The sequence below is a fragment of the Salvelinus namaycush genome, chromosome 6, assembly GCF_016432855.1.
Source record: "Salvelinus namaycush isolate Seneca chromosome 6, SaNama_1.0, whole genome shotgun sequence".
Taxonomy (NCBI): domain Eukaryota; kingdom Metazoa; phylum Chordata; class Actinopteri; order Salmoniformes; family Salmonidae; genus Salvelinus; species Salvelinus namaycush.
The window spans coordinates 23,293,456-23,365,544 of NC_052312.1; the positions used below are offsets into that span (position 1 = coordinate 23,293,456).

At 42.1% G+C, this 72,089-nt stretch overlaps 3 protein-coding genes across 7 annotated transcripts; 2 read left to right on the plus strand and 1 right to left on the minus strand.

Annotated features, from left to right (window-relative positions):
- The first annotated feature begins 3,053 nt into the window (after positions 1-3,053).
- On the plus strand, positions 3,054-21,140 carry si:dkey-6n21.12 (schwannomin-interacting protein 1). The gene is made up of 7 exons (XM_038995546.1): positions 3,054-3,456; positions 11,361-11,697; positions 13,822-14,000; positions 18,298-18,391; positions 18,568-18,720; positions 18,981-19,098; positions 19,867-21,140. Exons 2-7 carry the CDS (start codon positions 11,428-11,430, stop codon positions 19,965-19,967), a joined length of 915 nt encoding a protein of 304 aa, XP_038851474.1. The 5' UTR covers positions 3,054-3,456; positions 11,361-11,427; the 3' UTR covers positions 19,968-21,140.
- A 5,415-nt stretch (positions 21,141-26,555) lies between these two features.
- si:dkey-6n21.13 (P2Y purinoceptor 3) lies at positions 26,556-28,107 on the plus strand. The gene has a single exon (XM_038995301.1). It carries the CDS (start codon positions 26,689-26,691, stop codon positions 28,105-28,107), a length of 1,419 nt encoding a protein of 472 aa, XP_038851229.1. The 5' UTR covers positions 26,556-26,688.
- Positions 28,108-40,619: 12,512 nt separating this feature from the next.
- Positions 40,620-57,899, minus strand: LOC120049800 (chromatin complexes subunit BAP18-like). Of its 5 annotated transcripts, none has more exons than XM_038996231.1 (6): positions 57,566-57,899; positions 54,356-54,450; positions 53,826-53,927; positions 53,212-53,435; positions 52,811-52,915; positions 40,620-41,460 (listed from the first exon to the last, which is right to left on the minus strand). In XM_038996231.1, exons 1-6 carry the CDS (start codon positions 57,584-57,586, stop codon positions 41,396-41,398), a joined length of 612 nt encoding a protein of 203 aa, XP_038852159.1. In that variant the 5' UTR covers positions 57,587-57,899; the 3' UTR covers positions 40,620-41,395. The 5 variants fall into 5 exon arrangements, with proteins under 5 accessions (XP_038852159.1, XP_038852158.1, XP_038852162.1 ...); XM_038996230.1 differs by having other exon boundaries at positions 52,811-52,918; XM_038996234.1 differs by lacking the exon at positions 53,826-53,927.
- Between the last annotated feature and the right edge of the window lie 14,190 nt (positions 57,900-72,089).

Below are 72,089 nucleotides of genomic sequence, written 5' to 3' on the forward strand. Positions count from 1 at the left end.
CTGACTCATTCCCCTCTCATTCGGCCCCACTTCACAGTAGAAGCATCAGACAAAGTTCTAAAGACTGTTGACATCTAGTGGAAGCCGTAGGAAGTGCAACATGACTCATATCCCACTGTATCTTCAATAGGGAATGAGTTGGAAAAACGACCTACCTCAGATTTCCCACTTCCTGGTTGGATTTTTTCTCAGGTTTTTGCCTGCCATATGAGTTCTGTTATACTCACAGACATCATTCAGACAGTTTTAGAAACTTCAGAGTGTTTTCTATCCAAATATACTAACAATATGCATATATTAGCAATTGGGACTGAGTAGCAGGCCATTTACTCTGGGCACGCTTTTCATCCAAAAGTGAAAATGCTGCCCCCTATCCATAAGAAGTTTTAAGATGATGGATTTTTAGTATGAAATAGAATTAAATGATACACTACTTCCAATTCAGAAATATCTGGCACTACAGTGTCTGACAATGTATGGGGTTGTAGTGGATATGACACTAAGCTTTGAATTTTCTCATCAGTGCCCCCATTTTAGAAAACAGTCAGACGGTAGCAGTTGTGGTGTTTATGAGTGCTTGTTCTCTAAAGCAGGCTTATTAAAGAGCAATGTGAATCCGCTTTTTCACAATGGCAAGCGAGACTATGTTTTTCCTGAGTTATCAGAGAGGAAATTACTTAGTTGAAAGAAGTTAAGATTTTAAGCTTGGACACAGCAGACTGATTAAATTAATCTATATGCTTAATAATTCAATGATATTTAAATATAAATGTGTTATTCATTTAATGTAGTGGTGGGAACTGATATTGATAGTTCGATATGATATTAATATCGTTTGATATCGATATAAGAAAGGCATATCGTGATATTGGTTTATTCTTCTTAAACTCTGTAAAAAGGCATTACATGCCTGTTCCTGCATGCACAAAGCAAACCTCTCACAGACATTCTCACAGGCTGCTTACCATACATAATTATCTTTTATTTTTTTTACCATACTTAATTGCCTGCTGGTGGGCCATCAACTGTGGGTGGCCTTCCCATTGTATTAAAACTGGTTATGTAGGTTAATGCCACCAGAACACACCTGGCCCAATGGGAATTCCGCAAGTAGTTGTCTGGACTTTACAGAAAAGTGAACGGTCACACAGTTGCAATGTATTTTCTACAAACCGATTTGATATCAATATCTGTCACGCCCTGACCATAGTAAGCTGTTTTTTCTCTGTGTTGGTTGGGGCGTGATAGTGACTTGGGTGGGTCATCTAGGTGTTTTTGTACTTCTATGGTGGCCTGATATGGTTCCCAATCAGAGGCAGCTGTTTATCGTTGTCTCTGATTGGGGATCATATTTGGGTAGCCATTTCCTCATTTGTGTTTGTGGAATCTTGACTATGTGTAGTTGCCTGTCAGCAATATTTTGTATAGCTTCACGTTTCGTTTGTTCATTTGGTTGGTTTGTTCTGTGTTCATTCATTAAAAGAGAATTAAAAGAGATCAATAATCTCTTTATCTGAGCAATTGTATTAGCATAAAATAATATAATTGTCCCATTTCTTTTGTATACAATATAGCTCAGTATTTGGATTATTTATTTTATATTCTTTTTTTGATAATCTTTATCAAGTGTGACAATACTTTTTGACCTGACTGTACATTTTCCATATCGGTGCCCATCACTCATTTTATGGATTTATTCGATAAGTGATTCAAATTTGTGATTCAAATGACTGAGTGTATCATAGAGTGTGTCAGAGCAGGCATTTTTAATTGACACATTTCATGGAATGGGTGATTGAAATCAATGAATGTATCATAGAGTATGTCAAACCATGAATTTCTAAGCCGATACATTTCATGAAGTGTGGACTGAAATGAATAGTGTGTTAGACCATGAATTAACTGACATTTTATGAAATTGGTGACGGTAGTAAGTTAACGTGGTTCAACCTGCACTGTTTATATTAAGTAGTTGAAATACTGAGGGTTGTTGATAGGGTTAATCTTTACTATTTTCAGACCAATATTTCATCTACAGCCCAAATTGTCTTTGGTGATTCAAATACAGTATATTGCATTGTGGCCAATGGAATGGGTGGAGTAGACAGTGCTGCAGGGTATTTAGATCACAGTCCCCCATGAAATAACACCATACATAGATTCTACAGACCCTTATGAGTAATCCCAACCCCACTTTTACCTGGCACATAGAATAGTTTTTTCTCCACAAGCCAATGTGTCTTTTATAGGCCTACAGTGTATTGCATTGGGAACAATGGAATAGGTGGAGTGGAGTGCTGCTGGGTATTTAGACCACAGTCCACCAAGAAATAACCCCATATAGATTCTACAGACCTCACTGAGTATTCCCAGCCCCACTTTTACATCTGCACATAGAATCATTTTTTCTCTACAACCCAATATTGTGAACATACCAGTCTGAACATAGATTTTTTGATAGTGGTCTTAAAATGTTTTTAGAAGCACATTTGTAATTGTTTCCATAAATGATGTATTGTATTTGCTTATAAGCACAATACAAATGGACATTGATTCAAATGTAATATCTTTTGAATGAGTTATCCACATTGCTAGCTTAGATTACTCGTTGGTTATTACTGCATTGTCGGAACTAGAAGCACAAGCATTTCGCTACACTCGCATTAACATCTGCTAACTATGTGTATGTGACAAATAAAATTTGATTTGCAAGGTTTAGAAATGCGGTCTTTCATTTTTAAGGATTACTGATTACCATATAAAGTGACGTTATTATTTGTGCTGCTGGCAGAATACTAGTCGCAAATACTACTAACACGACAAGGGGGAACATAGCCTAAATAAAGTTTACTAACATCGTGAATTGTATTCTCTTAGTAATCATCTCCCTATCAATCAGAATTAAAATTGTCAGAATCAAATCCTACTTTCTTCTACCATTTGAATTTCAGTAGTCTGTTAGAAAACGGTGAAATATGACACCTGGCCATTTTCGTTACTTATTCAGCCCGTCTCTATCCAACCCTCCTCTCTCTGTGTCCCTACTGAAAAGCCGTGAAATTCCTGAAGGTTTACGCTTTTGTTTCGATTGTTTTGGCGCAAGAATTCGTGGATTTCTTGGAGATGCTCGGCTACTAACCAGCTATAACGTTAGGCTGCTAAAGTACATTTGCCATTGGTTGTAACTTCAATCAAAGCCGCGTAAACAAGCTTCCCATAATCTTGCAGTTCAACACCCTTCTCCCGTTACAGTGAGCGAGAAGTTGAGATAAAGGAACGGGGAATGAAAAAAAGTGTGGAAACTCAGGAAGAAGGAGGGGAAGAAGGAAGGAGAATAAAGGGAAACTAGGAAGAGTTTTCGCTCAAGGAAGAGAGAGAAAGTTATGTGGACACAAGAATCATCTCCCCCGGTTTGACAGCGCAAGAAGCTGTGATTTCTACTCCCCTGGGAAATTGGTAAGCGATTCCAAATAGCTATTGGGTTAAACGATCGACCACTGACTAACTAAACAATATGCATATTGGCTACATCTATCGATACGTGTCATGTGTTTATTTTACTTCGCTTCTTCTCTAGGCTACGTCTTGGGCCTATTATCATTATATAGGCTACTGTTACTATAGCGTACATCAATCAGTCTTGAAAACACTTTTCTGAAACAGCGTTTACGTAACTGTCTTTATTTTCTATTTCTTATTCAATTATATTCTGCAGTCTGTCTTGATCTATACACATTTCAGAGTGCAGTTTGGATAGCCACATAGATAGACCCACTGGTAACTGAGGCTGTAAGTTACTTACACTGGTACATTATAAAGTTGAAACGCTCTATATTCTGTTTCCAGGCATTCCATGTGTTACCTTACCGTTTAACAAAAACATAAACTTTCTGAAACTCTCCTCTCTGTTGAACTCTAACTTCAAGTCGTCCCACAATATAATCATTTGAATAATGTTGATAGCTTCTTTAAAGTAAAATGTTCTTCCTGCATATAATTTTGAAGTCGTAGGCCTACCAGTGCTTAATTTTTGCCGGATCCTGCCGGAACAGGGTCACCTCCGTTTTGGACTGTTTTATTCCGGAACGTATTTGGCCGGATCCGGTACCTCTTGTGTCATGAAAAATAAGTGTAACATTTTGCGATGTAAAAAATATAATAAAAGCGGTCAAAGTTCATTCGAGTTGCCTCTTCGTTAATCATAGCGCAAAGGGTTCTGGAGGTGCTGAGGCACCCCAGATGAGTGGTGTAAAGTACTTAGGAAAAAATACTTTTAAGTACTATTTAAGTCGTTTTTGGAGTATCTGTACTTTACTTTACAATGTATATGTTTGACAACTTTGACTTTTACTTCACTGCATTCCTAAAGAAAATAATGTACACATTTTTGCAATTACATTTACTTTTGATACTTAAGTATATTTAAAACCAAATACTTTTAGACTTTCACTCAAGTAGTATTTTACTGGGTGACTTTCACTTTTACTTGAGTCATTTTCTATTAAGGTATCTTTACTTTTACTCAAGTATGACAATTGTGGACTTTTTCCACCACTGCCCCTGATAAATTGAAATACATTTGCCAAAAGTATAGAATAACTGCTGTCTGTTCAATGAAAATAATGAAATAATTCAGAATAGCCTACTACACCATGAAAATGCCCGTCATTTAGCCACAGAGGTCAATTGCGTCTTTTAAAAAATAGCCTAGCTGTGGATTGTGTGTAGCCCAGTTACAAGACGTAGCCTAGAGTCAGGAACAAGCAGCAAATCTGTCAGTGAACAGCATGCAGACAAAACAGGACTTTCGCAATATTTCAAATACATTTGCGGGAAAACACAGGTTGGAAACCAAATGGCTCCTGCTGAAAAGAGAAGTCTCTAATCTGTCTGCTCTAGCCTAACAAAATATTTGATAAACTTCCAAATATTGTTTTACAAAGTAAAACGAGTGAGATATACAGTGTATTCGGAAAGTATTCAGACCCCTTGACTTTTTCAAAAAAAAGTACGTTACATACTTATTCTAACATTTATTAAATCGTTTTTTCCCTCATCAATCTAACACACAATACCACATAATATTGGGGTGGCAGGTAGCCTAGTGGTTAGAGTGTTGGGCCAGTAACCGGAAGGTTGCTAGATCGAATCCCTGAGCTGACAAGGTAAGACTCTGCCGTTCTTCCCCTGAACAAGGCAGCTTGCCCAGGCCAAGTCTAGGCTGTCATTTTAAATAAGAATTTGTTATTAACTGACTTGCCTAGTTAAATTTAAAAAATAAAATAATGACAAAGCAAAAACAGGTTTTTAGAATTTTTTGCAAATGAATTAAAAATATAAAACTGAAATATCACATTTACATATGTATTCAAACCCTTTACTCAGTACTTTGTTGAAGCACCTTTGGCAGCAATTACAGCCTAGAGGCTTCTTGGGTATGACGCTACAAGCTTAGCACACCTGTATTTGGGGAGTTTCTCCCATTCTTCTCTGCAGGTCCTCTCAAGCTCTGTCAAGTCTGGTTGGGGAGCGTTGCTGCACAGCTATTCTCAGGTCTCTACCAGTGGCGACCCGTCATTCAGGGCAGGTGGGGCTCCACATTTTTTTGTGGGGCTTGCCTATTTTGCATGTTATTTTGACATTAGTACGTCTCACATATCAGTTTGCAAACAATGTAAAAAAATATATATATATATATATATCATTGAGTTAATAAAGCCGCATAAAAACATGGCCTCTTTTTTGTTTTCTTGAGTAAGCAGCTCCAAAATGCAGGTGTTTCAACCTAGCTCAGTGCATTCTGTGGTGGTGGGGCAAGCCAGCAGAAAATAGGAGCATTGCCCCGTGATTGGCTCAGTGTTCTGTCACTCATGGGGACACTACTTCACAGGCCAAGTCTAAGTCCTTAGTAAGGGTAGACATCAAACATTTAAGCCCTTTGGGTCCTCCCATAGAGTTACATTAGAAAGCCCTTCCAAGAAGGCTCAAGGTCATTGGCCACAGATAAAATGACGTCAAATCACGTTATATGTACGGTAGCTTTGATTGGACTGATCATGTCAACATCATACTTTCAAAATCTTAGCTAGCAGTTATCAACATGAATTAAGTCGACAATCTACTGACAAATCCTTTTTAATCCTTGTCATATGAAGAGAAATAATGAAGAGAAATTATAGATAAAATGTATCGGTGCTCATCAGCCATTGGACATAAACATTACACAACAAGTTGGAAATTGCAAATTAAACAATGAGTGGTTTGGAAAGAATCAGTGGCTAACTGCAAGCGTTACAAAGCAACCACTAGCCTGCTATTCAGTGAAGTGGTTGTGTGTTTTTGTCCCGAGTACCCACCATAAATCCAGAGAATTCCAGACTTTGATGACAAAATTTGCCCACAAAGGACTGCCGTGCCAACTTCCTGTTTAAGTGAGCACAGCACAAGGTGAGTCCAAAAGTGTCTTGTATGCAGCTGCATAAATGATGTAATATGCAAGGGAGATATGTATACTGTAGCAAAGAAAGTAATACTAAGTGTATGTTGTGTAGTAAGCTGTTAGTAGCCCATGTGCCTCACCCTAATAATTTGGTCTATTTTCACCAACGCGGTATTGTAAACACATCGTTTGTAGCCAGTGTTTGCTTGTTTGCAGACTTTTTTGTACAGACTCGACAGTGCTACTGATAGTAGTGGTGACGCTTGGCTTGCACATGTAAATTCAGCACACACAACATTCTATAATAGAATTTTGTTATTTGACGTATCAAATTAAAAGCTTATTTAATACGTCAAATAGTGTTATTTGACAGCGTTCAATGTGCCTCACCCTAATAATTGTGTCTATTTTCACCTCTTAATTTCGCCTACTGTTATAACATGGTGGTGCACATGTAGCCTATAACCTGTTTTAGAGAAATGTAATCATCAAATATTGTAAGAGCTTTCATTGTCTGCTTATATGCCCCCTTTATTTATCCTACGGTTCTGACTTGGTTTACAGGGAGTACACTGTAAGAACGGCCCATGTTCTGAATTCTGTCGCTGTACATTTCAAAGGTGCTGAACAAATAGTTATATTGACTACGTCCGTCGTCGCTCGCTCATTAATGTCTTAATCGAAATTACGGATTGCCTCTTATCCGCTTGTCATCCCCTTATGCCATAGTTTGTACATTTCAATTGTCAGTAGAAACCACATTCGTTTAAGCAAGTCAGCCATATCAGATATGTTTTTTTAAATGCAGTAAATGAGGCTGAATTAACTGTTTCGTTGCCAGACAAGGCTCCGCTGATAGCCAGGTGTAGCAGTGGTAAGGTGATGGGACTGCTGTTGGGACTCTGTTGTTGGGACAGCTTTATGTAGGCCCTAACAGTTTGTGGGAATCGTTTGTCACCGTTATAGTGTAATTAATGTACTGTTTAGTTTTGTGTTGTGTAGTGGCTTTGCTGGCATGCATCCCATTTTTTGTTTTGTCCCACCAAAATGTACATGATAAAATTGCCATTGGTCTCTACAGAGATGTTCGATCAGGTTCAAGTCCAGACTCTGGCTGGGACACTCAGGACATTCAGAGACTTGTCTCGACATTCAGAAACTCGTCTCGTTGTCTAGCTGTGTTCTTAGGGTCGTTGTCCTGGTGGAAGGTGAACCTTCGCCCCAGAGGTTCTGAGCACTCTGGGGCAGGTTTTCATCAAGGATCTCTATGTACTTTGTTTCGTTCATCTTTCCCCCTCAATCCTGACTAGTCTTCCAGTCCCTGCCACTGAAAAACATCCCCACAGCATGATGATGCCACCACCATGCTTCACCGTAGGGATGGTGCCATATTTCCTCCAGATGGTCGTCCTTCTGGAAGTTTCTCCCATCTCCACAGAGGAACTCTGGCACTCTGTCAAAGTGACCATCGGGTTCTTGGTCACCTCCCTGACCAAGGTCCTACTCCCCCAATTGCTCAGTTTAGCCGGGTAGCCAGCTCTAGGAAGAGTCTTGGTGGTTACAAACTTCTTCCATTTAAGAATGATGGAGGCAACTGTGTTTTTGGGGACCTTCAATGCTGCAGAAATCTTTTGGTACCCTTCCCTAGATCTGTGCCTCGACACAATCATGTCTCGGAGCTCTACGGACAATTTTTTCTACATCATGGCTTGGTTTTTTCTCTGACATTCACTGTCAACTGTGGGACCTGATATAGTCAGGTGTGTGCCTTTCCAAATCATGTCAAATCAATTGAATTTACCACAATTGGTCTCCAATCAAGTTGTAGAAACATTTTAATGATGATCAATGGAAACAGGATGTACCTGACCTCAATTTCCAATCTCATAGCTAAGGCTCTGAATACTTATGTAAATAAGGCATTTCAGTTTTTTATTTTTAATACATTTGCTAAAATCTCTAAAAACCTGTATTCAATTGGTCATTATGAGGTATTGTGTGTAGATTGATGAGGGGGAAAAAAAGACTGTAACGTAACAAAATGTGGAAAAAGTCAAGGGGTCTGAATACTTTCCGAATGCACTGTAGGCTTTTGGCACGAACGCATCGGCCATCACCGGTGAGTGAGCTGCGCATCATTGGGTGAGTAAGTGAAACCGAATCGCATTTTTAGGACTATAATTTCATCCTCATATTGTAGTCTACAATATGTGTCTCCACACATGTAGGCCTATGCTGTTGATCAAATCAAATCAAATTTTATGCGCCAAATACAAGAGGTGTAGACCTTACAGTGAAATGCATACTTACATAACCTACAGTGCAGTTTAAAACAATATGGATAAGAATAAGAGATAAAAGTAACAAGTAATTAAAGAGGTCAGTAAAAAATAACAATATATACAGGGGGTGCCGGTACAGAGTCAATGTGTGGGGGCACCGGTTAGTTGAGGTAGTATGTACATGTTGGTAGAGTTAATTAAAGTGACTATGCATAGATGACAACAGAGAGTGGCAGTGGTGTGGAGATGGGAGGGGAGGGGGGCAATGTAAATAATCTAGGTAGCCATTTGACAAGATTTTCAGGAGTCTTATGGCTTGGGGGTAAAAGCTGTTTAGAAGCCTCTTGGACATAGACTTGGCGCACCGGCACCGCTTGCCGTGTGGTAGTAGAGAAAAGAGTCTATGACTAGGGTGGCTGGAGTCTTTGACAATTTTCAGGGCCTTGCTCTGACACCGCCTGGTATAGAGGTCCTGGATGGCATGAAGCTTGGCTCCAGTGATGTACTGGGCCGTCCGCACTACCCTCTGTAATGCCTTGCGGTCGGAGGCCGAGCAGTTGCCATACCAGGCAGTGATGCAACCAGTCAGGATGCTCTCGATAGTGCAGCTGTAGAACCTTTTGAGGATCTGAGGACCCATGACAAATCTTTTCAGTCTTCTGAGTGGGAATAGTTTTTGTCGTGCCCGCTTCATGACTGTCATGGTGTGCTTGGACCATGTTAGTTTGTTGGTGATGTGGACACCAAGGAACTTGAAGCTCTCAACCTGCTCCACTGCAGCCCCTTCGATGAGAATGGTGGCGTGCTCGGTCCTTCTTTTCCTGTAGTCCACAATCATTTCCTTTGTCTTTTTCACGTTGAGGGAGAAGTTGTTGTCCTGGCACCACACGGCCAGGTTTCTTACCTCCTCCCTATAGGTTGTCTCGTTGTTGTCGGTGATCATCTGCAAATTTAATGATGGTGTTGGAGTCGTGCCTGGCCGTGCAGTCATGAGTGAACAGGGAGTACAGGAGGGGGCTGAGCACAGTGTTGTTACCTACCCTTACCATCTGGGGGCAGCCCGTCAGGAAGTCCAGAATCCAGTTGCAGAAGGAGGTGTTTAGTCCCAGGGTCCTTAGCTTATTGATGAGCTTTGAGGGCACTATGGCGTTGAACGCTGAGTTGTAGTCAATGAATAGCATTCTCACATAGGTGTTCCTTTTGTCCAGGTGGGAAAGGGCCGTTTGGAGTGCAATAGAGACTGCATCATCTGTGGATCTGTTGGGGCGGTATGCAAATTGGAGTGGGTCTAGGGTTTCTGGGATAATAGTGTTGATGTGAGCCATGACTAGCCTTTCAAAGCACTTCATGGCTACAGACATGAGTGCTACGGGTCAGTAGTCATTTAGACAGGTTACCTTAGTGTTCTTGGGCACAGGCACTATGGTGGTCTGCTTAAAACATGTTGGTATTACAGACTCGGACAGGGAGAGGTTGAAAATGTCAGTGAAGACACTTGCCAGTTGGTCAGCGCATGCTCGCAGTACACGTCCTGGTAATCCATCTGGCCCTGCGGCCTTGTGAATGTTGACCTGTCTAAAGGTCTTACTCACATTGGCTGCGGAGAGCGTGATCACACAGTCTTCCGGGTACAGCTGGTGCTCTCATGCATGTTTCAGTGTTATTTGCCTCGAAGCGAGCATATAAGTAATTTAGCTCGTCCGTTAGGCTTGTGTCTTTGGGCAGCTCTCAGCTGTGCTTCCCTTTGTAGTCTGTAATGGTTTGCAGGACCTGCCACATCCGACGAGCGTCAGAGCCGGTGTAGTACGACTCGATATTAGTCCTGTATTGACGCTTTGCCTGTTTGGTGGTTCGTCGGAGGGCATAGCGGGATTTCGTATAAGCTTCCGGGTTAGAGTCCCGCTCCTTGAAAGCTGCAGCTCTAGCCTTTAGCTCAGTGCGGATGCTGCCTGTAATCCATGGTTTCTGGTTGGGGTATGTACGTTTTGTCACTGTGGGGGGGACGTCATCGATGCACTTATTTATGAAGCCAATGACAGATACTCCTCAATGCCATTGGAGGAATCCTAGAACATATTCCAGTCTGTGCTAGCAAAACAGTCCTGTAGCTTAGCATCTGCTTCATCTGACCATTCATCTGATGGATTTAAGGTCGTTTTTATTGATCTCAGATTCTCAGTTTGTCAGCGTCAAAGTAGCCTGTCATTTCGATCATTTGTGCGGTATTAAAAAAGATTCTGCCCAAGTCTCCAATCATGTAAAATGACGTAGAATTGCATGAAATGCGTTTATAAAAGGCCACATTTTTCCCGGACCCGAGACTACTACAATGTTCCCCATGTGTGCAACTTCTGTAAGTACCTCTACTCTCCTGCATTGTGTCACTACGCAAATGTGATGATATGCATGAAATGCTTTATTATAAAGGTGATTTTTTTTCTCTTTTCAGTACCTCAGAGCTCCCCAGGTCACCTCCCTCTCGCACTTGCTTTTGGTTCCAGCACCTCCTGATTTACAAATTAAGCACTGCCTACCACCAAGTAGTGTAATATAGTTGTTATAACAGCGTAGTAACCAGTAGGTTACTATAGTTCTTTATAACGTGTTTATTAAGTAGTATTATATCATCTTTATCTTAGACAACCCTCCAACCCAGAGCGGAGTGAAGTCTACCCACGCTGGCAGTCTCTCCTACTGACACAAGAGATGGAGGGAGAGAAGGAGAGAGAGAGGGAGCGGGGAGAGGAGAAAGAGAGCGACGAGACGGAGGAAGAGGAGAAACAGAGCGACGAAGCTGAAGAGGAAGATGACGAAGAGGATGATGATGAAGATGCGGAAGGAGCGGCGTTGGTGTGGCAGGAGGGGTCATACGGAGAGGATGACCTGGGCCTACCCATAATGCATTGGGAGGCGCTGAGCCTGCGCATCGCAGAGCTGGAGAAACAGGAAGAGGAAAAGAGAGAGAAGAAAACAAAGGTCAGAGGTCACAGTTGAGTGCTGGGGACAGGTGTTTTTGGACAGGTAGTGGAGAGGAGAGGGGGAAGGGGAGAGGAGTGAGAAGAAAGAACAGAGGTAACGGGTCATAGTTGAATGCTGTCTGTTAATTATGGATGTGGACAGGTGACTCAGTTGTCTATTTATGGGAGAGAGGAGTGCATCTGTCAGGGACACAGTGTTGTACAAAAAAACATGAAATGTGTCCATGAATGCAATGTCAGTCAGCTGCTCTATTCAGTGACTAGTTTTGTGTTGAAAGAGACTACACAGCACTGCTAAACAATATACAATATTAACTTTTTTTGAATCCATTATCATTTTAACCTTTATTTATCCAGGAAGTCCCATTGAGTTCAGAATACCTCTTTTACAAGGGAGACCTGGCCAATAGGGCAGCTCGTTAAAAAAACTATTAAACTTACACACAGGAGAGGCTCTCCATAACTTGCTCTGTATAACTTGTGCTACCTACAGTCATGTGAAAAAGTAAGTACACCCCCTGGAAAGTTTGACTTTTTAGTAAGTATTTGGACAGATGGATATGTAATCTTCACTTCAACACCATTGACAGATAAAGGTAACCTAATTTAACAAATTAAACTGAAAGTTTATACTTTGCAATCATTTATTAATCGAAAGTCAACAGAAATGCAATTCCATAGTGTGGGAAAAAATAAGTACGCCCCAAGCTTCAGTAGCTGGTGTTGCTCCCTTTGGCTGAAATAACTTAATGTAGCCGTTTCTTGTAACTGTCTATCAGTCTCTCATATCGACTGGAAGGAATTTTTTCCAACTCTTCTTTACAGTCCTGCTTCAACTGTGTTATATTCAAGGGATTTCTTGCATGCACGACCCGCTTCAAGTCCCCCCACAGCATTTCGACAGGATTGAGATCTTGGCTTTGACTCGGCGATTCTATAACCCTCCATTTCTTCTTTTTGAGACATTCTGTTGTAGCTTAGTTTGTGTGTTTTGGATCATTGTCCTGTTGCAAGATCCATGTTCGATTCAGCTTCAGCTTTTTGACAGATGGCCTCACATTCTCCTCAAGAATTCTCTGGTACAATATGTAATACATGGTTAACTAAATGATGGCAAGTTGGCCAGGCCCTCAGGCAGCAAAGCAGCCCCAAACCATAATGCCACCGCCTCCATGCTTTACGGTTGATATGAGGTTCTTCTGTTCAAAGGCAGTGTTTCGTTTTTGCCAAAGATGGCGTCTGGCATTGCGGCCAAACAACTCCACCTTTGACTCATCTGTCCAGAGCACATTGTTCCAGTAGTTTTGGTCTTTACCCAGGTGTTGTCTGGAAAACGTCAGTCTTGTCTTGATATTCTTTTTTGAAAGCAGAGGCTTCTTCCTTCCTGACCTCCCATGTAGGCCAAGATTGTGCAGTCTCTTTCTGACAGTTGACTTATGCACTTCAATATTGATTGTGGCAAGAGAGGCCTGTAGATCCCTTGTTGTTACCTTGGGGTTCTTAGAGATTTCTATGAGCATCTTTCGGTCAGCTCTTGGGATGAATTTGGTGGGACGACCTGTTCTAGGTAGATTGCCAGTGGTCTGGAATTTTCTCCATTTGTAGATGATCCGTCGGACAGTGGAACAATGTACTTCGAATTGCTTGGAAATGGATTTGTAACCCCTCCCAGACTCACAGGCATCAATAATCTTTCTTCTGGGGGCCTCGGATAGGTATTTGGATCTTTGCATGATGTGTTACAACACCCATATGGTTAAGACCAAACCAGACCAAGTTTATAATCTTTATGGAAGTCTGGACCCTCCCAAGGTACTCTCTAATGATTTCCTAATAATTTGCACCTGTTTTGATGCACCTGATCCTAATTTGAGCCATTTTAGGTGAAGGTAAAGGGAGGGGTGTACACATTTTTTCTGCATAACGAAATTGCGTTTTGGTTTATTTTAATTGCATAACATTTTCAAAGTACATTTTTTGGTGTGCGATTTGTTAAATTGGGTTCCCTTTATCAATGAATGTGGTTGGGAAATAGCTCAAATATCCATGTGTCCAAATATTTTAAAAAGACTACTTTCCAAAGGGTGTACTTCTCACGACTGTATATCTGATTCATCTCCAGTCTTCCAGTGTCCTGGAACGAGGTAAGAAATTGTCAGCAAGCCGGCCGGAGGAGAGAGAGAGAGGGAAGACGCTGTCCATGAACCGGCCAGGAGACAGGGAGCAAGGGAAGAGTAAGGAGAGCTGGGAGGACGGAGGCGAGGAGGACTGCAATAGCCGCGTGACAGCCCTAACTTCTCGGTACGAAGCGCGGTGTCGTCTACGTAACATTGTGTTGTGATAGTGCTGTTTCATTATGTACTAATAGTATAGTACCCAGGCTGATACAATCAGGAATAAATCCCACTTCTGACACCAGTGAAATAGTGAAATGAAACCAAGGGAGAAGCATAAGGTCCGAGGCAAGAAGCGAACTCACAACCTTGTGGTCAATAATCCAAGAAAGCTAGCTCCAAGAAAGCTAGCTTCCTGGAGGAGTGGTATCAAATAAAATTTGAATGGTCACATACACATGTTAGCACATGTTATAGCTAGTGTAGCGAAATACTTTTGCTTCTAGTTCCGACAGTGCAGCAATATCTAACAAGTAATCTAACAATTCCACAACAGCTACCTAATACACACAAATCTAAGTAAGGGAATGGAATAAGAATATATAAATATAAATATATGGATGAGCAATGACAGAGCGGCATAGGCAAGATGCAATAGATGGTATAAAAACACTATATACATACACTACCGGTCAAAAGTTTTAGAACAGCTACTCATTCCAGGGTTTTTCTTTATTTTTACTATTTTCTAATAATAGTGAAGACATCAAAACTATGAAATAACACACATCATGTAGTAACCAAAAAACGGTTAAATAAATCAAAATATATTTTATATTTCAGATTCTTCAAATAGCTACCCTTTGCATTGATGACAGCTTTGCACACTCTTGGCATTCTCTCAACCAGCTTCATGAATGCATTTCAATTAACAGGTGTGCCTTCTTAAAAGTTAATTTGTTGAATTTCTTTCTTAATGTGTTTGAGCCAATCAGTTGTGTTGTGACAAGGTAAGGGGGGTATACAGAAGATAGCCCTATTTGGTAAAAGACCAAGTCCATATAATGGCAAGAACAGCTCAAATAAGCAAAGAGAAACGACAGTCCATCATTAAGGTCTGTCAATACGGAAAATTTCAAGAACTTTGAAAGTTTCTTCAAGTGCAGTCGCAAAAACCATCCAGTGCTATGATGAAACTGGCTCTCATGAGGACCGCCACAGGAATGGAAGACCCAGAGTTGCCTCTGCTGCAGAGGATAAGTTCGTTGGAATTACCACCCTCAGAAATTGCAGCCCAAATAAATGCTTCACAGAGTTCAAGTAACAGACACATCTCAACATCAATTGTTCACAGGAGACTGCGTGAATCAGGCCATCATGGTCGGATTGCTGGAAAGAAACCACTACTAAAGGACACCAATAATAAGAAGATACTTGCTTGGGCCAAGAAACACGAGCAATGGACCGGTGGAAATTTGTCCTTTGTTCTGGAGTCCAAATTTGAGATTTTTGGTTCCAACCGCCGTGTCTTTGTGAGATGCAGTGTGGGTGAACGGATGATCTCCACATGTGTATTTCCCACAGTAAAGCATGGAGAAGGGGGTGTTATGGTATGGGGTTGCCTTGCTGGTGACACTGTCTGTGATTTATATCGAATTCAAGGGACACTTAACCAGCATGGCTACCACAGCATTCTACAGTGATAAACCATCCCATCTGGTTTGCGCTTAGTGGGACTATCATTTGTTTTTCAACAGGACACTGACCCAACACATCTCCAGGATATGTAAGGGCTGTTTTACCAAGAAGGAGAGTGATGGAGTGCTGCATCAGATGACCTGGCTTCCACAATCCCCCGACCTCAACTCAACTGAGATGGTTTGGGATGAGTTGGACCGAAAAAGTGAAGGAAAAGCAGCCAACAAGTGCTCAGCATATGTGGTAACTCCTTCAAGACTGTTGGAAAAGCATTCCAGGTGAAGCTGGTTGAGAGAATGCCAAGAGTGTGCAAAGTTGTCATCAAGGCAAAGGGTGGCTATTTGAAGAATCTCAAATATAAAATATATTTTGATTTGTTTAACACTTTTTTGGTTACTACATGATTCCATGGCTGTTGGCTGATGGCTGTTTAAAACCTCTTATGGCTGCAAGCCCGAGGTCGGTACACCTATGACAACATCCAGCTCAAAGTGCAGGGCGCGAAATTCAAAAAAATATTTTTTTTAAATATTTAACTTTCACACATTAACAAGTCCAAGACACCAAATGAAAGATACAGATCTTGTGAATAAAGCCACCATTTCAGATTTTTAAAATGTTTTACAGGGAAGACAAAATATGTAAATCTATTAGCTAACCACGTTAGCAAAAGACACCACTTTTCTAACTCCATCAGTTTCTTACTCCATCAGGTGCTATCACCAATTCGGCCAAATAAAGATATTGATAGCCACTAACCAAGAAAAAACCTCATCAGATGACAGTCTGATAACATATTTATTGTATAGGATAGGTTTTGTTAGAAAAATGTGCATATTTCAGGTATAAATCATAGTTTACAATTGCACCCACCATCACAACTCGACTAGAATAAATACAGAGAGCAACGAGAATTACCTAATTACTAATCATAAAACATTTCTTAAAAATACACAGCTCACAGCAATGGAAAGACACAGATCTTGTGAATTCAGACAATATTTCAGATGTTCTAAGTGTTTTACAGCGAAAACACAATAAATCGTTATATTAGCATACCACATGTGCAAACGTTACCCGAGCATTGATTCAAGCCAAAGAGAGCGATAACGTAATCATCGCCAAAATATATTAATTTTTTCACTAACCTTCTCAGAATTCTTCCGATGACACTCCTGTAACATCATATTACAACATACATATAGAGTTTGTTCGAAAATGTGCATATTTAGCCACAAAAAAACGTGGTTATACAATGACAATACTAGCAAAACTAGCCTGAAAATGTCGGGCGCCATCTTTAACAGTGATCTTGTCTCATGCATAACTATTCATAAACTTGACTAAAAAAATATAAGTTGGACAGCTATCGAAAGACAAATTAGTTCTTAATGCAATCGCTGAATTACATTTCTAAAATTATCCTTACTGTGCAATACAGGGTTCGCCAAGCGAAGCTATACCAAAGAAAATGGCGGAATATGCATTTAAAATTTTTCGACAGAACAACGATTTATCATCTTAAATATTTCTTACTATGAGGTGATCTTCCATCAGAATCTTGGGCAATGTATCCTTTCTTGGGTCTAATCTTCTTTTGGTCGAAAGATGTCCTCTTGTCCGTCGAAATGCCCACTAACGTTCGACCGGGACCCCGAAATGTGCCCGGCGCTTCAAAGTGCAACACAAAGCAATGCCTCAAAATCGCACTAAACGGATATAAATTGCTATAAAACGGTTTAAATTAACTACCTTATGATGTTTTTAACACCTATAACGAGTAAAAACATGACCGGCGAAATATTACTGGCTAAACCCAAGCTTGGAAAGAGAGCAGGTCCGACGTACATCGTGCGTCAGGCGCAGCAGGAAAAGAACGGTACATCCGGTCTTTGGCCTTTTATACAGGCCCTGATTGCGCAATCGACTCCATTCAAATTGTCACCTCTTACTGACATCTAGAGGAAGGCGTAGGCAGTGTTTGTAGCATCATAGCATTCACAGGGACTTATGAACTGACCTGGGAGCAGGGGCCAAGATTTCTGAAATCTCACTCCATATCAGGAAAAGTGCTGTAGAATGAGTTCTGTTCCACTCAGAGACATAATTCAAACGGCTATAGAAACTAGAGAGTGTTTTCTATCCAATAATAACAATAATATGCATATTGTACGAGCAAGAATTGAGTACGAGGCCGTTTGAAATGGGCACCTTAAACAGAGCTACTCAATACTGCCCCTGCAGCCATAAAAAGTTAACAGTCTGATGGCCTTGAGATAGAAGCTGTTTTTCAGTCTCTCGGTCCCAGCTTTGATGCACCTGTACAGACCTCGCCTTCTGGATGGTAGCGGGTTGAACAGGCAGTGGCTTGGGTGGTTGTTGTCCTTGATGATCTTTTTGGCCTTCCTGTGACATCGGGTGCTGTAGGTGTCCTGGAGGGCAGGTAGTTTGAACCCGGTAATGCATTGTGCAGACCGCACCACCCTCTGGAGAGCCCTGCGGTCATGGGCGGTGCAGTTGCCGTACCAATCGGTGATACAGCCTGACAGGTTGCTCTCAATTGTGCATCTGTAAAAGATTGTGAGGGTTTTAGGTGACAAGACAAATTTCTTCAGCCTATGTTGTGCCTTCTTCACCACACTGTCTGTCACGGGTGTCCGTGATGTGTACGCCGTGATGTGTATGCCGAAGAACTTAAAAACATTCCACCTTCTCTTGTAATCATGTTCATCAATGCCAGGGTCATTTCACTACTTACTAACAAAAAAGTTTTTTCCCCTCATCAGTCTTTCGAATCAGATGAACCTCCAGCTGTGCTTCATCAATGACAGCGGAAGCGAAGAAGAGGATGAGGATACTTGCAAAAAAGTTAGCGTGAAGGTAAGCATACACACTCAAAAGGTAAGGCTGGTCATAGATAGAGTGCTACAGCTCTTATGAATCAAAATGGAAACAAAGAGGGACTGGATATATCATAGAATTGTGAAAGACACTTGTTTTCTTGTATTCCAGATCTCAATCGTAATGCCATTTTGTTTTGTTTCTGTCCTTTCAAGAATTCCAAAATGGTTGGTAAGAGCGGTCCCAGTGTGCAGGTGTGCCAGCAGCCAAAGTTCCCTGCCCCCCCTGCAGCCAAGAGCAAATCATCAGGCTTCAAGGCTGCACTGAGTGCGCTCAGAAACAAGCTGAGGACCGAGCAGAAACAGGAGGTGAGAGCGGGAGGGAGGGACCTGAATCCCAAATCAACTCCTAGCCCCTACCCCCTCTGCACTCCTGTAGTTCTGAATGTATAGGATAGGCACTTGCTTCTCCTTGCCGTCTGATACAATCCCATCATATCTACAGGAGTGGCTAGGAAGGAGCGACTAGCGGTTAATAGTACTGCCCTCGGGGTGCACAGTGTTTTGTTATTAGGTATTATCCTCAGTTATCTTATATTCTGTTCTTCACTCTGTCCCCTGTGTCTCAGAGCCCAGCTTGTTGTAATCAGCTGTTGAAGAATAGAAGACTGGACCGTAGTGACCTGCAAGCCTTCAGTCTCAAAGAGCTCAACGCCCACCAAAACTCTCTCAACAAGGCTATACAAGGTGAGTGGTCACTTAGATACTACACAGGATATATTGCATATTTACACCGAGTGTACAAAACATTGCTCTTTCCATGACATAGATTGACCAGGTGAATCCAGGTGAAAGCTATGATCCCTTATTGATGTCACCTGTTAAATCAACCTCAGTCAGTGTAGATGAAGGGGAGAAGATAGGTTAAAGAATGATTTTTAAGCGTTGAGACAAGTGAGACATATATTGTGTATATGGGCTATTCAGAGGGTGAATGGGCAAGACAAAATACTTAAGTGCCTTTGAACGGGGTATGGTAATAGGTGCCAGGAGCACCGGTTTGAGTGTCAAGAACTGCAACACTGCTGGGTTTTTCACAATAAACAGTTTCCCGAGTGTATGAAGAATGGTCCACCACCCAAAGGACATCCAGCCAACTTCACACAACTGTGGGAAGCATTGGAGTCAACATGGGCCAGCATGGAACGCTTTCGACACCTTGTAGAGTTCATGCCCTGAAAAATTGAGGCTGTTCTGAGGGCAAAAGCGGGTGCAACTCAATATTAGGAAGGTGTTCCTAATGTTTTGTACACTCAGTGTATATTTTAGATATAGGCTACTTTATATTTGACCTTTTTCATTTATAAGTTATACCAACCTTATTATTTTACCTTTATTTCACCTTTGTCAAATGATCTGTTCAACTGCATTTGATCTTACATTTTTGATCTGACATTTTGTTTGTGTTTGTGTGCGCGTGTGCATGTGGGTGTGTCTCTGTGCCTCGCCCATCAGACCTTAGCACAGAGCTGGTGGTTCATCTACAGACTCGGGACCAGCTGAGGACAGAACAGGATGCTATGCTGCTGGAGGTACAGGATATGACATCACTCTGACGTCACCTTAGAATCACATATAGAAACCTGACCAAGATGGCTGCCATTATCAGCACAATCTAGAGCGATGCAGGTCTATGACAAGCCACTCTTGCGTATTATATACTCTATGGACGACACTTTCAGAAGGCCCATCACCATAGAATAATTCGAATCATTCTAAGTTCTACGGTCATCGTCTAATAAAATGGAATCCCGGTGTCAGAGATCAGGTCACAATCAGTCAATGACGGACACCGGTGCTTGAAATTAATGGACGAATCAAATCAATGTGAAGAGACTGCATCACTCCTAAATACTTTTTGGATTGAATTGCACAGCATTTTGTTTTTATTTCCTAGTGAGCAAAACTGGTTGAAATGACATCATCACACCCAGTTTCACATCCATTATGACATCATATCAACCGGTTTTGCTCTGTGTTTTTTTGTGTTTTTATAAAGGGAAACGTGTGTCTGGACTTTTAATGTTGTTGTGTTGTAGTGTTTTAGGGGGAAAATAACGGTAATATTATAAGGGATTAATAAGCTGCTATTGCTGCCCATGGATCAGTCTAGTTCAAATGTCCATTGTCATCCACATGTTGAAATGCAATGATTGTTTGGTGGCACATTATTTGAACTATACGTCATACGGTATCATAACAAATGTCCGAAGATTTCTTGTCATTGAGCGTTACGACGTAGAGTTTGAATAAAGTGTTACCGATTGTTTTTATTCTTGTCGCTGGGACACGTTTCGTTGTTTGTTTTGATTTTATGTTGCCGGGACACAGCTATGTCTTCTATTCTCGTCTATGTTTTAATGTATGTATGATGATCGTTGAATGAGTCAGTCCGAGAAAGGGGCATTACTAACCAAACAGACACACACAGTAATGCGAGCACAGCTCAACTCAATGACTTGGGTCTATTGAAATAGCAGGAAGTGTAAAGGGAAATTGAGTACTATATTAACCTGCGTACTGTTGTAACATGACAACAATGTACCTACCAGCCGACCGACAGGATGCCTGACCAAGCCTCACTCGTTTGGTACTGTTGTCATGAAACAGCAACACAAGGAGCATTGGGATTTTGTGCGGGTTACATGAGTTTGACGTCACTGTTGACGTTGTTTTATTCTACAATAATTTTGCATGAAATAAACAGGTTGTCAAGGATACATATTGTATGTAGGTGTGCTAGTGCTGCTTTGTATGTATGTATGTATGTATGTATGTATGTATGTATGTATGTATGTATGTATGTATGTATGTATGTATGTATGTATGTACCTGTATCTAGAGATGGATTAAGTGTACGTGTACAGTAGCTATTTACATAATGTATTTAGCACAGATGTAAATTGTATACATTGCTGTGTGTGTGTGTGTGTGTGTGTGTGTGTGTGTGTGTGTGTGTGTGTGTGTGTGTGTGTGTGTGTGTGTGTGTGTGTGTGTGTGTGTGTGTGTGTGTGTGACTTCAGCCCTGGTTAGAGTTTGCCTTAGCCAAATGTCTAGATCAGCAGAATGGGAGGAAGTGAGGGGGACATGGGGAGGGAGGGAAAGATAGAGGGACAAGAGGAGAGAGAGGGTGGGAGGGAGGGACTGTGTCACACCGACAAAGACACGAGGCAGACAGGGATGAGTTAGAGGAGCCAAAAACAGGTAGAAAGGAGGCAGACCGAAGGTGACTCATTATGTCAAGAAAGAGATAGACTTTCCAACACAGAGTTTCTTGATTGGTCATTTTGTTCTTATATGTTCACCATTTTACCCGTGGTCTTCACTGGTATCTTCTTGATTGGTCATTTTGTTTTTATATATTCACCATTTTACCCGTGGTCTTCACTGGTATCTTCAAAGTCTTTTTGTTTTTTTGGACTCTGTTTTTCTAACTTGGAGAACAGGGATAAAGGAAGAACGCTTTGAACCACAGATCATTTCAACAGGTATGTCCTTTATTTTGCTTACAAAGCTCACAGATTGCAGAGATTTAGGTATTTATGCTGTTTACATTTATAGATTTATTACAGTTACATTTATTGCCACTCTCTCTATGTGCCATACTTTCTTATGACAACCAGGAGAACATACCTGACACACACAGTACAACCAGGAGAACATACCTGACACACACAGTACAACCAGGAGACCAGTCCTGACACAAACAGTACAACCAGGAGACCAGTCCTGACACACACAGTACAACCAGGAGACCAGACCTGACACACACAGTACAACCAGGAGACCAGACCTGACACAAACAGTACAACCAGCAGACCAGACCTGACACACACAGTACAACCAGGAGACCAGACCTGACACAAACAGTACAACCAGGAGACCAGTCCTGACACACACAGTACAACCAGGAGACCAGACCTGACACACACAGTACAACCAGGAGACCAGTCCTGACACACACAGTACAACCAGGAGACCAGACCTGACACACACAGTACAACCAGGAAACCAGACCTGACACACACAGTACAACCAGGAGACCAGACCTGACACACACAGTACAATCAGGAGACCAGTCCTGACACACACAGTACAACCAGGAGACCAGACCTGACACAAACAGTACAACCAGGAGACCAGACCTGACACACACAGTACAACCAGGAGACCAGTCCTGACACACACAGTGCAACCAGGAGACCAGACCTGACACAAACAGTACAACCAGGAGACCAGACCTGACACACACAGTACAACCAGGAGACCAGACCTGACACAAACAGTACAACCAGGAGACCAGACCTGACACACACAGTACAACCAGGAGACCAGACCTGACACACACAGTACAACCAGGAGACCAGACCTGACACACACAGTACAACCAGGAGACCAGTCCTGACACACACAGTGCAACCAGGAGACCAGACCTGACACAAACAGTACAACCAGGAGACCAGACCTGACACACACAGTACAACCAGGAGACCAGACCTGACACAAACAGTACAACCAGGAGACCAGACCTGACACACACAGTACAACCAGGAGACCAGACCTGACACACACAGTACAACCAGGAGACCAGACCTGACACACACAGTACAACCAGGAGACCAGACCTGACACACACAGTAAAAATATTCCCCATTTATTTGTATTTATTATGGATCCCCATTAGTTCTTGCCAAGGCAGCTGCTACTCTTCCTGGGTTTCAGCAAAATTAAGACAGTTACATACTATTAAAAACATTACAGTACATTTCACAACACATTAAGTGTGTGTCTTCAGGCCACTTCTCTACTACCACATATCTACAACACAAAATCCATATGTACGAGTGTATAGTGTGTATGTTATTATGTGTGTGTGTACGCGTGTGTCTGTCCCTTCACAGTCCCCGCTGTTCCATGAGGCATAGTTGTATATGTTTTTAAAAAATCTGATTTTACTGCTTGTATAAGTTACTTGTTGTGGAATAGAGTTCCATGTAGTCTTGGCTCTATGTAGTACTGTGTGCCTACCATAGTCTGTTCTGGACTTGGGGACTGTGAAGAGACCTCTGTTGGCATGTCTTGTGTGGTATGCATGGGTGTCTGAGCTGTGTGCTACTAATTTAAACAGGCAGCTCAGTGCATTCAACATGTCAATACTTTTCACAAATACAAGTAGTGATGAAGTCAATCTCACCTCTACTTTGAGCCAGGAGAGATTGACATGCATATTAATGTTAGCTCTCCATGTACATTTAAGGGCCAGCAGTGCTGCCCTGTTCTGGGCCAATTGTAATTTTCCTAAATCCCTCTTTGTGGCACCTGACCGTACAACCGGACAGTAGTCCAGGTGCGACAAAACAAACTAGGGCCTGTAGGACCTGCCTTGTTGATAGTGTTGTTAAGGCAGAGCAGTGCTTTATTATGGACAGACCTCTCCGCATTTGAGCTACTGTTCCATCGATATGTTTTGACCATGACCGTTTACAATCCAGGGTAACTCCAAGCAGTTTAGTCTTCTCTACTTGCTCAATTTCCACATGATTTATTACAATATTTAGTTGAGGTTTAGGGTTTAGTGAATGATTCGTCCCAAATACAATTCTTTTAGTTTTTGAAATAATTATTGTAATGTCCCAACTCTCTAAATGCATGGCTCTTATCTATTATATTAAACACTCAGATAAATAGAGTAGTCATGAAGAAGCGATTGAGTTAATTAATTTGAATAAAAAAATGTTGCACCTGTTGGTGTATATAGGACCTATATTTACCTAAATCCTCTATATTGTATGCGTGAAGTGATGTTGATTGCACACATTCACAGACATACACACATCATGTGTAGTCCACTCGCACTTGCTTGTGTGTGTGTTTTGGGCAGGGGGGGTCGTAACTGGGCACGTGCAAAGCACTGGACAAGGAGATAGCAATGTGGTGATGGTACAGTATAATGGGATAGTAGGACCTGAATGAGTTTGAGTTCAGTAGATAGTGGCCAAATGTGAAGCGACCCACACATGTTCATGAATGACATACAAGCCTCAAGATGAAAGAGAAGAAATACAATGACACACAAGTTAATGAGTCAAGAGTATGAAAATGAGGTCAAAGAGGAGGTGGGAATGGATGGGTGGATGGGTGGATGCATATGGAGTCATTGGAGGGTGGAGGGGAATGAAACGAAAGATGAACGGGGGGGGATGGAGGGATGGACTGATAGGACAAGGGGAAGTGTAGTTACTGATTATCGAGTTAATGGAGTGAGAAGAGACTGAATCAGCAGCATATAGTCGTACAGGAGGGCAAAACACACACAGGAGGGTAAACAGCACTGGAGATTGTGTAAGGGGCTGGGGGGAGTCACCGGTCAGCAAGGGGGAAGGAGGGAGGGAGAGTACAAAGGGAAGACACCTCATGGTGTATGTTGAATGAAAGAATGAAAGAAATTAAAAAGATGACGATGACCGTTTAGAGCCCTCAAACTCAATTCTGGACCTCAAAGCCATTTCCACATCATTTTTTCATTGTTCCTCTTTATTCAGGGACTGATTTAAACCTGGAACACCAGGTATGTGCAATTAACTATCCGGTAGAACAGAAAACCAGCAGGCTCTGAACCTTGTAGGGTAAGAGTTGAATACCCTGGGTTTAGAGTATGCTAAAAGTTCTATAACTCCAGACTTCCAGGTAACTGACAAAATAAAGAAAAGACAAACATAAATTGTCTTAATAGGGCGTTGGGGCACCACGAGCCAGAACAGCTTCAATGTACCTTGGCATAGATTCTACAAGTGTCTGGAACTCTATTGGAGGGATGGGACAACATTCTTACAGAAGAAATTCCATCATTTTGTGTTATGTTGATGGTGGTGGAAAACACTGTCCCAGGCGCCGCTCCAGAATCTCCCGTAAGTGTTCAATTGGGTTGAGATCTGGTGACTGAGAGGCCATGGCATATGGTTTACCTCGTTTTCATGCTCATCAAACCTTTTAGTGACCACTCCTGCCCTGTGGATGGGAGCATTGTCATCCAATGCTTTGGTAGCCAAAATAATGGCCTGCCTAGCATTTTTTCCATGACCCTAAGCATGATGGGATGTTAATTGCTTAATTAACTCAGAAACCACACCTGTGTGGTAGCACCTGCTTTCAATATATACTGAACAAAAATATAAACGCAACATGCAACAATTTCAAAGATTTTTCTGAGTTACAGTTCATATAAGGAAATCAGTCCATTTAAATAAAATAATTAGGCCCCAATCTATGACTGGGCAGGGGCGCAGCCATGGGTGGGCCTGGCTCCCAAATGGGTGGGCCTATGCCCTCCCAGGCCCACCCAATTAGGGAGCCAGTCCCTGCCAATCAAAATAAGTTTTTTTCCCACAAAAGGGCTTTATTACAGACAGAAATACTCCTCAGCACCCGCCCCCCTCCCCTCAGACGATCCCGCAGGTGAAGAAATCGGATGTGGAGGTTTTGGACTGGTGTGGTTACACGTGGTCTGCGGTTGTGAGGCCGGTTGGACATACTGCCAAATTCTCTAAAATGACATTGGAGGTGGCTTATGGTAGAGAAATGAACATTGAATTCTCTGGCAACAGCTTTGGTGGACATTCCTGCACTCATCATGACATTTGCACATACCCTCAAAACTTGAAACATCTGTGGCATTGTGTTGTGTGACAAAACTGCATATTTTAGAGTGGCCTTTTATTGTCCCCATGCTAGAATGGCCTTTTATTGTCCCCATGCTGTTTAATCAGCTTCTTGATATGCCACACCTGTCAAGTGGATGGATTATATTGACAAAGGCTAAAATGCCCATTAATAGGGATGTAAACAAATTTGGGCACAACATTTGAGAGAAAAGCTTTTTGAGCAAATGGAAAATGCCTGGGATCTTTTATTTCATCTCATGAAACATGGGACCAACACTTTACATGTTGCGTTTGTATTTGTGTTCAATGTACTTTGTATCCCTCATTTACTCAAGTATTTCCGTTATTTTGGCAGTTACCTGTATATCCATATCATATCACTGTACAGGGAAGTATACTATGAAAATTCATTGATATGAGATGCAATGAATGAATGGGTGATTGTAACAACCCTCTCTCTCTTTCTTTCCAGGTAAACAGAATTTGAATTGTGAAGACAACATAAGTGAACTTGGGAATTGGATAATCAGAAATCAAACAGAGGCAACCAGAAGGAACAGTGGAATGCGAAGATGAGACATAATCTCAACTGACACGGAAACACCCAAACGTCACCATGACAACAACAACGATGGACACCCCTGCGCTCAATGATGACATTGTTGAAGGAGTACACCACCTCCTTAACTCCTTCTCTGTCAATCCCTCGCTCCCTCCCTCCTGCAGCATCGACGAGTCCTACAAGTACATTTTCCTCCCTCTGTGCTACTCCTTCACCTTCCTCTTCTCAATCTCCCTCAACTTTATCATTCTCTGGCGTTCCTTCAGACGCACCAAGCGTTGGAACGCCTCCCTCATCTACATGGTCAACCTAGCCTCCACAGACTTCATGTACGGGTTGTCACTCCCCTTCCTGGTGGCTAGCTATGTGATGCGTGACCAATGGATCTTTGGGGACTACATGTGCCGATTGGTCCGCTTTCTGTTCTATTTCAACCTGTATTGTTCTATATTCTTCCTGACGTGTATATCTGTCCATCGCTACCTGGGGATATGTTACCCTATGAGGACCATCACACTGGAGACTAAGAGAGCGGTCAAGGGGACGTGTGTGTTGGTGTGGGGGGTCGTCTTCGCTCTTACGTGCCCCATATTCCGGTTTGCCCAAACGAGCCACGTGATGAGAGGTGTAGGGGGAGAGGCTATGGCGATTACCAGTAATAACACTGGCACCGTTAGTAGTAACGGTACTGGGGAGGTGGAAACATATCAGAACTGTTGGGACGATGCCATCGATAAGGAGTTCCAAGACTATGTTCCATATGGAATCATCCTACATCTTCTAGGGTTCTTTCTCCCGTTCTCTATCATCGCCTGGTGCTACTCACATGTGGTTCTGACAATATTCCGGACCCTGCGCTCCCAGCCCCAGTCACAGCGAGGCAGAGGAGAGGGGGGTGGAGGACGTGGAGGAGGAATGAGAGGGAATGGAGCTGGAGTTGTAGGAGGAGGAGGACTTCAGGGAGGAGGAGAGGGGATATCGATAGTTCTCGGCGCCCACTCTCCATACGCCCACCGACGGCGTAAATCCATCAAGACCATCATCACCATCACACTCCTCTTTGCCCTCTGCTTCTTCCCATTTCATGTCACCAGGACTATCTTCCTCATCCTGAAAGTGAAGAAAGGTGTCCCGTGCCACACCATGACGATGGTATCCATGTGTTATAAGATCACCCGACCGCTGGCGTCTTTCAATGCCTGGCTCAACGCACTCCTCTACTTCCTCACCAAGGAGAAAGGGGGTGGCGCCCCCTGTTGCCCACCGCCAGACTCTACTGCAGCCAACCAGCAGCATGGGCTCCTCTGGCCACTGAGGAAGCTGGGAAGAGCGGGAGATGAGGAGGAGGGGGGCGACAGGGGCGAGAAGGGGGGCATGGTCAATAACAAGGGTAACAACAAAGAGACGAATAAAACGGCTGTACATTTATTCAGAGGGATGACCAAATCCAAGGTCAGATATACTGTGGAATAAGTTCAATTCAATTCGATAGACTTTATTCATCCCGAGGGTATCAATGCTGGCAGGCATAGGATGAATTGTTGTTGGTGGCGGAAGTCTTCTGCATTCCATGTGTTTCATTCAGAAGCAGACCTTTGTGAACAGTGTAAATGGTTGGGTGCAGAATTCAGGATGTGAAAAGGAACGGTTTGGAGACACAAAGGACATTAGAGATGATCATTAGAGATTATCTTACTATCATTGGCAGTATTCAAATGTTGATGAATAGATCTGGATGAGGATTGTGATACTGTACCATAAAAAAACAATGATGGACTCTGTTATATAGTTTATTTTTTATGAATTTGTTGAGTTGAAGGAAGTTATACCTCAGGAAAACAAAACTCAGAGACAGATTTGGTATCTGTTATTGTATCTTTTGATAACAGCCCTTGATGACAACTGTATTGGTCTATTTCCTGTTCATCTTGTGTCTGACATTTTGGAAATGTGTAAAATATGACTGGATTAAACATGTTTAATGTAATGTAACTGTCCAATGAGATTGTGTTGTTGAATTGTGTGTGTGTGTGTGTGTGTGTGTGTGTGTGTGCGCCCACAAGGATAGTAAAACAAAAATAATTCTCCCACGTGGCGACATTTCCCACGTCCCCATAAGGACAAAGGCTATTTTAAGTTTACGGGTTAGGTTTAGGGTTAAGGTTAGAATTAGGGTTAGAGTAAGGAGTTTGGGTTAGAACTACATGTTAAGGTTAGGGTTAGGGTTAGGGTAAGGGATAGGGTTAGGTTTAGGGAAAATAGGATTTTGAATGGAAATTAATTGAGGGTCCTTCACGAGGATAGAATAATAAAATGCATGTGTGTGTGCATGTGTGTGAAAGAGAGAGAGAGTAAAAAATGGTCATGCCTTTGTAAACAAATTGGATTAGCAATAATGTTAATAATCTCCCTATTCACCTGAACTCAACCCAAAGGTCAACCTAACTAATGTAGTGCTGAGTGTTTAAACACACACACACACACACACACACAGAAAATACATTTTACAACACCCTAAAATCTGAGAAATACTCTCCACTCATTCACAAAAACAACCTACTTGATTTAACATGGAATGGGGTTGTACATTGTAGAATCTAGACTATAGTGATGTCACAAGCACTTGTCAGGAACTATGGATCCTGCAACCTACTCCACTCTGTCCTTCCGTTTGCTCAAATTATGGTGAGGTGAGACTGACGGACCGTAAAGACCTACGATTGTTGTTGCCTTTAGTTCTGAGCTCTGGGTAAATTATTAAACTGTCATTTGGGTTGTGTAAGTACAGAGAATCTGCTGTATTGATGGAAAACTACTTGTGTAAACATATTTTTTAATAACATACTATTTCCCTATGGAATTTCCTATGTTGCTGACTATCTATCCCCTCGATCCACTATGTTCACAAATTCACAACCCCTATTCCATCTCTTTGAAACAGATAAACTTATTGTCATTTGACTCATTACAGGGGCCTAACATACATAAGAGGTCTTGTACAGACGCATATACAGTATATATTTATCAGACATTTTTTTATGACATTTATGTTTTCATTGCTCCTAAAATAAACTCACAACAGTGCAACTCTCTCTCTCGCTATCCTGCCCTCTCTCTCTCTCTCTCTCCCGCCTCCACTCTCTGATCCTGGAAAAAAAGTATCAACATTGGATGAAGAGCTATTTATTGTCCATCAATTGAGCGAGGTATCTAAGAAACAGGAGAATGTAGCAGGCAGGGTGCCAACTGAAAGGCTTAGTTCCATCCTTGTACACACAGAAAGAGAGAGAGAACTACATAATGTTAGTAGCTTACACACTTTTAAGACAGCGTATTCTTATCTGAAAATATATCTAATGCATATTACATGGCAGTTAAACAAATAGTTTACCATACTAGTCAAAGGTGTTTTATGTCCTCTAGGGCCTAGACCTACTATATCTCTGGCCTAGTTGAGGAGTGAAATGCATAGGCATACATTGGTGAACTCAAGGGGGCGACAAATCCTCCCATTTCACCCTTTCCCGGCTTGGAAATTCAAAACAAAACCGGTTATGTAATTTCCCGTGCTGCACTACGACTAGAACAATCTTTGACGGTTATTAAAATTGAACAAAAAAAATAAAATAAAATCATAGGAGCAATTTTAAGCAAAAGTGAATAGCAATATGAATTAGGCTAACAATCACACACCTCGTGCATTTTGTTAAAAATTTAAATTCCACCGTTGAAATTTATATTAATTTTTTTCCCCTTTTTCTCCGTGTCACCAGTGTGTGTAGAGCTGTCGAGGCGAGGCGTTGGCGCCATTTTCAAACTTCTGCTGCAAGAGAATGAATGTCTTGGTTGTAAAAGATATTTAACGAATTAATTTATATTTTCTGAATTGCATTTACACGGGGATTTGTTTTGTTTGTTGCATGAATGGTCGTTTCTTCATGGGACGAGGACGTATTTTCTCATGGTAAGCATTTTAGCATGCCTTGTTTTACAGGCTAGATAACATTAGTTTCATTTAGCTAATGGTAGCTAAAAAGAAACATGAAGTTAACTAGCTACGTTTTCGACTGTTTTGTGGGCTGTTAGCCAGGAAATATAGCAAGCTACATTTAACAATTTCAACCGTCGTCATGTATTTCAAAACACTTTCACTCAATCTCAAGATAGATTAGTGGCTAACCTTATATAGGATGACTAGAAACTCGGCTAAGTTAACAAGCTAGTTAGTTACTACGTTACTTTGGTGGAATAGCCATGTTTAGCTGACGTCGCTAGCTCGTTTGAAATCTTTATGGCAGTTTAACACTGCAGTAAGATTTAGGCGACTTAAAAGTGAATATCTTTTAACGTTAGCAAAGTACCTTCAGCGATGTAGTTAGCTAAAGTAAGTTGATTCAAAGTTACTGTTATCTAACGTTAGCTGCTAACTATTTAATGGTTAGGACAGTTATGCTACGTCGGTGTCACACCCCCGTTTCAGTGCGAGTGCCATAGGTTTGCTTCGCGAACCCCTCCCCCAAATCCGCTCATGCAACCCCCCCTCGACAATCTACTCCACCCCCATATGTTCATATCAAATATTCGCTGAACTTGAAAATAATCACAAAACTGATTGTAAAGTTACAAAATGTTAGTAAACGGCTGAATAAGTTGTTTAAATTGAATTAAGTCTGTAGGGTAAACGGTCAACTGTGGGGGAAATCGCAACGACATTATCTGAATCAGCATTTTTTTTGTCGACCCAACCCCCGTACTGTGCCATCTAGCTAAACACGATACATCATATGAATAGATAAACAGAAAAAATATCGACAAATGTTATCTAACGTTGCATTGATCGATTGTAGATCACTTGAACCATTGTGACTTTCTTTGGTGTGCAATTTATACTAAGTAGCTTACTAGTTCCCTGTAACTGACGACAGTTGCCTGTCTTGCTCCTTGCCCTTTAGCTATGTTGCCAAATTTGATAGCCATCGCGTTACTTTTAGCTAAGATTGCGCTCTGATAAACGATGCTGTTCAACCATCAAGTTTAGTTAAAACCGTAAATAATGTATTAATCGGTGAATAATTTTACAATTTCTACATCTCACCCTATTCTTGCCATAAGATCACAATCTAAATATTTTAATGTATTGGATGATAGATACAATTAGTTGAATTTGTTTAATGAAACGTCTCCAAAATATTTAGAATAATACATAGGAAGAGATGTTGAATAGGTCAATGTAAAAAGATTAATTGAATTGTTCCTAGTGAAAACCAGAGACCACCATATCGAACCTTGCATTTGTAACTGCGTCATCGTTGATGCCACGTACTGCACTTGCCACTGTACAATAAAAATGTTTCCTTTGCTCCTTTTCAGAACATCATATAGTCCCATTCATTCAACTGCAATCTAGTATAGATTCATATTGAGTGGAGCAAATCATTCATGTACTTTCAATGTATTTTCTGGTGCAATTTATGGTAAAGAAAAATGTATGCATGTCAATTAATATAAAAATAAGTAATAATATAGTGACCCCCAAACTAGGCGCCTAGGTTTTGAAAAAGCATTTACTTCACAATATGCCACCGATTTTGCTGAATGACACACCCTACCAAACTTTTTAACCTAAACTCTATTCATGCATATATAAGGCATGATCTAGAATCTGGTATCTGATGAGTAATATTTGTTAAGTGAGGCTCAGATTTCTGTGTACTGTAAGCTAAAACATCTGCTATCTTCTAACTAGTGTGTCATTTTAGCACAAAACCTACAGAAATATACAATCTGACTCATTTGACTTCTGCTAATAAACCACAATATATTCAGTCTATCATATGGCACTGCTATGAAACAGGTGTTCTTTCAAATAAAGGTTGATTTTTAAATGTATAAAACATTCTATACGTGCAGTGAATATGTCTCATATTTTAACATGGCCTAATTGAGTTTAGGAAGTCAGACGGGTAAAAGACAGCGCATTGCTGTATCATGGCCCCTGTTTAATACGCACTTTATTCCCTGGTGAATGTCTGAAAAGTTGTAGGTGTCTTTCTCTGAAGCATCTGTCACAGTACATTTTGTCAGGTTTGTGTGCATCATATTTGAAGCTATTTTCATGTTTGAGTGGATTTGGATTGTGTGCTTGGCATGCTGTGGGCAGGATTTTAGACTTTTTCTGAGGTTGGATATAGTGGCTATTATCTGCTTAGCTTACACCCTGTGGCATATACTGGTAGGCTAATAATGACTTTATGTGACTGGATTCATTTGTGCTTGCCAGTAAATGTGTGGTATTCTTTCAGACTCTATAATGCAGTGTTTCCCAAACTCGGTCCTCGGGGCACCAAGGGGTGCATGTTTTTGCCCTAGCACAACACCGTTTATTAAAATAATCCAAGCTTGATGGTTAGTTGATTTATTTGAATCAGCTGTGTAGTGATAGGGCAAAAACCAAAAGTGCACCCCTTGGGGCCCAGAGGACCGAGTTTGGGAAACACTGCTATAATGTAATGATTAAGCTTTTGTACTGGTCTGGGTTGTCTACAGTTACCAGAATAACCAGACAGGCGTGCCTATTTAGAGGTAGTTGGGCATTGCCAAGTCAACTTTGAGATGTTTTACTTTAGAATCAGAATTTCTGAATTGTGTGTTAAGTCTAAACATTTATGATGATGGCATTCTAGCTCTTTGTCTTTATTTTCGTGTGTGTGCGAGCGTGTTTGTACGTGCACTTATTTGTGTGGGTGTGTGGGGATGGTTGAGGCCTTCTGTCCCTGGTAAATCTATCTGTAGATCCAGAACTCAATTTTCTCTACTTTGTGTGCTTGCTCTCTTCCTTCTACTCCTCACATTGAACCCAGTCAAATTATTTGATTGCTGCTTTTCTGTTCGAACGATGATGTTGGCCAGAGACCCCAAAGGATCGGAGAGACTCGGATATGCCATTTTTTTTGTATTTTTCCCCCTGCCTGCTCGTCCTTTTCTTTTCTGTTAATGCGAAATGGAACTCGGACCAAGCTTGGAAAGTAGTCGTATCTTATTTTTTTTGTTCAGCTCGGCGACGTTCATTTGTGGTTTGTGGCTAATGCCTTTTTGCTGCGAAAACTCTGAATTGTCGCTGTGGCAAAAACCACCACACAAACGCGCAATGACACTTTCCTTAATTTTTATTTCCCTCGCTCTCTGCTTTTCTGCAGTCTAGCCTGTTCCTTCTTTTGCCCCCCACCCCTCCCTTTCTCGCTCCCTCCCTCCCTCTCTCTTTCTCCCTCCGTTGGCGGAGTGAAAGCCTTGGCAAGACAACAAAAAGTCGAAGCGGGTGGCGGCTGCTGCTGCTCGCACTGGTGCAGCCCAGACTAGACAAACGTACCCTCGCAAATTAATTTTTTCCAGCCAGGCCTTTACCCCCACAAGCCCCAAATTTCACACCCATCACCCCCGATACCTTGACGACCCCCTGCTTTTTTTTCAGATTTTTCGCACGCTCCGAAAATGACAATTTTTATTGTAGAAAGTGATGCTGAGGGAAAAAGAGTAACAGCTCCCCTTGCCTTTTTATGCCTACTAAGTTCCCCAAGCCTCCTCACTAGCTTCAGCGTAGAGCCGAGAGAGACTGCACACACAGCACAGCACAGCACAGGAGCCTGCCTTGGGGCCTGGTGGAGGTGAATAAGGGGGGAGGGCGGGTAACTGGGACTATGGCTTGGGGTGTAGTAGGCATTTTCATTTTTTTTATTTAACCTTTATCCAAAAAGTCCCATTGAGGTCAGAAGACCTCTTTTTACAAGGGAGACCTGAGTGTAGGAGTGTGGCGTAGGAAGAGATATTGGTGTACTAGGGGACAAAAGTTTTTTTGGGCAAATTTTAGGACTTGGTTCAGAAAACCTCCCCATTAGGAAAGGGAGCCCCCAAAGCTTCTTTGACATTTTTTGTTCTTCTTAAATTAGGCTATGTTGTTATTCCCCAATGATCATTTCCTTGAGTAATTTTAGTCCTTTTTTTCTCCTTTTTTATTTTGTATTTATTTATTGAGTTATGGGTGAAGTTTTAGTTGAAGTTTGTGTGTGTAGAGCGAGAGGGTGTAGAGAGTACATTGGCCTTCAGAGGGGCATCAATATAAGGAGAAATAGGCTACTACACACAAGGTGTGGGCTAGATTTAATTTGAAGAGGGTGTTTACATTGTGTTATTGGCCCCCAACCATTCCCCTTTTTTTCCATTATTTTGAACAAGGACCCAAGGTAAGTGAATCCCTTCTTCTCTTTCTTCTTTATTTTCTCCTCTGTTTCAGGTCTTTTAAAATGGCCTCTGGTTTGAATGGAGAGAGACAAGCCTATCTATGTCAGAGAGAAACACTGAAAATGATTTTCTACTACCTCGTATGTCTGTCGCTCTTCCTGCCTCACATTTTCTCATTCTCTCTCCCTTACCCTCCCTCGCTCTTTCTGTCTCTCTGCAACCACTCTTTCTGCCTCGCTCTTTTTCGTTCGTTCTCTCTTGCCCCCCTCCCTCTCTCCCTCCTTACTCATTTTGAATGAGCCTATCTGGCAATATAGAGTGAGAGAGAGAACAAATGCTTGCTGCCTGAGTTCTGACGTGATCATTGGCTTTTTAAAATCTCTAATGAGCTACTCATAATGTCATCCTGCTTTTCCTGAATGAATAATAATAATATCAATGTGGTCGTGTGGCACTAGTCTGAAATAGGCTAGTAGGCTATGTCATTATCTTCTAGCCTTTCCATTATTTTAATTGTATGAAAATTGTGAATTAGTTTGGCATTAATCAATACTGTCTTGGTTTTAGTCTGGTCCTACTAGGACAAATTCAAGGTCAAATAGCAGTGTTTTTTTTCTCTTCCACATTGTAGGGTTAAAGTGGTGGTGATTTTGTTTAAAGTCTTAAAGTATGGCCAATTGGTGTTCATTCTGTTAATATGAATTCATATCAATAGTATATTGGTGAAAAGTTTAATTTCGGTCTACTTTATGCCTTGGAAATTCAACTTTTCTAAGTCTAAAAAGTTTATGCGAGACCCCCCCACCCCTTCCTAAAAAACAAATATTGTTCTTACTTGCAACAACAACTATCACAATTTTTACAGATTCGTTCATATTTCAGTAATTGGCTTCACTGTCTGTTCCTGTTTTGTCTCTTAACTTTTTTTTCAACAGATCACAAAACGGATTCCAAATATGCAGGTCTTAATAAAACTAAAAACCTATTGTAATTTATGTATGAGTTTTCTCTTATCTGTGTTCTGCAACTGGAATCGTGTTAGCATAGCCAGATTTCAGTTCTATTTAAACAGTCAAGTCACTCTTCTGTATCTTGATAACACAAAAAATGTATTACTTGTCTCAAATGTAAATTCAACTAAACACATTGTGTGTAAGATTAGCCTTATTCGAGGGCCACATCAGTTCTATTTCAACTGCTAGTGCCAAGAACGGACCCCTTGTTGTAGTCATACAGTCAAGAGGCCTCTTGTGCCTCTTCCCCCTATTTTCATTCCCCTCTCCCTCCTCTCTGAGATGTGTGTGTCTTGTGGTTGCTACGTTAGCTGGAGCTCAGGTGTATCGCTGCTCGTGAATGTCAAGGTCACACCTTCTATGGGGGCTCTTTCGCCCTCCTTTTCCTCTATCTTCTATTTCTCCCTCCTTTCCCATTCTCTCCCTCTTTTCCTTAATTTTCTTTTCACAAACTCTCACACACACACGCACAGTCATGTTTGAAGATAATCTTGTCTTGATGACAGTGAGGTCCAACAAGTCCCAAACGTTCGATTGGTTACTGCTGCATATAGGGTGATTTATTGTGGTGATGTCTGTCATTTCTATGATTAGAGTATAATGACATGACTTATTATTTGTTTAAACTGGCCTTTTTTTCTGTTCTGTCAAATCTTTTTTTAAATGAACTCGTATTCCTGTTTTTACTATTGGGATAGATTTATAGATGTGGGGAGGTTGTCTTGATGAGAATAACTGACTCCTCATGCTCTATGGTTTAGAATGGGCACTGTTTTCAAAATGGCACATTTTATAACGGTTATTCTACATATCGAGTTAATTGTGTTAATTTCAGCACATTATTTTCGGGATTCAGTTTGGCAATCTGCAGCACATAATGTATTTTGTTTCGGGGGGGTTATTGTAGGCAATGGGGAAATAAACATTTATATTTTATTTAGTAACCAAAAGCCATTTCAAGTCATCAGAGTTATTTTCAATGTATGAGGATGTTGTCCTGTTTGGCCGTCTTGTATAAATTGTTCTTCTGCATGTAGCATATCAGTATACCACCTGTAAAACCTAGAAAAGGGGTCAAACAGGCAAAAAGGACAGGCTTTAAATATTAAGACTAAGTATTATACAAATAGTTATTTTTATTAAGTATATTTTTACAGACTAGGTTTCTAACATTCTGATAAAATTAGTGTTTGAATAGATACATTTATGCACCTGGTGTAGTTAGTGAACTGTTCAGAAAGTGTCCTCTCTCTCCCCCAACTTCTCTTTTTTTCATCATCATCCACCATTTTGTCCACTTGCCCACCATCCATTTTGTGGTCTCAAATACGTGAAGTATATCAAGTTGTATTATAATTGCAGTTTAATTTAAATTCCTATGAATTACATAGAATTGACTTGGTATTGCATTTGCCAAGAAAATCATTTCACCATCTGTCTCTTATTGTTTTCTTAAAGCATAACTATTGTTCTACTACTCACAACTCATGTTTCTAAAACTCTAGAAGCAATTTGCCACCAGAGTGTAAAAATTGCATATCTTTAAAATGTTATAGGCCTATATGTAATATCTTGGTTTTGTGTTATTTAAAGAATCTCTTTCACTGAAGTATGAGAGAGAGAGAATCTTGTCAGATTGTTATGTTAATGATCTGTTTTCTTCTTTATCTCCACAGCTCTATACCATGGAGAATCCTCTCTCTCGCCATCTCTCCGGGGTACCCTTTAGCAGCACATCATGTTTTGCAGGTATCTAAAAGCAACTCCAAACCATTATGTGCTGCCGCTGGGAGCCCTTGGAATCACGGCAATTCCAAAAGAACACTTCTGCCAGTTCTGCCATTCCAATTCTGACTATCAATGTTCCATTCTGAAGGAGAACTCTCCTTATCTGCACTGGCAGTTGTCAGTGTTTGTTAAACCTGTAATGTTGTCAGCTTATCACTTTTACCGTTGGCTCAATGTCATGTTTTTTGCCCGTTTTACAGTGCCTACAGAAAGTATTCATACCCCTTGACTTATTCCACATTTTGTTACGGCCCGAATTCATAATGAATTCAATTGATTCTCACCTATCTACACATAGTACCCCATAATGACAAAGTGAAAGCATGTTTTTAGAAATGTTAACACATTTAGTAAGTATTCACACCCTGAGTCAATTAGAATCACCTTTTGCGGCAATTACAGCTGTCAGTCTTTCTGGGTACATCTCTAAGAGCTTTGCACACCTGGATTGTACTATATTTGCACATTATTATTAAAAACCCAAAAATTTACTATCAAGTTCGTTGTTGATCTTCACTAAACAGCCATTTTCAAGTCTTGCCATAGATTTCCAATTTGATTTGAAGTCAACTGTAACTAGGCCACTCAGGAACATTTATTGTAATCTTGGTAAGCAACTCCAGTGTATGTTTGGCCTTGTGTTTTAGGTTATTGTCCTGCTGAAAGGTGAATTTGTCTCCTAGTGTCTGTTGGAAACTAGGTTTTCCTATTTTCAAGGTTTTGCCTGTGCTTAGCTCTGTTTCTTTTTATCAACAAAAGAAAACTCCTTAGTCTTTGCCAATGACAAGCATGGCGCTTGCAACGCCAGGGTTGTGGGTTCGGTATGCACTCATTCTGGATAGAGCGTCTGATAAATGATGTAAATGTAACATGGTGCAGCCACCACCATGCTTGAAAATATGAAGAGTGGTACTTGGTGTTGTTGGATTTACCCCAATCATAATTCTTCGTATTCAGGACATAAAGTTAAATTCTTTACCACACTTTTTGCAGTTTTACTTTAGTGCCTTATTGCAAACAGGATGCATGTTTTGGAATATTTTTTCTTCTGTACAGGCTTCCTTCTTTTTACTCTCATTTAAATTAGTACTGTGGATTAACTACAATGTTGTTGATCGTCCTCAGTTTTCACCTATCGCAGCCATTAAGCTCTGTAACGGTGAAATCCCTGAGCGGTTTCCTTCCTCTCCGGCAACTGAGTTAGGAAGGACGCCTGTTTCTTTGTAGTGACTGGTTGTATCACTACACCATCCCAAAGTTCACAATGCTCAAAGGGATATTGTCTGCTTTACATTTTTTTACCCATCTACCAGTGGGTGCACTTCCTCCCTGGTCTTTGTGGTTGAATCTGTGTTTGAAATTCACCGCTCGACTGGGGGACCTTACATTTATCTGTAGGTATGTGTTACAGAGATGAGGTAGTCATTAAAAAATCACGTTAACACAATTATCCATGCAACTCGTGACTTGTTAAGCACATTTTTACTCCTGAACTTATTTAGGCTTGCCATAACAAAGGGGTTTGAATACTTATTGAATCAAGACATTTCCGCTTTTCACTTTTAATTAATAAAAAATAAATATCATTCCACTTTGACATGGCATGGACTCACTGTGCGCAATAAGTGTTTAATATATTTTTTAATGACTACCTCATCTCTGTACCCCACACAAATTATCTTTAAGGTCTCTGTCGAGCAGTGAATTTGTGTGTAAGCCACTGACACACAAAATCAATTTGATCAATTTTAAATTCTGGCTGTAACATAACAAAATGTGGAGAAAGTCAAGTGGTGTGAATACTTTCTGAATCTTTCGGTTTGTTTAATAGTTGCTAGCTTCTTTTGAATATATCACTGAAGGGGAAATTCTTTCAGTGGTGGGGAATGAAACGTGTAAAAACATGGCGCCATAAAATGACAGTAAAGACGTAACTTTCAGTTGTCGCGAGCACTTCATCAAGTGTTGATGCCAGTCCAGACGGGTGTCTCTTCCTAATGTTGGAGCGAGGCTTTTGGCGTCAGCCAGAAGAGCCCAATGGTCCTACTGGCCGGCCAGGCTGTTAGTCTGTAGCCAGGAATACTGTAGGAGGGACCAAGGGGTTTTGGTCTGCCTGGTGGTCCTTCCAATGCAGTGACTGAGGTCTGTCAGTCTGCATGGTGGGCTGTCTCCAGACTAAGGCCGGGTGGTCGACCTGGCTGGCCTCCCCTCTCTAAGTGTCTGTCAGTTGGCCTGGCTGTTGAGATTTCCTTTAGTCAGCCTGCTGGTCTCTCTTCCTCTCCCCAGTGTGTCTGGCGTTAGCAGCACATCATTACTGGTAGCTGCCCCTTCTCTGGGCTGCCAGTATGGCTTGTGCTGCTCCAGTCAGCCACACACTTGTCTACAATACATCTTTATCTACTCCTCAACCTGGAGCTAAAATGGCATCAATTCCTGTGTTCATATTCTGCCATTTTTATTTTACTCGGTTATGTTTTATCGGAAGAAGCTCTGTGTTAGTGGTATTACAGTGGCATATTTTTACAATGTGCCTGGCTGTCCCTCATGTGTACTATTGGGGGTTGGTGATAATTTGAATATATTACTTCATTTTATAAAGTTGGGGATATTGTGTAAGTGGAAATAGGCCTAATTTCACAACCCTAGTATTTAACCACTCTAGCAGTTTGAGCTTTGAGCCAGTAACCAAAAGGTGGCTGGTTCGAATTCCTAAACCGACAAGGTAAAAAATCTGTGCCCTGGTGCAAAGGCACTTAATCCTAATTTGCTCCAGGGGTGCGTGCCATACTAATATGGCTGACACTAAAACATCACTGCACCCATCTGGTGTTTTTTTTAAATATTTTTTTACTCTTACTGTGCCCACTAGTGTTTTCAATTGTATAAAAATCTCATTTCAATAAAGACTACACATTGAGTGACATGACTCCTGAATTAAATATTACCAACTACAAGTTTACTAAGTCAATTTATTCAACATAATTCAGCAAATCACACTGGTCATTTGATTGTCTTTAGAGTAAGCCTCTATATAAAACTACAAATATTTGTCAGTAACTGACCGAGAAATATTTGCCCCCAAAAAATTACCTTGAAGGATCATGGGTCATGTTTTGAACAATAAGATAATCCACTGTTTCAAACAGAAAACTGCACTAAACTAATTCCTGTCCTTTGATACAATTGTGTTCATATCTATATTATCCATTATGCTTTTCAAATACCTGTTTAATTTGCTGGTGAGCTCAACACTGGGTTCACAAGTACATGATTCCGTATACAAGTTTGCAGTTGCAGAATTCGCAGGGCCACCTACCCAGATATCATAGTTGACATAAACCAAGATGGCAAAATCTACACACTGTAGTCCTTGGCCATGCATCTCTGCACATTAGCTTTTTGTGTAGTACAAATCAATCGTGTATGAATAAATAAAATACCATTATTTACATCCACCAACACATTCCTCATGCAAGAGAAATTTGCGTCCTCATAGGCCTTGGCTTAAAAGCAGGGAATAAGGTGCCATTTCAGATGCACACAGAGATCCGCCAAGGCAAATCTGAAGGATCTCGGCTGTTGTCCATAGGAGAGATGTCTGGGCTGCGTCTCAAATTGCACTCTAATCCCTATTTAGCAGATTACATTTGACCAGGGTCCATAAGGCTCCAGTCAAAAGTAGCGCACTATGTAGGAAATAGGGTGCTATTGAAAACATCTTGAGGTCAACGAGAGAGGAGCGGCAGGTCACTGGAGTTCATGATGAAGCTGGAGTCGAGGTTCAGGTTGTCTGAGGAGCAAAGAAAAAAAATTGTGGATCTTTCTGGCAAGATTATAGAACTGACTTTCCACAAACTCAGTTATAGTATATTTTCTGCAAGATCTAAGCTATATCTAAAAATGTATATCTTCTAGATGTATATCTTCTAAATGTATAGCTATATCTTCTAAATGTATATCTTCTAGGCATGTTAATTTAGACTTTTCCAATACAGTTTTTAATTTAGCAGACACTCTTATTCATTCAGAGTGCCTTTCTCACGGCCACATAGAAATATTTTTCCCCCACCTAGTGGGCTTTGGAATTCGAACCAGCAACCTTTCAATTATTGGCCCAGCAGGCTTAACCGCTAAGCTACATGCTGCCCCTCAGATATAGTAATAGCTTCAAATCAAATTTTATTGGTCACATACACATTTAGCAGATGTTATTGTAGGTGTAGCAAAATGCTTGTGTTCCTAGTAGAGGTCGACCGATTATGATTTTTCAACGCTGATACAGATTATTGGAGGACCAAAAAAAACGACGATTTTTAAAATTTATTTGTAATAATGACAATTACAACAATACTGAATGAACACTTATTTTAACTTAATATAATACATCAAAATAAATTTAGCCTCAAATAAATAATGAAACATGTTCAATTTGGTTTAAATAATGCAAAAACAAAGTGTTGGAGAAGAAGGTAAAAGTGCAATATGTGCCATGTAAGAAAGCTAACGTTTAAGTTCCTTGCTCAGAACATGAGAACATATGAAAGCTGGTGGTTCCTTTTAACATGAGTCTTCAATATTCCCAGGTAAGAAGTTTTAGGTTTTAGTTATTATAGGAATTATAGGACTATTTCTCTACCATTTGTATTTCATATACCTTTGACTATTGGATGTTCTTACAGGCACTTTAGTATTGCCAGTGTAACAGTATAGCTTCCATCCCTCTCCTCGCCGCTACCTGGGCTCGAACCAGGAACACATCGACAACAGCCACCCTCGAAGCAGCGTTACCCATGCAGAGCAAGGGGAACAACTACTCCAAGTCTCAGAGCGAGTGACGTTTGAAACGCTATTAGCGCGCACCCCGCTAACTAGCTAACCATTTCACATCGGTTACACCAGCCTAATCTCGGGAGTTGATAGGCTTGAAGAGCTGCTGGCAAAACGCACGAAAGTGCTGTTTGAATGAATCCTTACGAGCCTGCTGGTGCCTACCATTGCTCAGTCAGACCGCTCTATCAAATCATAGACTTAATTATGACATAATAACACAGAAATACGAGCCTTATGTCATTAATATGGTCGAATCCGGAAACTATCATCTCGAAAACAAAACGTTTATTCTTTCAGTGAAATACGGAACAGTTTGGTATTTTATCTAACGGGTGGCATCCATAAATCTAAATATTCCTGTTACATTGCACAACCTTCATTGTTATGTCATAATTATGTAGAATTCTGGCAAATTAGTTCCCAATGAGCCAAGCGGCCCAAAATGTTGCATATACCCTGACTCAGCGTGCAATGAACGCAAGAGAAGTGACACAATTTCACCTGGTTAATATTGCCTGCTAACCTGGATTTCTTTTAGCTAAATATGCTGGTTTAAAAATATATACTTATGTGTATTGATTTTAAGAAAGGCATTGATGTTTATGGTTAGGTACACTTTGGAGCAACGACAGTCCTTTTTCGCGAATGCGCACTGCATCGATTATATGCAACGCAGGACACGCTAGATAAACTAGTAATATCATCAACCATGTGTAGTTATAACTAGTGATTATGATTGATTGTTTTTTATAAGTTTAATGCTAGCTAGCAACTAACCTTGGCTTCTTACTGCATTCGCGTAACAGGCGGGCTCCTCGTGAGGCAGGTGGTTAGAGCATTGGACTAGTTAACCATAAGGTTGCAAGATTGAATCCCTGAGCTGACAAGGTAAAAATCTGTCGTTCTGCCCCTGAACAAGGAAGTTAACCCACCATTCCTAGGCCGTCATTGAAAATAAGAATGTGTTCTTAACTGACTTGCCTAGTTAAATAAAGGTGGGGGGAGGCAAAATCGGCGTCCAAAATTACCTATTTCCGATTGTTATATGAAAACTTGAAATCGGCCCTAATTAATCGGCCATTCCGATTAATCGGTCGACCTCTAGTTCCTAGCTCCAACAGTGCAGTAGTATCTAAAAACTAATCACAATACACACATCTAAAAGTAAAAGGAATTAAGAAATATATAAATATTAGATTGGGCAATGTTGGAGTGGCATTGACTAATACAGTAGAATAGAATACAGTATATACATGAGATGAGTAAAGCAGTATGTAAACATTAAATTGACTTGTGTCTATGTATAGGGCAGCAGCCTCTAAGGTGCAGGGTTGTGTAACCAGGTGGAAGCCGGCTAGTGATGGCTATTTAACAGTTGGATGGCCTTAATGTTGAAAATCTTTTTGTCTCTCGGTCCCAGCTTTGATGCAACTGTACTGACCTCGCCTTCTGGATGATAGCAGGACGAAAATACCGTAGCTCGGATGGTTGATGTCCTTGATGATCTTTTTGGCCTTCCTGTGACATCGGATACTGTAGGTGTCCTGGAGGGCAGGTAGTTTGCACCCGGTGATGCGTTGGGCAGACCGCACCACCCTCTAGAGAGCGGTGCAGTTGCCATACCAGGTGGTAATACAGCTGGACAGGATGCTCTCAATTGTGCAGCTTAAAGTTTGAGGGTTTTAGGGGCCAAGCCAAATTTATTCAGCCTCCTGAGGTTTAAGAGGCGCTGTTGCGCCTTCACTACATTGTCCGTCTGGGTGGACCATTTCAGATAGTCAGTGATGTGTACGCCGAGGAACTTGAAGCTTTCCACCTTCTCCACTGCGGTCCAGTCAGTGTGGATAGGGGTGTGCTCCCTCTGTTGTTTCCTGAAGTCCATGATCAGCTCCTTTGTTTTGTTGACGTTGAGTGAGGTTATTTTCCTGGCACTACTCTCCCAGGGCCCTCACCTCCTCCATGTAGTCTGTCTTGTCATTGTTGGTAATTAGGCCTACTACTGTTGTCGTCTGGAAACTTGATGATTGAGTTGGAGGCGTGCGTGGCCACGCAGTTTTGGGTGAACAGGGAGTACAGAAGGGGGTTGAGCACGTACCCTTGTGGGGCCCCTGTGTTGATGATCAGCGAAGGTGTTTCCTACCATCACCACTTGGGGGCAGCCCGTCAGGACCCAGGGCCCTGAGCTTAATGATGAGCTTGGAGGGTACTAATGGTGTTGAATGCTGAGTTATAATCAATGAACAGCATTCTTACATAGGAATTCCTCTTGTTCAGATGGGATAGGGCAGTGTGCAGTGCGATTGCATCGTCTGTGGATCTATTGGGGCGGTAAGCAAATTGAAGTGGGTCTAGGGTGTCCGGTAAGGTAGAGGTGATATGATCCTTAACTAGCCTCAAAGCTCTTCGTGATGACAGAAGTGAGTGCTATGGGGCGTTAACTAAATTACTAAGTTACCTTTGCTTTTTTGGGTACAGGAACAATGGTGGACATCTTGAAGCAAGTGGGGACAGAATGGGATAGGGAGGGATTGAAATTGTCCGTAAACACTAAGGGATGCACGATATAAAAAAACGGTGATCATATCAGAAATCGGCTGTTGTGCAAAGCTGATGTGCACACCTATATAACATGATGTAATGACGCCACGTAAAATTTGGCACTATACGTGCAACACAGCATTCCTAAACTAGCCCACAATGTCTGCTGTGTGGATTGAGCAGTCAACAAGTCGAGCAGTCATTTGATAGGAGTAAGAAAATTTCAGCGGGGCAACTCCAAGGTGAAATCTATTAAAGCCAAGATAATGGAATTCATTGCCCTTGACAATCAACCGTTCTCTGTCGTGGGCGATGTTGGCTTTCGCCGACTGGTCGAGCACCGGTACACACTACCAAGCACGCTATTTTTTCAGATGTTGCCCTACCGGAGTTACACAGTAATAGCTTCACGACATACATACTATGGAACGCCGTGAGTCTTTGCATGTCAAAAAAGACAGTAGCACTGTCAAAGCTGTACAAAAGTCTGCAAACACCGGCCACGAACGATGGGTTTACAATACTGCGTTGGTAATAAAGCATAATTTGTTCGACCGCAACTTCTGGGGTAGCTAGCTTTAGCTTGGTACCTAGCTAGCACCAATACAACCAGCCTGAAAACAATGTTTCATTATTCTTAGCAATGATTTAGGAATCCTTGTAAGTATTAGCTAGGTTGCCACTTGTTGTTCACCTATTTAAATTGAACTTCTGGTCATGAAAATAAATAGCTAGTCAGCAACTTAACCCTGTTACCCAAAACTAACGTTATAAGCAGCCAGCTAGCTTCATTTGGCTAGTGAGGCTCGACCGCACCGGGTTGTGTGTTGTGATGCTAGCCACATTAGTGGAATTTGAGGTTTGTCTTCAAAATAAAAGTCATTGACAGTAATGCAAATTAATACAAATAGTAGAATTATGCCATACTTATTTAAGGCTAATCGCAAAGTCCACTATTGTGGCTAATCCTTATTGTTGCTAGCTTCACATAGATGGGTCCAACCACCATTAATCAAATAAGAACTGTCTTATAAATTAGGGTTATTTTAGATGACACCTAGCTAACTATAGCTACTGAAACCGATGTCATATTTTTTGACACGCAAAGACCCAAACGGCATTCCATAGAAATGCTGGTTGAGAATGAAACGACTGAATAAATGAACAAAAGCACAGCAAGTAAGTGAAAGAAATAGGTTTTGATAATGTTTTACTGGTAATGGGGATATACGTAAATGCCAACGAAATAACTTTTTGGTCAGTGTGGTGTGCGTGTAATCTTTATTTAACTAGGCAAGTCAGTTGACAACGCTGGGCCAATTGTGCTCCGCACTATGGGACTCCCAATCACGGCCAGATGTGATACTGCCTGGATTCGAACCAGGGACTGTAGTGACGCCTCTTGCACTGAGATGCAGTACCTTAGACCGCTGCGTCCATGTATGTGTGTTAAATAGTTACAGAAAAACTATCGTCAAAGTAATGACTCGGGACGTCGGGTTTGAAATGAAAGCTTCTTTTAGTAATACTACTTGTTCGCATTACATTTAACAACTTTAGATTCTACAAAACAATAAAAGTTGCTAGCGAAAGTCAGGATAATCACTTGTACATAACTGGCGCGTTCTCTCTACTTCCTGTCGCAAGGCATTCTGGAACGTGCAGTCTATGTATGTAAAATATGTTTGTAGTTCTCTCAATCTCCACACAAATACAATTACATATGTAAACTGTAAAGAAAAATCTTTAGATACAGCTCAATTAATTAACTTAAACATTAACTCTGTAACCCATTAAAGTTACATCATCCTCCCCCCGATGAACAACTGTGTTCATCTAAATCTCTAGGCAGTATATCAACTGAATAGGTCTCAACAAAGTCCCTGAAGCAGTACGAACATGACCTAACTAGGCTATCTCGGCCTGGAAACAGTTCCTCAATCTTTCCTAGTTTCCAGGCTTGTCTGGGTGTGTTATCTTCTCCAATGAGTACAACGTCACCCGCTTTCAGTGGGGTGGGCTGTGGTGTGTCACAGCGGTGTGCCGACTTTAGATCCAGCAAGTAGTCTCTTCGCCAACTGTTCCAGAAGCTGGTCACAAGTCTCTGCCTGTACTTCTATCTGCGTGTCATTTCCTCCTTGTTTAGCGTTGGGTGCTGAGTGTCAGCTGGAAATGGCTTGGGCGGCAAAGAGGTTAGTCTTTTAGCCAACAGGAAGTGTGCTGGGGTCAGGGGTTGTGGTTCATCCACTTCATTGTGCACTAAGGTCAGAGGCCTAGAATTTAGGATAGCTTCAACCTCTGTCAGGACTGTGCACATCTATTCAAAGTTGAGTGAAGCTCTCCCAAGAACCTCTCTCAGGCATGTTTTCACTGACCTGACGAGTCTTTCCCAGAATCCGCCCCACCAGGCTGCTCGCTCGGCGATGAACCTACAGGTGATGCCCCTTTGAGAAGAACGCCAAGAGTTGGGGCTCTTCGATTGCCTTCCACAGCTCTTTCAAGTCCTAATCAGCTCTCGAACGTTTTTGCATTGTCTGAGTAGATTACCTTGCATAATCCTCTCCTTGAGATGAATCTTTTAGAGCTAACAGGAATGTCTCTGTTGACTGATCGGAGACTAGTTCCAAATGCACTGCTCTGGATACAGCACAAGTGAACAGTGCAATGTATGACTTCTTCACAGAACCATTTTCTTTCACATAGAGTGGTCCTGCAAAACCCACACCTGTGACTTCGAATGGTGGGGATTCAGTTATTCTGTCTTTTGGTAAAGGCGCAGTGACCTGCTGTCCGGCCCTTGCCTTGAATCTCTTGAACACTATACATATTGCCACTGTGCTCTTGACTAGCTGCCTAGCACACAAGATGCAGTATCGCTCTCTGATTTGTACTTGAGTATCTCTTGCTCCAGAATGCATCACCTTCTCATGGTGGTACTGTATCCACATTTCTGAGTATCTGTACTTGAACCCATGGGTGCTGCTCTCTGAATGTGAAGTTGGACTGTTGCAGTCTTCCTCCTACACGGAGTAGTTCATGTTCGTCCAAGAACGGTTTAATTTCTCTGATTTTACAGTCATTGTTTTGGCTTTTTCCTGTCTTCAGTAGTTTGATCTCCTGTCCGAAACTCTGTTGTTGTGTTACCTTGATCCAGTACTTTTCTGCATCGAACAGTTCGTCAGCAGTCGGTTCACCTTGCATCTTTATGTTTGTACGAGCATTGGCTATGACTCTTTATCCAGGCGGTGACTCTGAACACTATTTTCAGTTCGCTGTACCTTTCAAGCTCCAACACAGGGTCAGTGACATCTGTGCTGTTTGCTGCGAGTTGTACAGTAACCTGGCGACTGGACTTGAGTTCTGAATTTACCTCTTCTGGAACCTTGTTATCATCAGTCTCCTCGGACTGATTGGGTGTTGTCAGAATTCTGGGTCCATTCCACCATAGCTGGCTCTGTGTCAAGTTTCGAACAGTTTGTCCTCTTGTAGGGAGGTCGGCTGGATTAGTTTCCCCTTCAATATGTGACCATGACTCTGGATTGGTCAAGGCCTGGATCTCTGTCACTCTGTTCGCGACAAACTGTTTCCATTTCTGAGCTGAGCTGCAAATCCAATGCAGCACGATTATCGAGTCTGTCCACATTTTGATTTGTTTTTTCTTCCATTTTCAGTGTGGTCATCAGGTTGTTTGCTAGTCTCGCTCCAATCACAGCTCCCATGAGCTCCAGGCGTGGCAGTGTCATTTTATTGAGTAGGGCTACCCTGGACTTGGATGCGACTAGACTTGTCGTTGTTTCCCTGTCTTGTGATTCACCTTGCAAGTAAGCTACTGCACTAAGCCCTTTCACTTGCATCACAGAACACGTGTAGTTTCAGGGTGTGGCTGTTCTGTACCACCTTGGTATGGCGAGCTGGTGTAACTGGGGTAGTTCTGGACACCACTGTTGCCATTCTTTTGTCAGATCAGGTGGTAATTCTTCGTCCCAGCTGAGTCCCCTCTCCCACATTTCCTGGAACATGCACTTGATCCTGAAGTTTGGTCAGGAAACCAAGAGGGTCGAAGATACGTGCAGACGACTGCAGAACACTTCTTTGTCCTTTCCCTTTGCTTTAGAATGCTCAGTAGCAGCCTGAGGTCAAACAAAGTAATCTGTTTCCGGTCTCCATCCTAAAACCTTCAGCACTACTCCTTGTGATTCTAGCGTCAACGGGTGGTCAGTTGTCGTACTCTCCTCCCATTTTGTTTTCAGTTCAGGAGAGTTGGTCATCCACTTGCAGAGGTCCATGCCTGCAATCGACAGCATTCGCTTTGCAGTTGTCACAAGGTAAGCCTCTTCAACATTGCGTGAACTTGCAATGAAGTCATCTACAGAGTGACTCTCTCAATATCTCTACAACTTCTGGTTGTTCGGTTTCATATTGTTTCAGGTGCTTCCTGATTGTAGCTGCCAGCAAGAATGGACTTGAGGAAGCTCCAAATACCACTCTTTTCATCCTCAGCACACACAGCTCCTCTTCATTTTCTCCCCTTGGTGGGCCTGTGAGCCATAGGAATCTCACGGCGTCTCTGTCTCTCTCTGCTAGGGGATATCTGCAGGAAAGCCTTCTTGATGTCTGCCATGAATGCGATCTCATGTAGTCTGAACTTTATCAGAACGCTGAGCAGACCCTGATTCAGGTTAGGTCCTGTGAGTAGACAGTCATTGAGGAATGGACAGCCATCTTCATGGGACGAGGCATCAAACACCACTCTGTTTTGTCGTCACCTTGTCTTCTCGGAGTACTGCATAGTGAGGTAAGTAGTATTTTACGTTGTCTGCGCTTGATGCGTTGTCCTTGGGCACGTCCTCTGCCATATCCTGTTGTAAGTAGTCCTCTACTACTTCATTGTATCTGCTGTACAACGTCACATCCTTCTTCAGTCTTTTCTTCAGACCTTCAAACCGTTTCTTGGCGATTCTATAGTTGTCTTGGAGTTCTGGCATTTCTTGTTTCTATGGCAACTCCACATGATATCATCCATCTTTGAAGGTGGTTGTTTCCTCGAACCTCTGTAGAGCCTCGTTTCCCTCTGGGTTCTGTGTTTTCTCGCTTATAATACCCAGAGACTCAAGCTCCCAGAATGCATGCAGTTGTTTGGAGACTAGTGTGTCTTCATCAAGTGGGATGAACATGCATGTTGCCTCGGCGACACTTGACATGGACACTGGTCCCTGCACCAACCATCCAAAGGTGCTCTCTAAAGCAACCAGCGTCTCAGTCGCTCCACTCTGCCTGATACTATCTGCCAGTAGTAGTCTGCTCCCATCAGGACAGAGAGTTCAGGATCATTGTCATCTCCTGGAAAGTCTGCGAGCTGCAGTCCCTTTCTATTGAGCTCATGTCGAATCTGTTCACCAGGAACCTTCATCACAGCTGTGCACACTTGTGGGGTTTCAATTACCTCTCTCTCTATTCTCTGCTGTTTGTCCCAGACATTCTCCAAGATGACTTTCACTGTGTTGCGTTGGGACGTTGCTGGAGTAGAGGAGCCAAACGTGTGAAGAGTGAGTGCCTCTTGTCTGATTACTGGTAGCTTCAAGCCCTTCATGTATGAAGCTTCTCTGACTGCCTCCATCTAGTAAGCAACGAGCCATCTTCCTGCCCGATGGGCCTTCTACCCATGACTTTGCCGTTTGTAGCAACACAGTGTTCTGTCCATCTGGTTTCATCTTCACTGAATGGGGAATGACTGAGGAAACAACAGCATCTGCAGAAACAGTAGGGGCTTGCACCTCACTCCTCTTACCGGTACACACAACAATGTGACGCACATGACACAGAATTTTGCTATGTGTTTCTGTCCTAAACATACAAAGCATTTCCCATTTTCTTTAGTTTCTCTTTGCGTGTAACAATATTGTGGTCAGGGCAGTTTTCTGATTTGTGGTCTGCACCGTCACAGAATAGATTGTTTTGTTCCTTCTGGCTGGCTGTGTGCAGTGACACAGCAGATGGCATGTTGGGTATTTTTGTTTTCATTTCATTGGAGGAGCATGACTTGTTCCATGATTTGCTCTCTTTCTGTTGGTTGCATGATCTTGTCATTTGTAGTGCTTTCTCCCTGCTCTGAACCTCCTTCTGTAGGAAACTGACGATCTCAGCCACTTTCCATTCATCATCTACTCCCCTCTGACGACTAATAGTCAAGAGCTATGTCCTCTGGAATCATCTGCAGTAAGATTGGGCATAGTAGGCTTCCATAGGTTTCTGACACTACACCCAGTGATTCCAAACTCCTAATCTGAATTTCACATTCATCATATAGCTGCCTCAATGCATTTGTCAGGATTTCTTCACAGGAGTGAGATTCAGCAACTTGACATGTGAGCGAGCACTAATCACAAGATCTTTCCTTCCAAATCTGCTCTTGAGCAGAGCGATTGCATCATCATAGTTACTGTCTGTTAACATCAGTCCTGCTACTGCCTTTGCAGCTGGTCCAGTGATGTTTTCAGATAGGTAAACTTCTCTTTATTACACAGTGAATCATTGTTGTGAATAGCGGTCTCACACTGGCTCCAAAACTCCTGCCACATACTGACATCTCCATAGAATTTCTCAATAATCAACTTTGGTAGCCTTACTGATTGTCTCTGATCTGTTTGAGTTAGCGTCACTCACCCGTGCTGGTAGTGGATTGAGGTCCTGTTTTTTCTTTTACTCATTGTGCACGGCTCTTCAGCATGATAACGCGCTCTTTGTAATCCTCCGTGCATGCAATCGCCGCCTCCAATCCGTCCAATGGTGTTAACTGTTCAATTCCACGATCAAGTTCAAACAAGCTGTCCTCCTTAGCCGATAGCAATTTCAACAATGTTCTCAAGTGATCGGTATCCAAATTTGACTGGGTTATTTCCACGTCAATCTGATTCAAAATCCGTGTTGTGGCACCTCGAATGGTACCCCGCTTTCGTCTTATTCTTTCTGCTTCATGCCGACGTTCCTCCACAGCCATTTCAGCCGCTTCATCCCTACAATCTTTGTTTTAAGTCACAGGGGTACAATATCTCCTATACACTTCCTGATGAACTCCGCCATGGTTATCCGTGTATTCGTCAATGTTTTTCTCTGAGGCTGGCCGAAACATATCCTTGTCCGCGTGATCAAAACAATCTTGAAGCATGGATTCCGATTGGTCAGACCAGTGTTGAATAGACCTTAACACGGGTACTTCTTGTTTGAGTTTCTACCTATAGGGAGGAGCAAAATGGAGTCGTGATCAGATTTGCCGAAGGAAGGGTGGGGGAGGGCCCTGTAGGCATTTTGAAAAGAGTGACAGTGGTCCAATGTTTTACCAGCGCGAATACTACAGTCAATGGTCAATGTGTTGGTAGAACTTCGGTAGCGTTTTCCTCAAATTTTCTTTGTTAAAATCCCCAGCTACAATAAATGTTGTTTCCAGTTTGCATAAAGTCCCGTGTAGTTCTTTTAGGGCCATTGTGGTATCAGCTTGAGGGGGAATATACAGGGCTGTGATTATAACCGAAGAGAAATCTCTTGGGAGGTAATACGGGCATTTGATTGTGGTATTCTAGGTCGGGTGAACAAAAGGACTTTAGTTTCTGTATGTTAATCACAATCACACCATGAGTGTTTGACTACCTTTCTTCTTCCCGGAGAGTTCTTTATTCCTGTCTTGAAGACCAGTAATTATTGGTTTCCCCTCATTCGGGCAATAGCAAAGGCTGTGCATTATCACTAAATACTAGTCAAAGCTCGTTCTCTCTCACCCTGATCGAAGTTGAGTTTCTTGGAGTTGGATCCCTCTCCCAGTCCCTCTATGTCTACCAGGTCAGAGTTGACATCAGAGTCATTCAGAGCACTCAGAGTCACATCTGCTGGAACACACAGGCAGGAAGAGCTAAGTCTTTTTCTTTATCCCATTGTTTCAAATATAATAGACAAAGACTAAATATTTTCACAGTTAAACTATTCAATTTGATCTGCAAGGACTTTTCTAATTGCATTGCACATATTTTGTTGAAAAACAATCCCTTACTATTACTTTCAATATTGAGGTAAAAAAAAATAAGAAAAAAAAGGCTGACGGTGGGACTGATTAGAAATCATTGCCAAGATGGCAACTACAAAATGTATTGATTGATTCCTTCCTTCATCCATCTCCACTCACCTGCAGACTTCTGTTTCTTCATGGTGGGAATGGCCAGAGTCATATTTCCCTGGACACCTGCCTTCATGACGACCTTTGAGGTCGGCACAGCAATGACAGTTGGGGTTGCCGTGGTGGCCATGGTAACAGCAGTCTTCTTGGCGGTCTTTTTTGGGGAGCCGGTGGAAATGGGCATCCCGGTCTCGTCATAGAGCTTCCTCTTCACTGTACTTTTAATCTGGACCCTTCGGGAAGAGGAGACAAGGTAGGATCAGGTTAGCGGTGGTGACTTAACCAGTAACCTGTCAATATTTTTTTTTTTTAAGTAAACCATCATGAATTGATAGATCTTTAGCACTAGCAGATGGATAGTACAATGCATGTGTGGGTAAATAGATCTGAATGTGATATTTTAGATCTTCTAGTGATGGTTTAACTCATCGGGGCTTGTGTCACTGATAGACTATCTTCCTATTGCTTTAGAGCTACCTCTGAAAACATCTCATTGGACACATCACCCAGACGCGAATGGAGCAAAGTAGAGAGATAAGGGGTAAGAGACCAAGACCTGGTAAGGACTACAATGATAGAGGGCCATTAGGAATGAAAAGAGACGGGGGGGGGGGGATCCTTACACGGTGCGTTCCTTGATGACAGCGCTGAGGGAGTTCAGGTCATCACCAAACCTCACCACGGCCGATCTCAGCTGCCCAATCTCAGTGTCCGTCCACTTAGCTCTGCAATGACACACAGGGCGTTTCAGAACCACTAGACTACATTGCAGTTGCACTGCACAGATCTACAAATCACCTAGCATCCTAAATAACTACACATTATGATTTTGTAGATCAGTCTGGTCAGTTGGTGATCAGCGATTGATGCCCTTGAACGCGGCCAGAGACGAAGAGAGGGTGGAGACGAAGAGAGGGTGTCGAGTGCTTTCTGGTAATAATGACGCAACAGCGTTTCCTCAGATTGACTTCTTGGCGGGGATATTCAAGATGGAGCACATATCAGTGTAATGTGTACAGTGTGCTACAAGTGACACAAGCCCAAAAATTACAAAGTCATGATCGGTAGACTTATAAATCAGACTAGACTTGGAACACTACATAATCGATACAGATATTTATCTCTATCTGTAACTTGGTGTGTGTATTCTCACCCTGCGGGACTGGAGTCAGCCACGGGGTGCAGTTGCATGGTCAGCTCCCCTAACTTGGTGAAAGCAGCTCCTGCTGCTGAGAAGATCTCCCCAACCTTGAAAATTAAAACAGAAAACACCTAAATCAATACCTTTGAATTATCCTATTTTCTTTTGAGACAGTAGCAAAGGTCTTTCCACATTGTTACGTTACAGCCTTATTCTTTAGTGTACACACAATACCTATCCCATAATGACAAAGCAAAAACAGGATTACACATTTATTTTTTAATAAATAATCACATTTAAATAAGTATTCAGACCCTTCACACAGTACTTTATTAAAGCTCCTTTGGCAGCGATTACAGCCGAGTCTTCTTGGGTTTGACGCTACAAGCTGTATTTGAGTTTCTCCCATTCTTCTTTGCAGATCCTCTCAAGCTGTCAGGTTGGATGGTGAGTGTTGCTGCACAGCTATTTTCAGGACTCTCCAGAGATGTTTGATTGGGTTCAAGTCCAGGCTCTGGCTGGTTCCCTCAAGGACATTCAGAGACTTGTCCCGAAGCCACTTCTGCGTCTTCGCTGTGTGCTTAGGGTTGTTGTCCTGTTGAAAGGTGAACCGTCACCCCAGTCAGAGGTCCTGAGCAGGTTTCCATCAAGGATCTCTCTGTACTTTGCTCTGTTCATATGTCCGTCGATCCTGACTAGTCTCCCAGTCCCTGCCGCTGAAAAACATCCCCACAGCATGATGCTGCCACCACCGTGCTTCACCGTAGGGATGGTGCCAGGTCTCCTTCAGACGTGACGCTTGGGATTCAGGCCAAATAGTTCAATCATCAAACCAGAGAATCCTGTTTCTCATGGTCCGAGAGTCCTTTAGGTGCCTTTTGGCAAACTACAAGCGGGCTGTTGTGCCTTTTACTGAAGAGTGGCTTCCGTCTGGCCACTAACATAAAGGCCTGGTAGATCCAAACTATTTCCATTTAAGAATGGAGGCCACTGTGTTCATGGGGACCTTCAATGCTGCAGAAATGTTAGAGTACCATTCCCCAGATCTGTGCCGACACAATCTTGTCTCTGAGCTCTACATACAATTCCTTCGAACTCATGGCTTGGTTTCTGCTCTGACATGCACGGTCAACTGTGGGATCTTATATAGACAGGTGTGTGCCTTTCCAAATCATGTCCAATCAATTGAATTTACCACAGGTGGACATCAATGAAGTTGTAGAAACATCTCAAGGATGATCAATGGAAACAGGATGCACCTGAGGTCAATTTCAAGTATCATAGCCAAGGGTCTGATTACCTATGTAAATAAGATGGGTTTCTTTTAATTAATTTTCAAACATTTTTATTTTTTTTATTTTTACTTAACGTCATTATGGGTTATTGTGTGTAGATTGATTTGATTTAATCCATTTTAGAATAAGGCTGTAAAGAAACCCAAATGCACTGTATGATCAACTGTATTACAAGGCAATGCCATGTTGAAAATTTTTACGGACTACAAAGGGAAACCCAGACGCGAGCAGCCCAGCGATGGAGCCTACCAGACGAGCTAAATGTCTTATCCTCGCATCGAGGCCAGCAACACTGAAGCATGCACGAGTGCACCTGTGTGATAACGCTCTCGGTAGCCGATGTGAGCAAAACCTTTAAAAACAGGTCAAGAATCAAAGCCGTGGGGCCAGACGGATTACCAGGACGTGCACTCAAACCATGCGCAGACCAACTGTCAAGTGTCTACACTGACATTTTCAATCCCTCCCTGACCGAGTCTACAATACCTACATGTTTCAAGCAGACCACCATAGTCACTGTGTCCAAGGAAGCAAAGGTTACCTGCCTAAATGATTACCGCCCCGTAGCACTCACATCGGTAGCCATGAAGTGCTTTGAAAGGCTGATCATGGCTCACATCAACAGCATCCTCCCAGATGCGCTAGACCCACTCCAATTCGCATACCGCCCAAGCAGACCCACAGATGATGCAATTTCAATCGCACTCCACACTGCCCTTTCCCCCCTGGACAAAAGGAACACCTTCAAGATCCTTGGTGTCCACATCACCAACGAACTATCATTGTCCAAACACACCAAGACAGTAGTGAAGAGGGCACAACAAAACGTTTTCCCCCTCAGGAGACTGAATAGATTTGGCATGAGTCCCCAGATCCTCAAAAGGTTCTACAGCTGCACCATTGAGAGCATCCTGACCAGTTGCATTACCGCCTGGTATGGTAACTGCTTGGCATCTGACCGTAAGGCGCTAGAGTGTAGTGCATATGGTCCAGTACATCACTGGGGCCAAGCTTCCTGCCATCCAGGACCTATATAATAGGCGGTGTCAGAGGAAAGCCCATAAAATTGTCAGACTCCAGTCAGACTTTTCTCTGCCACCGCACGTCAAGCAGTACCAGAGCACCAAGTCTAAGACAAAAAAGCTCCTTAATACCCCCAAGCCATAAGACTACTGAACAATTAATCAAATTGTTTTGTACACTGCTGCTACTCACTGTTTATTATCTATGCATAGTCACTTCACCCCTACCTACATGTACAAATTACCTCAACTAACCCCCACACACTGACTCAGTACCGGTACCCCCTGTATATAGCAGCCTCGTTATTGTGTTGTTGTTACTTTTTACTTTAGTTTGTTTTCTTAACTCTTCTTTAACTGCACTGTTGGTTAAGGGCTTGTAAGTAAGCGTTTCACGGTAAGGTCTACACTCACACACGGCGAATGTGACAAATAAAGATTGATTTGATGGCATAATATCAAAACAGGATTAGTCCATTTTATCCAGCATTGTTGTTTTGTACGGTTGCAATGCAGACTTAATCTTTATTTTAAGAGATCATTAATGAGGAGTTTTCCTCCATGCAGACAGCGCCTTCGTGTGGTAGCTTCCATACAAAGTACATGGAAGTGAGAAAAAAGTTAATGCATGACATTGACAACATTCAGCCACGTCCTGGGTGCTTGACTTATTATAACACGAATAATGTTTTTTTCTTCCTTCAAGTTGAGTTGCCTGGTATAGGACAGTAAAATAAAAATGTATCTTTGGAATAACCCAGGTGAGCTTAAATAGCGGTTACATGGCTGCCATTCGAATTCGCTTGTTAGCTGACGACGTTAGGTAGCTAACATGAGCTAGATTTGTGCAGGACCTAGCTAACAGCAAAATATACGGCTAAAATCAAAACGTGAGAATGACCTACCTTCGTTGAGGCTGAAGTCATTTTTCTTTTTGTAGTTGCTGAACAGATGCAGATTTTCCTGTGAATAACGCCGTTTAGAGAAGCTAGCTAAGCTTCAGGTTAGTTAGCCTGGTTGCACTGCAGGCTCAGCTGTTAATACAAATACCAACTTCGTCCACGTCCTACAATATTAATATTTTTGTTTGCAGTCCGCAACTGTTTTCGGTGAGCCTGTGAATTTTATTAACACGGATCTTATGTTTTTTTGTTGTTGCAATAATCAGAAATGTGTAGCTAAAAATAAATGACATACACAAATGACAATGTGGACAAACGAAAGACTTCACCTGCGCAAATAAATCCCAAATGCTGATTGGTCCAAAATTCACACCACGTGCTCGTGATTCTTCTTTGGTATCATGACGCACATTTTGTTTGTGCATACCGCCACCTATTGTGCGGGATTGTGTTCGAACATGTTACATATATTTTTTATTCTTCAAAGTAGCCACTCTTTGCCTGGATGACAGCTTTGCACACTCTTGGTATTCTCCCAACCAGCTACATGAGGAATGCTTTTCCAACAGTCTTGAAGGAGTTCCCACAAATCAAATCTTAATTGTCACATGCGCCGAATACAACAATGCTCACTTACAAGCCCCTTAACCAACAATGCTTTGAGAAGTTTTAAGAAAAAATAATAGTGTTAAGTATAAAACGGAAAATAAAAATAACAAATAATTAAACAGCAGAAGTAAAATAACAATAGCGAGGCTATATAAAGGGGGTACCGGTACAGAGTCAATGTGCGGGGGCATCGGTTAGTCAAGGTAATTGAGGTAATATGTACATGTAGGTAGAGTTAAAGTGACTATGCATAGATAATAAACAGAGTAGCAGCATTGTAAAAAAGGGGTCTGGGTAGCCCTTTGATTTGCTGTTCAGGAGTTTTATGGCTTGGGGGTAGAAGCTGTTAAGAAGCCTTTTGGACCTAGACTTGGCGCTCCGGTACCACTTGCCGTGCTGTAGCAAAGAGAACAGTCTATGACTAGGATGGCTGTAGTCTTTGACAATTTTTAGGGCCATCCAATGACACCGCCTGGTATAGAGGTCCTAGATGGCAGGAAGCTTGGCCCCAGTGATGTACTGGGCAGTACGCACTACCCCCTGTAGTGCCTTGCGGTCGGAGGCCGAGCAGTTGCCAAACCAGGCAGTGATGGAACCAGTCAGGATGCTCTTGATGGTGCAGCTGTAGAACCTTTTGAGGACCCATGCCGAATCTTTTCAGTCTCCTGAGTGGGAATAGGTTTTGTCGTGCCCTCTTCATGACTGTCTTAGTGTGTTTGGACCATGATAGTTTGTTGGAGATGTGGACACCAAGGAACTTGAAGGTCTTAGCCCCGTTGATGAGAATGGGGGCGTGCTCGGTCCTCTTTTTCCTGTAGTCCACAATCATCTCATTTGTCTTGATCACGTTGAGGGAGAGGTTGTTGTCCTGGCACCACACGGCCAGGTCTCTGACCACCTCCCTATAGGCTGTCTCATCGTTGTCGGTGATCAGGCCTACCACTGTTGTGTCATCAGCAAACTTGATGATGGTGTTGGAGTCGTGTTGGGCCATGCAGTCATGAGTGAACAGGGGGTACAGGATAGGACTGAGCACCCACCCCTGAGGGGCACCTGTGTTGAGGATCAGCGTGGCGGATGTGTTGTTATCTACCTCAGAAAGTTCCGAATCCAGTTGCAGAGAGAGTTGTTTTGTCCCATGGTCCTTAGATTAGTGATTAGCTTTGAGGGCACTATGATGTTGAATGCTGAGCTGTAGTCAATGAATAACATTTTCACATAGGTGCTTCTTTTGTCCAGGTGGGAAAGGGCAGTGTGGAGTGCAATAGAGATGGCATCATCTGTGGATCTGTTGGAGCAGCATGCAAATTGGAGTGGGTCTAGGGTTTGTGGGAAAATGGTGTTTGTGTGAACCATGACCAGCCTTTCAAAGCACTTCATGGCTACAGACATGAGTGCTACGGGTCGGTAGTCGCTTTGGCAGGTTATGTTAGTGTTCTTGGGCACGGGGACTATGGTGGTCTGCTTGAAACATGTTGGTATTACAGACTCACAGGGAGGGGGTGAAAATGTCAGTGAAGACACTTGCCGGTTGGTCAGCGCATGCTCGGAGTACACGTCCTGGTAATCCGTCTGGCCCTGCGGCCTTGTGAATGTTGACCTGTTTAAAGGTCTTACATCGGCTGCGGAGAGCGTTATCACGCAGTCGTCCGCTGTGTGCTCTCATGCATGTTTCAGTGTTACTTGCCTCGAAGCATACAGTTGAAGTCGGAAGTTTACATACACCTTAGCCAAATACATTTAAACTCAGTATTTCACAATTCCTGACATTTAATCTTAGTAAATATTCCCTGTCTTAGGTCAGTTAGGATCACCACTATATTTTAAGAATGTGAAATGTCAGAATAATAGTAGAGAGAATTATTTATTTCAGCTTTTATTTCTTTCATCACATTCCCAGTGGGTCAGAAGTTTACATACACTCAATTAGTATTTGGTAGCATTGCCTTTAAATTGTTTAACTTGGGTCAAACGTGTTGGGTAGCCTTCCACAAGCTTTCCACAATAATTTTGGTGAATTTTGGCCCATTCCTCCTGACAGATCTGATGCAACAGTCAGGTTTGTAGGCCTCCTTGCTCGCACACTCTTTTCAGTTCTGCCCACAAATTTTTCTTTAGGATTGAGGTCAGGGCTTTGTGATGGCCACTCCAATACCTTGATTTTGTAGCCATTTTGCCACAACTTTGGAAGTATGCTTGTGGTCATTGTCCATTTGGAAGACCCATTTGCGACCACGCTTTAACTTCCTGACTGATGTATTGAGATGTTGCTTCAATATATCCACATAATTTTCCTCCCTCATGACACCATCTATTTTCTGAAGTGCACCAGTCCCTCCTGCAATAAAGCACCCCCATAACATGATGCTGCCACCCCTGTGCTTCACGGCTGGGATGGTGTTCTTTGGCTTGTAAGCCTCCCCCTTTTTCCTCCAAACATAACAATGGTTATTATGGCCAAAAAGTTATATTTTTGTTTCATCAGACCAGAGGACATTTCTCCAAAAAGTACGATCTTTGTCCCCATGTGCAGTTGCAAACCGTAGTCTGGCTTTTTTATCGTGGTTTTGGAGCAGTGGCTTCTTCCTTGCTGAGCGGCCTTTCAGGTTAGGTCGATATAGGACTAGTTTTACTGTGGAAAAATATATGTTTGTACCCGTTTCCTCCAGCATCTTTACAAGGTCCTTTGCTGTTGTTCTGGGATTGATTTGCACTTTTCGCACCAAATTACATTAATCTCTAGGAGACAGAACACATCTTCTTCCTGAGCGGTATGACGGCTGCGTGGTCCCATGGTGTTTATACTTGCGTACTATTGTTTGTACAGATGAACGTGGTACCTTCAGGCGTTTGGAAATTGCTCCCAAGGATGAACCAGACTTGTGGAGGTCTACAATCTTTTTTCTGAGGTCTTGGCTGATTTCTTTTGATTTTCCCATCATGGCAAGCAAAGAGCCACTGAGTTTGAAGGTAGGCCTTGAAATACATCCACAGGTACACCTCCAATTGACTCAAATGATGTCAATTAGGCTATCAGAAGCTTCTAAAGCCATGACATCATTTTCTGGAATTTTCCAAGCTGTTTAAAGGCCCAGTCAACTTCTGACCCACTGTTATTGTGATACAGTGAAATATGAGTGAAAAAATCTGTCTGTAAACAATTGTTGGGAAAATTACTTCTGTCATGCACAAAGTAGATGTCCTAACCGACTTGCCAAAACTATAGTTTGTTAACAAGAAATTTGTGAAGTGGTTGAAAAATGAGTTTTAATGACTCCAACCTAAGTGTATGTAATTTAGCTCGTCTGGTAGGCTTGTGTCATTGTAGAAGATAAAGAAATGCACACCTATTTAGGCGAGGTGCTGGCTAGCGGAGTAGAAAACTTGAAAATAAAGGAGAGTCGCACACTCTAGGAGCTCAGATGCAAAAATTTAATATCCAGCGTTTCGACAGGCAAGCTGTCTTCATCAGGGTATAGGCTTGTGTCATTGGGCAGCTCTCGGCTGTGCTTCCTTTTGTAGTCTGTGATAGTTTGCAAGCCCTGCCACATCCGACGAGCGTCGGAGCCGGTGTAGTACAATTCGATCTTAGTCCTATATTGATGCTTTGCCTGTTTGATGGTTCGTCGGCGGGCATAGCGAGATTTCTTAGAAGCTTCCGGGTTAGAGACCCGCTCCTTGAAAGCGGCAGCTCTACCTTTTAGCTCAGTGCGAATGTTGCCTGTAATCCATGGCTTCTAGTTGGGGTATGTACGTACAATCACTGTGGGTACGACATCATAGAAGCACTTATTGATGAAGCCAGTGACTGATGTGATGTACTCCTCAATGCCATCGGAAGAATCCCGGAACGTATTCCATTCTGTGCTAGCAAAACAGTCCTGTAGTTTAGCATCTGCTTCATCTGACAACTTTTTTTTTCTTTTTTTTTACCCCCTTTTTTGTGGTATCCAATTGTTAGTAATTACTATCTTGTCTCATCGCTACAACTCCCGTACGGGCTCGGGAGAGACAGAGGTCGAAAGCCATGCGTCCTCCGAGACACAACCCAACCAAGCCGCACTGCTTCTTAACACAGCGTGCATCCAACCCGGAAGCCAGCCGCACCAATGTGTCGGAGGAAACACCGTGCACCTGGCAACCTTGGTTAGCGCACACTGCGCCCGGCCCGCCACACGAGTCACTGGTGCGCGATGGGACAAGGATATCCCTACCGGCCAAACCCTCCCTAACCCGGACGACGCTAAGCCAATTGTGCGTCGCCCCACGGACCTCCCGGTCGCGGCCGGCTGCGACAGAGCCTGGGCGCGACCCCAGAATCTCTGGTGGCACAGCTAGCGCTGCGATGCAGTGCCCTAGACCACCCGGGAGGCTATCTGACAACTTTTTATTGACCAAGTCACTGGTGCTTCCTGCTTACATTTTTGCTTGTAAGCAGTAATGAGGAGGATAGATTTATGGTCAGATTTGCCAAATGGAGGGGGTGGGAGAGGTTTGTATGCGTCTCTGTGTGTGGAGTAAAGGTGGTCTAGAGGTTTTTTTCCAACTGGTTGTACATTTAACATGCTGATAGAAATTTGGTAAAACCAATTTAAGTTTCCCTGCATTAAAGTCCCCGGCCACTAGGAGCGCCGCCTCTGGATGAGCTTTTTCCTGTTTGCATATGGCGGTATACAGCTCATTGAGTGCAGTCTTAGTGCCAGCATCGGTCTGTGGTGGTATGTGGACAGCTACGAAAAATGCAGATGAAAACTCTCTAGGTATATAGTGTGGTTTACAGCTTATCATGAGATACTCTACCTCAGGCAAGCAAAACCTCAAGACTTCCTTAGATTTCGTTCACCAGCGGTTGTTTACAAATATACATAGGTGGCAGGTAGCCCAGTGGTTAGAGCGTTGGCCAGTAACCGAAAGGTTGCTGGATCGAATCCCAGAGCTGACAAGGTAAAGATCTGTCGTTCTGTCCCTGGACAAGGCAGTTAACCCATTGTTCCCCGGTAGGCCGTCATTGTAAATAAGAATGTGTTCTTAACTGACTTGCCTGGTTAAATAAAGGTTCAATTAAAACCTTTATTTAATTGTATTTAGTTTTATTGCTTCTTTAATCAGGACAACAGTTTTCAGCTGTGCTAACATTGCAAAAGGGTTTTCTAATGATTAATTAGCCTTTTAAAATTATAAACTTGGATTAGCTAACAAAACGTGCCATTGGAACACAGGAGTGATGGTTGCTGATAACGGGCCTCTGTACACCTATGTAGATATTCAATAAAAAAATATGCTGTTTCCAGCTACAATAGTAATTTACAACATTAACCATGTCTACACTGTATTTCTGATCAATTTGATGTTATTTTATTGGACAAAAAAATGCATTTCTTTCAAAAACAAGGACATTTCTAAGTTACCCCAAACTTTTGAATGGTAATGTATATATATTATATATATTTTGAAAGAAGAAGAATGGGAGAAACTCCCCAAATACAGGTGTGCCAAGCTTGTAGAGTCATACCCAACAAGACGCAAGGCTGTAATCGCTGCCAAAGGTGCTTCAACAAAGTACTGAGTAAAGGGTCTGAATACTTATGTAAATGTCATATTTCAGTTTTTTATTTTGAATAAATTAGCAAAAATGTCTAAACCTGTTTTTGCTTTGTCATTTTGGGGTATTGTGTGTAAATTGATGAAGGGGAAAAAACAATTTAATCCATTTTAGAATAAGGCTGTAACCTAGCAAAATGTAGAAAAAGTCAAGGGGTCTGAATACTTTTCGAATGTATTGTACATGTACTTACTTGGAGTGCCTGAGGGTGTCGCTGTTACTAACTACTACATGTGGTCATCTGTACTTGCACTAGACCCATGACATCTGATTAACGTGGTTCTTCTATGGCATCCCTGCCTCCGTGTGCTAATAAATTACAATTTAGAACATTGCTCGTTCTGAAATGTCTTAATTGCTGTCTTTTTAGTTTTGGGATTATGTGCATATTGGTAGGTATTATTACTGCACATTTGGAGCTAGAAACACAAGTATTTCACTGCACCTGTGAAAACATCTGTACATCTGTGTATGCGACCAATAAACTTTGATTGTATTTTGATAGGAATTATCTGTATACACTTACACTGGGTGGATTCGAATATGCTGAGCCGCAGGGCACTGTTCTATGGTCACATGTACGGCAAAAGTGATGATGGAGAAGACCCCTTCTCAAATAGAACAGTAATCTGCGCTGCTCGGTCATGTTGTCAACAAGGCAGCATGGTGCAATTCAAAAACATCCATTTCCTTTCCATAAAATATATGTTTGAATTTTCAAACTACTTTTCGTTGGGAAGGGAGATGAAGCGTTTTTATCAAAAGCAATCAGTTCTGCATGTGAAAACCGAATCCTACTCATTACTCCAAGTGCCCCCACGTCACTTTGTTTTGAGCCGACTTCGCTCTGGGCTATGCCCGGGAGTGCCCTGTTCCCAAAACGAATGCATTGTTTTCAAGTCTACAGTATTTATTAAGCTATATCACGGCAACTATTTGTGTGGGAAAATAATAAAAAGTAGAACTGATTGGGTCGCTATGAAAAATATATTTAAAGTACATTTTTTCCGGCTATTTTTGGTAAACTTTTCTGGCAACTTTTTTTATTTACTATTATCTTTGAACATATCCTGGCTGAAAACGCTCTTCCGGTTTCCGTAAATCACCTGACACTGGAGTTCCTCGGAACAGCTAGTTCGACAAACTAAATCAAATGAACAAATAGACACTAAAGTGCCTTTTCGCTTTTCAAAAAAACTACAACAGTAGTTGTATAGCCTTTCAATCGGTGACATCACTTGCTCTGAGACCTTGAAGTAGTGGTTCCCCTTGCTCTGCAAGGGCTGCGGCTTTTGTGGAGCGATGGGTAACGATGCTTCGTGGGTGACTGTTGTTGATATGTGCAGATTCGCGCCCGAGTCGGGGCGAGGGACGGACGTCAAGTTAAACTGTTACATTGATGCTGTTGACCTGGATCACTGGTTTCTGCCAGATCAAACTGAACAAGTGCAAGGAGTACATGGTGCACTAATACCACCTGCTGGACTGGGCATGCTACTTCTGCAACACAGCAAAACACTGTCTGGAGAAGAAGAGTGGCTTTTTCCGTAAATGTTCTATACTGAGTCTGAATGAATGGTAGCGTTGTTATTGTCTGGCTGTGTCCTGATTATCCACACTTATCCCAAAGTGTTCACTTGTACACTCTCCATCATGGATTTAAAAGCATTGGGATTGAGGTGGCAGGTAGCTTAGTGGTTAGAGCGTTGGGCCAGTAACCAAAAGGTTGCTAAATCGAATCCCCGAGCTGACAAGGTACAAATCTGTCGTTCTGCCCCTGAACAAGGAAGTTAACCCACTGTTCCTAGGCCGTCATTGTAAATAAGAATGTGTTCTTAACTGACTTGCCTAGTTAAATAAATAAAAAAAATATAAGCATTGGCTGGAGGGAGTATCCACTGTTATTAAATCCATGAGAGGGAGTGTGCAAGTGCACACTTGTGGAGAATCAGGAGACAGCCTTTGTCTGTGTATGATTAACAAATCACTAACACCTTGCTATTATTTATCTACTAAAATGAAATCACCAGAGTTGTATTATTTCCTAGCTAATGTCTGTCTTCAGAACTGGGAATGATAACTACCATGTTAATTCGCTGTGCCTGTCTTCCCCTCAGGTAAAAAAATCTCTGTAGAAATGTATCAAATGACAGTTGTATTTGTTTTAAACCAGTTTGAGGCCTTAGCTTGTGTAGCAGATGCAAGGAAGTTTTGTTAGTGTGTTTTAGAACTTATACTGACAGCTGTGGCTGTTTTGCGTGATGTGTTGTTTTTTTTCTACGTTCTTGCCCATTGTGCTGTTGTCTGTGCCCAATAATATTTGTACCATGTTTAATGCTGCTACCATGCTTTGTTGTCACGTGTTGATGCCTTGCTATGATGTTGTCTTAGGTCTGTCTTTATGTAGTGTTGTCTCTTGTCGTGATGTGTTTTGTCCAATTTTTTAAATCCCAGCCCTCGTCCCCGCAGGAGGCATTTTGGTAGGGCGTCATTGTAAATAAGAATTTGTTATCTGACTTGCCTAACGTTAGTTATAAAAAAAAAAAAATAGTTGAGCGAAGACGAACTGCTGCACAAACACTACGGAAGCTATAGTCTAGAGCAGCGTTCCTTAAAGTATGGGTCTGGTCGCGGACCTGTTAATTGTGGGTCGTGACGTAAATCTATAATTATTTCATTAATTTGGCCAAGTGCAACTGCGCTTTCTGCTTATCAGCGGTCTCTGTTCAGTTTGGGGAGAGGTTGTAGAGGGAGATGCCCATGTGCTTCGCTGTTTACCGAATCTTTTTTCTGCAGTTTTCTTGAAGATCACTCCGCGATCATTCAAGCCACTGATTTGTTATTCCCGCTCGCCATCACTCACCGCTGTCATGAAATGGACTCATGCTAGCCACAAGTTCTGACTGAGCTCAATCGTTATGAAACGCAAATAAGATGAGTCAATCGATATCCATAAAAATATGCACCTGAAAAGTGTTCAGCCTTTGTAACAGTAAATCCTTGTTAATTAGGGTGTGAAGCCAGGTCCAGTTGATGGGATAGCTCCGTAAACCTACTAACTCGTGTGCTGATGGAATAAGGTAAATTGGAGGTTCCTAGAATGAAAACATTTTCTTGTGATTTTTTTTTTGTATCCAGATGATAAGCCTAAACAGTGGCATCTTTACGATGTAATGACACATATCTGGGACGAAGACTGGGGGGAAATATAGAATCTATAAATCTGTATATTTGAATCCATTTTATTCTTTACTCTTACCTCCCTCACTAGCTTTAAGCACCAGCTGTCAGAGCAGCTCACAGATCACTGCACCTGTACATAGCTCATCTGTAAATAGCCCATCCAATCTACCTCATCCCAATACTGTATTTATTTATTTATCTTGCTCCTTTGCACCCCAGTATCTCAACTTGCACATTCATCCTCTGCACATCCTACCATTCCAGTGTTTATTGCTATATTGTAATTACTTTGCCACCATGGCATATTTATTGCCTTACCTCTCTTATCCTACTTCATTTGCACATGCTGTATATAGATTTTCCTACTGTATTATTGATTGTATGTTTCTTTATTCCATGTGTAACTCTGTGTTGTTGTACTTGTCGAACTGCTTTGCTTTATCTTGGCCAGGTCGCAGTTGCAAATGAGAACTTGTTCTCAACTAGCCTACCTGGTTAAATAAATAAAAATATTTGAACTTTCATGCTTGTGCTGTTTCTGGAAAAGTTACATGAGTCTTTGTCATAGTAGTCTCTCCAACCTGATGTTAAGGTTTTAAAATGTTTTGCAGAAGTTCTCTCTACAAAGCACTCAATGGATACATGCCTGACATGGGCCTTCTCCGCGTCTCAGAAACGTATGCCAACTTTTGTGACAACAATGGAAATGTCAGCTGACCTGCCCCTCGTTAAGTCCGCCTTTGGGCCATTGCAAGCTGGCAGTGAGCTGTCCTATCAACTTCCACAGCCAAAGACCCGTGAAGTTGTGAAGATTGCCGATGCCCCTCCTTCACCAATACTTCCATTAGATGGCTTCAGTCTTCCCAGTGTACTTACGTCCTTAGCCATCAGGAGAAGTTCCACGTCAAGGCATTAGAGACAACCTACGAGATGTCACACAAAGTCGAGGTTGCTACAAGGGAGCAGAGCAGCAGCCCGGAATGGCATCAGTTCAGGAAAATGAGAATAACATCCTCTCGTTTCCGAGAGGTTTGCCATGTCCAGGGAGAGATCTCAGCTGACCGCCTAGCTGTGCGGCTGTTCAAGGGATCTGGTATGCAGACCATGGAGGTGAAGAGGGTGCTAGCCATGGAGCCAGTGGCTGTACAGGACTACTGCACACTGAAGAATGTTAACTTCTTTCCGTGTGGCTTCGTAGTGCACCCAGATGCTCCGTGTTTAGGATCCTCTCCAGATGGAATCATATTTGATTCCAGTGTGAGACCACACTTTGGACTCTGAGGTTAAGTGCCCAAATGTACCAAGTTATGTTGACTGCCCTTACCTGAAGATGCAGAATGGAGAGCTGAAGTTGAAGAGATCTCATGCATACTACTGGCAGGTGTAAGGTCAAATCCTTCTCACAGGTTGTAGCTGGTGTGACTTTGTCATCTGTGCACAGGAGGACATGCTAGGTGAAAGGACATATAAAGATCTACAAGTTTCAAAAACTATAAGAGGGAAGGTTGACCACTTTTATTTTTACCACTACTTGCATCAGTGTCTATCTCGCACCTGAATGGATCCCCTGCATGGGTGCAAAGTTTAGTGGCTTCATAAAAAATAAGTATTGATGTTCTTGTGAAGAAAACTACAGTAGAATAGATTTGTTTTAAAAAATGTATTTCAGTAAATGTTCAACAGTTCAGTTAATCAATTACACATCTCTAACATTGTATTAAATTTTGCATTCTGGCTATTCTGTGTTTACTTGATTTCTTTCCCCCACCCCTAAACTCATTGGCTAATTAAAGCCAATACAAGCTCCACACAAACTGATATTCACTACAACACAAATGATTGATACATGTCGTAGATAAACAAATTATTATTTTGCTGCTAGCAAATAAACACATGTACATTTACATTGGCTTGGCCCATGCTCTGACCAAAGGTCCGTTTTGATAGTTGACTAACAGGCACACCACTGCAAATAATTGGTTTATGGTCCCTGAGATGGTCAGGGGGTTGACATTCAAACAGCTTGAGCTCCTTTACTCTGCGGATCATTCTTTCAACATGCACTTGTAACGGATGTGAAATGGCTAGCTAGTTAGCGGGTACGCGCTACTAGCGTTTCAATCAGTTACGTCACTTGCTCTGAAACCTAGAAGTAGTGTTGCCCCTTGCTCTGCAAGGGCCGCGGCTTTTGTGGAGCGATGGGTAACGATGCTTCGTGGGTGACTGTTGTTGATGTGTGCAGAGGGTCCCTGGTTCGCGCCCGTGTCGGGGCGAGGGGACGGTTTAAAGTTATACTGTTACACACTCTCAGCCTGGCAATGGATTGGGACTCCCTAACCTCATGCGCTGGCATCTGTGTGCGTCTTGACAGAAAGGCTGGCCGGTAGAACAATGTCGTCTATGAGAAAGCCCTTATCCATCATAATGGCCATGTCAGGGGTGAGTAAGGAAATAATTAGACTGCTTGAAGATCTCCTTGTCACTCACAGATCCAGCATACAACAATGACACAAAAGTGACAGCTCCATGTTGTCACGACATACTGCCACCAACAACCTTTTTCTGAGCTCTACATCGACCGGGAAACTATGGAAGCTCACAATACCATTCAATTTTGAAGAAACTGAACACAGGCACTGAACAATGTTCATTAGCACGTCCTTCGCGGGGCTGTAATTTGAACGTAGTCATTGCAAACTATTTCAGTCAGAAATGCATTGACAGCTGTTAGATAGCTAGTAAGCTAATGATAAAAACAATAGCAGAAATCGCTCGGGAAGTGATCAACCCGGTAGGAAGTAAATTAGAATGTTGGAGGCGGTATAATGCATAGAGCCTATTCCAGTTTAGAGTGGCCGGTTGGTAAATGGTGTGTGTGTGCATTTTATAAGGTACTTATTTATCAAAATACATAAATAATCTGAACATGTGTGACTTTTTTTTAACCTCATTATCTAGGCAAGTCAGTTAAGAACAAATTCTTATTTTCAATGACGGCTCGAGAACAAATGGATCCCACTTGATATCCTGCAATGATTCTCTGGGCCTCTCTCCGCTATGCCAACCGTGCTTACTGCACTGAAACATGGACTGACTTTTGGGGCGTCCACAGCTACATGCGAGAACTACATTTTCCACTTTGACAAACGTGTTCAGTAACCTCAGAAGACGCATGCTACACCCGAGGAAAGGTCAACTAATCCAACTGGCATTTGAGGGGATCATACAAGAAGATTTCGGGGAGAATGGAATGATCGATTACTCAGGAAGTTCCACAGAGCATCAAGGAAGCTGCAACTCTTTTGAAAAGGTAAGATTGAAACAATAGTTATTTAAAAAAAATCTTAATCTTGCTTTAGTGTGTAGGGCGCTGTCCATGGTGCTGATAGAGCGCTGCGAGATTTCGTGGCATTGAACCTGTCACTGCTTGGTCAAAAACATGTTTTAAACGTTTGTGTTTATTGTGGTATAGCGTGAAATTAGCAATGCAAGAACCCAAAATGACGCCCCTGGGTATAGCTACCTACCAGTATGTGTCATCATAAAAATAAATAGGCTACATTCTATTATGGTTTTCTTGGTTTCCTATTGGTTTTTGTTGATGTATATAGAACTGTACGTATTGGAAACGTGTTTATGTTACATGCTGACCAGACCGGACACGTCGCGTGCGCAAGCGTCGCAAAATAAATGTAGAAATCCATGTTATTCAATTATTGCACCCACACTGCTCGTGCGTGCCAACAAGCGTCTGCTATGCCAAGGGCTAAAACAGAACTCCTTCCTATTTCTGACGCAGATCCTGCGTCCTGCCTCCCATCTCCCAAGTCCTGCCTCCCATCTCCTCATTGGTTTATAGAGGCAGGTCCCCACGTGCCATCTTCTCATTGGTTATACCCACGTGGGTGATTGAAAGACGAACTGTTTTGCCGGTTGTCGTGGTAATACTATGAAAGTGTAGATGCAGATCACCATATAAGTTCAAAGATGAAAAAGCCTGGAAGGAGGAGAGATGACTAGAAACGATTCGGTTGGCCGTTTTATGTGTGGATTAATTGTTGGAGTAGAGGACCTTGTGCATTTCAGGTAAAATAACAACTCAATGTTTATATCCCAGGACTAATTAGCTAGCAACAGCAAGCTAGCTAAATAGGACAAATTAGCTAGCAAGTGCAAGCTAACTAGCTAAATTGCCATACATGTTTAATGCTTTTCGACCTGTCCCCAAATTAATGTCATTGGTTCAGAGTTTGTTTTGATATTTTAACCTGCGTGCCGTGATCGCGTTTGGTGTAGGGGGACAAAATACATTTATGCACGATGGCGCACGCGCGCAGCCGGTTTGGGTTCCGTGTTAGGCTGGCATTGCTTAATTAATTACGTGGGTCGGGTTTTATTCACAGAAGTGTATTGTGCCATATCACAACGTGTTGCTGAACTCATGAGCGAGCGACATGCTTTTCCATGTTTAAAGCGGGCCTATTTATTTGGCAAGACAGCTGGCTGGATCTCACTGTAGTAGGCTATGTTTTGGTTATTTGGATATCCATTCAAATTTGGTTCACTGTTAATGTAACTAGTCTAAATATGGATTGTTTCATGCCTTTATCAATCTGATATTTTGTCTACCAGGCCTACTATACTTGGTACCGCTGTTTTGTTCTGTTCCATTCTTTCAAATTCACAGTTGTGTCGGGGGGCGACAGCATAGCCTAGTGGTTGGACTAGTAACAGAAAGATTGCAAGATTGAATCCCCGAGCTGACATGGTACAAATCTGTCGTTCTGCCCCTGAACAAGGCAGTTAACCCACTGTTCCTAGGCCGTCATTGAAAATAAGAATTTGTTCTTAACTGACTTGCCTAGTTAAATAAAGGTAAAATAAATTCTATGCCAAACTGCTATTCAGTATTTTTGTTTGCATGCATGAATAACTAGTTTGCATGATTTTGGTAAGACAGCTGTGTGTAAGGCTGCATTCATATAAGCTGTTTGTAATATGTGAATTGCCCTATCTATCTTATATTCATTACCAAAATGGCCTAGCTGTAGGGCGCTGTCCATTGTGCTGATACAGCGCAGCAGAGATTGGCTACAGATTTCAAAAGCACTCAAAGATCTCAGAGCATCTGCA

Bases quoted from the DNA above. Each gene is read 5' to 3' on its own strand.
- si:dkey-6n21.12 (XM_038995546.1), top strand. From the start codon at position 11,428: ATGGAGGGAGAGAAGGAGAGAGAGAGGGAGCGGGGAGAGGAGAAAGAG. The intron at 14,001-18,297 runs GTACGAAGCGCG...TCCCCTCATCAG, and splicing joins GTGACAGCCCTAACTTCTCG to TCTTTCGAATCAGATGAACC. The intron at 18,721-18,980 runs GTGAGAGCGGGA...CCTGTGTCTCAG, and splicing joins GGACCGAGCAGAAACAGGAG to AGCCCAGCTTGTTGTAATCA.
- si:dkey-6n21.13 (XM_038995301.1), top strand. From the start codon at position 26,689: ATGACAACAACAACGATGGACACCCCTGCGCTCAATGATGACATTGTT.
- LOC120049800 (XM_038996230.1), bottom strand. From the start codon at position 57,586: ATGACTTCAGCCTCAACGAAG. The intron at 54,451-57,565 runs GTAGGTCATTCT...TTAATTTTCAAG, and splicing joins TGACTTCAGCCTCAACGAAG to GTTGGGGAGATCTTCTCAGC. The intron at 41,461-52,810 runs GTGAGAGAGAAC...TTTGCTCCTCAG, and splicing joins GAAACTCAACTTCGATCAGG to ACAACCTGAACCTCGACTCC.